This window comes from Salminus brasiliensis, chromosome 1 (genome assembly GCF_030463535.1).
Source record: "Salminus brasiliensis chromosome 1, fSalBra1.hap2, whole genome shotgun sequence".
Lineage (NCBI taxonomy): Eukaryota > Metazoa > Chordata > Actinopteri > Characiformes > Bryconidae > Salminus > Salminus brasiliensis.
In genome coordinates, this window is record NC_132878.1 from 60,005,712 (window position 1) to 60,077,308 (window position 71,597).

Genomic DNA, 71,597 nt, shown 5'->3' on the forward strand with positions numbered 1-71,597 from the left:
ATCATAACAAGCTATGATAGGTTTGTATCATATTCTTTTTCCATAGATTATTATGGGTTTTCTGTTTATACTGCCATTTAACTAGAGCACCATTTTATTTAATTTTATTTAAATATATTTTTCAGTTAACTTCTCAATATCCTCAAAAACAAAACAGTCACTGAAGGAAGAGAAACTGTTTCATTTGGGAATTGTTTCTTTGTTGGATGTCACAGCACAGAGGTTTTCTGATTGGGCAACATGGAGTACAAACTAAATATTTTAGTTTAAATATTTATTTAGCATTCTGATCATTCTCATTGTAAAGGAACCCATTCCATTAGCAAGAGGTGGTTGGCCTTGTGAACTGTGAATGGCTTCAGAATTATCATGGTGCAAACAATATCTTATTTATGATTCACATCCCCAAAGAAGCCCAGTGACAACAGGATAGAGCACCCAAGATCCAAGGACTTTATTGGACTAAGGCAGAAGAATGTAATAAACTAATGCTGTCCTAGTCTGGGGGAAACAAACTGAAGGCCTTTAAAGCAAGCTCCATCAAAAGGGATTGGCAGTGAGGGAGCGAGATGGAGAGACGTTTGAGGGGATGTGACAGTGATCAACACCATTCCATGCCTAGGAACATCGAAAGGTTATGGGTAGAAGGGTGGTGAAGGCTTGAAATTTGGTCTGAGATGCAGTCAAAGAGGAAGACAGTGGCATCAATTGTGTGGAGAGCATAGGGGCCATGCAGAGAGGCTGAGTGAGGTGAAGGGAGAGCTGGGCATGATGAGTAAAGCATTAGTGGTTGGAAGGGCCATGGGGTTGTCACAGTGGGCAAATATTGAGCAAGCAGTCAGAGGACTCAGCAAAACTAGTAACCAAGGAGCCAGAAAACCTGGAATGGTGTGGTTGGATGGAGGAATAAGGGAATGGGATGAAAAGGTGAGGTATGGGATAAATAGGGAGGGCTGGGATTAAGGAGGGAATGAATAGGGAGGGGAAAGAAAAGGGATGGTATATGAAAGAAAGGTTTGGGATGAAAAGCAATAGGATGGGGTGAAAAGGAGGTGATGGGATGAAAATGGGCAGGATGGGATAAAAAAGGAACATGGTGGGATGAAGGAGGTGGGGTTTAAAGTATACAAAGGAAGGAGAGGATGAGTAGGGAATGAGCCGGGATAAGTAGAGAAGGCACTGGGATAATAAGGGCAGTAGGTAGGATGAGTATGGGAGGTGAATGAGGTGGGATAGGGTAACTGAGGAGGGACAGGATGATTGGAAAAGGGCGTGATGAGTGTCAAGAGGTGGTAGGAGTTCCGATAGAGGCAACAGAAGCTGGGTCAACAGGAATGAAGAAAATGGACAGATCGGGCAGATACTTGAGGAGAGGTCAGGAGTCCATGTGGAGAGGGGAGAGTTAGCCACTTTACCTAAAGTCTCAAATATTAAAACACAGTTTTAGCATAGTGTAGCACTTCACTACTTCATTAAGCACGGTCTGTCAACACATACAGGTGCTCAGCTGTTAAAAGCAGTTTGGCTAAATGATGGTGTTGTATGTTTGGTGGTTAGGAAGTCTGTTGCCCTGTACCGAGCACCACTCCTACTTTCACGCCTACTGTTTTGAAAAGGGAAAGGGAAATTTTATTTAGAAATATTTTTTTGATGGGAGCACAAGCTTAACTCCAGTGTTATGTGGTAGCTTGGGTATTCCATTTTATTCAGTTCAGTTGTGAAACCCACACACTGTTCTCTTGTTTACTTGATTTTTTTACTATAGTATGTGAAAAGTCAGTGCAAGCATTTCCATGGCAGCGTGTTTCCTGATTGGTGCAGAGATGGTGCAATGAAATTCAGTGAAGCGATAGTTGTAGCGATAAGTAGTGTTAAGTAAGAATCTATGTACAAACCTATGCATAATGGGTACAACCCCGTCCAGTTTTTTAAATAAAAGCTCTAGGGTGACCAGAAAACTCTAATGCAACGTCACCAGCCAATCACCAGCCTCCACATGTGTTAAAAGACCTCTAATTACACACACTTTTGCTGTTTCTTTCAGAAGTGACATCATGTCTCTCCCTGCTTTCTCCCCACCGCCACCAGTTTAGTCCTGACGGGTAGGATCTATCTAAGTCCCGATGTTGCAAGACCTGGGCTGTCGACGATTGTTCCCATATCCTTATTTCTCAAGAGTAAATTTACACTACTGCACTCATGTCTCCTGAGTCTTCTGGTAGAACTTTATTAACAACATACACAAACTTAACCAACATACTGTTACATATTTGTAAAATCCTGTTATGTTGAATTTTATCAATACCACCCAACACCATGCTGTACCAACATACATCAATAGATGTAATATGAACAATCCCATTCTTAGACTCTAATAACAAAGCTCAGTATAACAGACAGTTACCCATCTACCAACCCACAAATCTGAATGTGATGTGACCACACAGGTTTGGTGAGCATACAACCAGGCAGAGAGAGAGAGGGGTCCAGATAGCCCTTGTATAGAGGGAAATCAAATTATGCAAATGTGTAGCTTTTAAGTCCTTAACGAAAGTACTTTGTTTTTATTTTGCTCTGTGTGGTGTAGAGTCAAAAGGCAGGGAGCAGGGCAACACTGGATGAGGTGTGTGTGTGTGTGTGTGCAGGTTTGTGTGTGTGTGTGTGTGTTCAAAGTAAATGTGCATTATAACAGGGGAAAAAATGTCCACAGGTCGACAGGTGTGTATGTGTGTGTGCACCACTGCATGTAAAACACTGTAGTCTTGTTTCATTAGTGGCGAATCATTGAGATGGTGGCACCCCCACGCAAACACACACACACACACCTCAGTGACGCTCCATCAGAAATGCCGCAGTGCCCTTAGCTGGCAGTGCCACTCAACTCCCTCTTGGCTGCCATGCCAGGCTGACTTCAGACTGGGAAAGGTGCCAAGCCCCCACTGCCTGAGAGAAAAAAAAGGGGGGGGGGTAGAGGGAACAAATGTATAGAAGCTGAACATTTCTGTAGATCTTTTTATTTGGTCTCATTAAAACAGCTAACACAGGGAACACACTTTTTCCCACACAAATGGCACACACACTCATAGCACAAAAAAATGTGTGTATGAGAAAGAGAGAAAGGCCGAGAGAGAGACAAACACAACATATTGATGTTTAATTCTAGTTCTGTGAATGAGTACAAAGGGCTTGGCAGAGAGAGAGAGAGAGAGAGAGATGTTTAAGATTGCACTGGACCTTGTAATTTCAACACTGATCTCAACACAAAGAATTAACACAAATAACACACTTTCTCTCTCTTACACACACACACACAAACACATCACTTTTACTACAAAACAAGTGAAGTGGAGAGTGATAAAGAGGGCGAGAGAGTGAAAGAATTGAGGGAGCGTAGAATGTGAAAATGAATGAGAGAGAGAGAGAAAGGGAGAGAGAGTAAAAGAAAGGGAAAGAGAGAATAAAAGAGAGAGAGAGAAAGAAAGAGAGAGACAGGTAGAGCGAGGCAGAGAAAGAAAGAGAAAGAGAGAGAGATGAAAATCAATAGCTGGGTTCCATGCAGGGCAGGTTGCTGTGGGTTGTGTTGTCAAGGTGACAGAGGAGCTGTGGGGCTCGGCGGCGCTGGCTGATAAATGGGCGGCGGGTGAATGACCTCACGCTACCAACACACCGCACTGTTCACTCTGCTCCGCCCCACTCCAGCTTACAGAATCTCTATACTGGCCACCACTGTGCAACAATGAGCTAGCTATGCCTCCATAACACTCAGTTACAAATGCAAGTGATTTTGATTGTTTTGTTGATCACCTGTCTGCACTGTTTTTAGCTCCACCCATACTTGATTCAGAGAGGTAACTGACAAGAAGGGTATTCAAGTACAGAAGGAGAGAGCCGAGCACAACCTAACGTGAATGAATGTGTTACATATGTCACTGATTTTATAGCTAAGGTTGAATGAAACGCAAGTGTTTGTGTTAACAAACACACGCCTGTATTATTACATTTTGTGCTAAGTTCTGTATTTAAGAAACCGTTCAGCACAATGCTTTGTCATTTTGCTAAGAATTTGGAAAAATTATATTTACAATCCAAAAAAAAAAAAAAAAACAGAAATTAAAAACAAACTGGGACAAGTACAGCAGTCTGAAAAATGCCTGCTGTGGGTAAATTGGCCTCTCAAGACGCGTACCCAAGGAAAATGTTTAAAAAAAACAAAAACAAACAAACAAAAAAAAACACTGCTGGCTAAAAGTAATCATATTTGAGGGTAACTCTTATGGCCCAGGCTGCTGGGTTGTTCACATAACGTTGCTGAGACACATTAACCCATCGTGTTTTCTGTTAACCCAGTGCTGGCTTATGGAATTTTGTTGTACGAGAATGAGAGAGAGCATTAAAGAAAATAGAGACAAAGAGAGAGAGAGAGAGAGAGAGAGAGAGAGAGAGAGAGAGAGAGAGAGAGAGAGTGAGAGTGATAGAAAGACAGAGCTGTATATATAGTATGTCTGAGTTTCACTTACCTTGGGACAGCAAGTATGCATAACACACACAACACACACACACACACACACACACACACACAGATATACACTATTGCTTGTTGCAATGCTTTGAAAACACAATTTCTGAAGTTTACAATTTGAATTGGATTGGATCAAACTGACTCGATAATAGAGAGAGAGAGAGAGAGAGAGAGAGAGAGAGAGAGAGAGAGAGAGAGAGAGAGAGAGAGAAAGAGGTGCTACACCCACAGCACTGCTATGCTGCCAAGCCCAGCAGATGGCACAGGCTCAGTGCAGAGATGCGTCACATCATCTCTCTCTCTCTCTCTCTCTCTCTCTCTCTCTCTCTCTCTCACTCAATCTCTCTCTCACCCATTTTCTCTCTCTGATGATTAAGCAGTGGCTGGGCAGCAGGTTCTGCAGCTCTCTCCAGGGTGCCCGCGGGCACAGCGGCCATGAGTGGTCCCTCAGGTGGGGGGAGCAGTGGGAGCTTTCAACCTGCAGATTTCAGACTGCTAACATCCACACTACGACAGAGTGGTATTATATAAATTTAATTTCACAACAGTTAAACTAGGTACAGTCATGACATTTGCACCCCTGTACATCTGTAAAAAAAAAGAGATCTTAAGAGATCTTAATGTTCTTCTGTAAACTGTGCACAACATCCTTTGAGATGTTTACAGACCATGGCACTGTACCTAACCATCTTGGATGTGAAGATGTGAAGATTGTAACAAAGGAGTGTTCAAATGGTGGCTAAAGAACCATAATCATCTTCCACACAAATTGATGGTGACCTGCAGACACAAAGTACAACAGTGTCAGCTTGCCCTATCCATTGCCATCTGAGTAAAAGGGGCGCTGTGGTAGGAGACCTAGGAGGAACACACTGTTGACGCAGAGACATAAAAAGATCTTATGCAAGCACATCATTGAACCATTTACAGTAAATTAACTGGGGCCTGGCCTGGTAAAGAAAATGACGTGGTCTCTACAGTCAAGCATAGCAGAGGTTCAACAATGTCTTGGGGTTGTTTTGGTGCTTCTGCCACTAAAGGCCTTGACTGTGTGCATGGCATTATGAAATATGAAACCTACTAAAGAATATTGAAGTGCAATATAGGATCCCATGTCTAAATGCTGGGTCTTAAATCACACCTCAAAACGCACCTAGAAATTGTTTGAGTGCTAGAGAGTTATTTAAGCGTCTTTAGTACTTAGCAGAGCACCATTTTGCTGTTATGACCTGCTGCAAAAGTGATGCCTAGCCAGACACCAGCTTCTGGCAGCATTCTTAAGGATTCAGCCCATTCCTTATGGACGGTGGCCTCCAGTTTACTAATATTCATGGGTTTGAGCGCTGCAACCGCCTTCTTCAAATCCCACCAAAGATTTTCTATAGGGTTCAAGTCAGGCGACTGTGACAACTACTTTAAAATCTTTCAAGACTTCTAACACCAAGCCTTGGTGGACTTGGTGGAGGTATACTTGGAATCACTGTCCTGTTGAAAGGTCTTATAACACCCAAGCATCAGCTTCCTCAAAGAAGGCATAATGTTTTCTCTTAGGATTCAGAAGAAGACCTGAAAGGTTCTGCAGTGGTCGTCACAGTCACCTGATTTGACCCCCATGGAAAATCTTTGGTGGGATTTGAAGAAGGTGGTTGCAGTATGTTTGTGCACTGGAGGCCATAGTCCATGAAGAATGGACTACGATTCCTCAGGAACACAGCCAGAAGCTGGTGTGTGGCTATGCACACATTTGCTGCAGGTGAAAACAGTAAAAGGGTGATCTATTAAGTTCTAAATATGTATGTTTGAATAATTCTGAGAGTGCAGTAGTCAATAAAAGTGGTATTTAGTGTTGATTTTAGAGAAAGCACTTGTTCGATTAGCGGTGTTGAGATTTTAATAGGTCTTGTTTGATTGGTTTATTGTAAGCTGCAGAAGGTTTTTACATTTTGCTAATAAACCTAATTGCAATGAGGGTGGAATAATATTGATTGCAACTGTATATGCAGATATACACACACATGAACACACATACACATACACAAAGGGACCCTTTGATGCATGCTTGTGTAAATTGGTATGAACTCACAAAGGCACACTTCGTTCTAGTGTTTCCGACCCACTCAGTTTGCTAGGTGTGTGTCAGCTGCTGCTGGTGAATCAGTCTCCTGCCCTGCTCCTCCGCTGCTCCATTTTGAAGCGGGTCGTGCTATTGTGGTCTGTGTGTGTGTGTGCTTGCACTGAAGAGAGTCGCGCTCCAGAAGGCCATGCTCCAACGAGACAGAAAATGAGGCACAACAAATCTTCGCCCGCTCTGACTCATCTCACAATGAGAGACAGAGAGAGAGAAAGAGAGAGAGAGAGGGAGAGGGAGAGAGAGAGAGACATAGAGAAGGAGGAAGAGAAAAGACAAAGAGAAAGAGTGACAGAGAGAGACAAAATAGATGGTAAGAGAGAGAGAGAGAGAGAGAGAGAGAGAGAGAGAGAGAGAGAGAGAGACGTGTGTGTAAGAGATAAAGGGAGAGCTTGCATCCCGCGGTGCAGCCAGACGTGGGCTGAGAGCAACCTTTCTCTCTCTCTCTCTCTCTCTGCAGTCTTCTGAAGCACCGCTCAGAGACACAACTATACCCAGTCAACAGAAAGGGGACATTCCTTCATGGTTCACACCAACCGTGGAGACCTCTGCACACTTGCTCTTATACCCACTCTCTCTTACATGCACGTGCGCACACACACAGACACACACAGCCACCCCTTTTGGGCTGATGTCGTCAGTGGTGGATCTCGGGGGAGGCTAATTAAGTTGAAGGCAGGCCCTACTGTTTGCTGATGAGCTGCAGCGAGCTCCGGCTACTCGCTAGTCTGAATCTTCACAGCCAGAGTGTGTTATCCAAGCAGAGCCTTCATAGATGTTCTGTCACTATGAGCGTTATTGATTGCTCAGGAAGAACAGAAGAGAGAGAGAAAGAGGAACATCTGAAAAATGAGTCAGTAAAAGTAACCAGAAGTTCCTCAGACAGCAGGTAGGGGGCACTGTTACAGCTGTTCATGCAGGTCAACATAAAATATACACTTAACAAGCAGGTTTTTAAGAAGACTGTACTAATACGGGGTAAGGCCTCCTTTTGCTCTCAAAACAGCCTCAACCCTGGACCTCCCAAGGTCCTGGAGGTCCTCATGCCCTGTACATTTTAGTGGTTTTCTGCTCTAACACACCACCTTCAACTAAGGAACAGCCTGTTAATTAGCTGATGAGCTGGTGTGATCAGGTGTGTTGGGGGCTGGGTAAACACTAAAATGTGCACATTGTCCTCCAGGATTAGGGTTGGGAACCACTTCATTATAAGATGGGTAAGTTGTGGACATGAAGGGATCTACATAGTCAACAACAGCACTAACAGTCCAAAGGTCCAAAGTGTGCTAAGAAAAGCTTTCTCACACCCTTACACCACCTCCACCAACCTGGACTGTTGACACAAGGCAGGTTAGGTCCATCAGACCAGGCTACATTTCTTCAGCCTTTAACTGCCCAGTTTTAGAGAAACTGTGTCCACTGCAGCCTTAGCTTAGTGTTCTTGGCTGGTTGAAGTGGAAACCACTTTTGCCAATTCCACACGAGGTTCAACGTGTTGTGCTCACCATAACTGAATGTTTTTTCTAAGTTACCGTAGCCTTTTTGTTCTTTTGGATTTGTGATCCATAATGAATCATCCAACATCACTACCTGAACATGGAAATGCTCTTGTGACAAATCCTCACAGCAGTTTTGCCCAAATCCAGTGCAAAGCCTTATCCGAAGAGCAGAAGTGGTTGTTACAACAGCAAAGGGACGACACACTCCCCTGTAATACCCTTGATTTGGGAAGAAACAATGGACGTTCAGGTTTTAGCATCTGACCATTAAGTGTACATAAGCTCTTAAAACTTAAATGGACCTCATGGGGAAACGATCACAAGGTAAATATGGGATATAGCCTTTTAAAGGCTTTCTCTTAAATATTTTCTCATGATTGATTGTCCATATATTTTTTGCACATGCAGTATATATACACCTCTCTACCTCATTCTCAGCTTTATCTAATTTACATATTTCTCTTTCTCCCTCTCAATATGTAACATGGTGAATCTCAGCAAGACTCAGCACCCCACAGTGTCTCTTCCTGTATCTTTCTCTCATTAAGATTAAACGTTGGCCTGTCAGTGTGGACTGCGAGCTGTGGGCTCGGAGGCAGCTCAAGTTCACGAGTTGATTGTGACAATTGCCATTTTATTTTTGAAAATGCTTCAAGTGTCTTGGGAGGACCATTAACACAATATGATGTCTAAATGCAACTCAGCAGTATTTTTGCAAACAAAATCAACTTGCGTCAAAAAAGACAAGCACCACTGAGACTCAATATTCCATGCAGCTGTTTCTGAATCCAGAGTTGAGATAGTCGATTTACATACAATTTCCATAAAATAACAGTTCAAAAAATTCATGAAAACCCAATACTGCCATAACATTCATATCCCATGATAAGTGTGCACTATACGGACAGATGTATTTGGACATCTGATCGATTATTGCTCCTTCTGAAATGAAGGGTATTAAAAAAAGTCTCTTGCTTGTGTAACTGTCTCTACTGTCCAGGGAAGGCTTTCTACTGGACTACCTCTTCAAGCATTGCTGTGAGGATTTGAATGAGTGTTAGTGAGATCAGGATGCTCGATGATCACCACCCTACCTCATCCCCAACTCCTCCCAGAAGTATTGGATGAATCGCCATCAATCCACACAGAACACTGTTCCACAGCTCAATGCAGGAGGCTTTATACTTAATTAAAAATAAGTGAGAAAACTGGGCCTAGTACTAAAGGCTAGCTGATCTGTCTATCTGATTCTTAGTCTGCAGAGCAGATGCTCATCAGAAAGTGAACCCAGTGCTTCTTTTTATTTTATAGCTGTGTATGTGTGTGTAAGAGTAATACACAGAGTATATTTGTAAAATGTAAGACTTGTAGATCATGAAGAGTATGAAGTTACTTTTTAATGACCATGTCTGTTCCACCTTAAATGGTGCAGCAGTTACCTCGCTTCTTATTCTTATTACCATACAGGTCCCAGAACCATTTAAGGTGGAGCAGAAAATTCTAACAAAAAGCTGGTCAATACAAAGCCAAATTTGGTTTGATTTCATTGGTAGAAGTCGTACCCTCCAGTGTCTTCACTAGTCATTTTCTGTAGAGGAAATGTGTAAACATATGTCTGTTGGTTTACCCATTCATCTAAATATATAATATATGAAACAAAATGAGTCTCTTTTCTAAATCATTGTTGATAATTACACATATTAATGCATACAACATTTGATGTCCAAGTCTTGATAAATACCAGTCCAGATGCAAATATGCATCGAACTACAGAATTCTGGACTGTCTGGGGGCCCTTGAGGACTGGTATGAGAACCACTGGTCTAACTGATTTCCAACAAAATTCCATGAATTACAAAGTCTGAGGCCTTATTTGACCAAATGAATGAACAGTGTCAAATTTAAAGGCTACATGCACAAAACATAGCTAAGTTGCTAGCCTGCGCTGGTCTAGTGTGAGGTACTTACTGAAGGAAATATGCTTTTATTCGCAGCTTTAAAAATCACAATGTGACTTCAGTTTAAAATTTTCTTGTTAAAATGTCCCACTGTTGCTTCTCAGCAGGGCTACTGCTCCATATGGCCTTTGCAGAACTCACACTGGGCTATTGTGAGGGGGGTGTTGGCACGGTTGTAGGGATGTATGGATAAGTTGTTAAGTACTGCAAAATAATGAAAAGATTACATTTATAAATGTAATATAGTGCCCACCAAAGTTTGGTTCAAATCTGAATACAGTGACATATATTTTGAGCAGTGAACAGACATACAGATGGTAGCTGGCCCCTAACGGAGTAAGGAGTAAACCATGAAACTTAAAATCATGATGTTTACATAGTACATTGAGGGCAATATAGTAAAACGTACAGTAGGTATAGTATAGTAAGCTCTTCTATTAAAAAAAAAGTCCACCTTATGACTCTTAACTGAGGCTGTGTCTCTCTTTCTCTCATCATGATCAGCTTCATTACCCATCTCAGTGAAGATGGCCCATCTCAGTGAGGATGGAACAGGAGGTTAATACACAGGAGTCACTGGATTCAGCTCAGCACTCCTGCTAGTGTCCCCTGCCAGGCGGGCCAGTGTGAATGCGCTACCAATCCTGAGACAGAGGGGGCCTCTCCCATCAGGGTAATGATATCTCATGCCTGGTTAGAGGCCTGCTGCATAATTAGAGGAGCGGGAGACTGATGGATGGGGGACCTGTATAGAGTGGCGAAGAGCGCCGCTGCCCTGCTGACCTTGTCATCATTACGGATGGCAGGGTCAGACCAGGCAGCACCAGCTCCAGCAAGCAGCTGCTTCCTTTAATGGTACCATTTGTTCTTCACCTTGTCCTCACTTGCTCTCCATCTCTTTCACTCGTTCTCTATCTTCGTAGATTCATGGTCAAGGGCAGCTGAGAGCTGGCCAGCTGACCACTGGCCTCTCCGTAGGATAATGGCTCCTGCTGTTCATATGGTAGTTAGAGTAGAACGTAGCCTTTAGTGACCTCATGGCTTCTTGTTCGCATGGCTTTCTTACCAGTCTCTCTAAGTTGAACATTCAGTATCTTGAGTGTGTTTTGAATCATGAAAGACTTCTAAATCCTGAGTCATGCATTCTGAATCCTGAATAGTCAGCATGTATTTATGATTCTGAAAAGTTTGTATGCAGCTGTAATCTTGAAAGGTCTGTATGTTTTAAAAATTATGATTGTCACTGCAATGTTTAATTAGAATGTAGATTCACGGTCAAGGGCAGCTAGCAGCTTGCCAGCTGACCACTGGCCTCTCTGTAGGATAATGGCCCCTCCTGTTTATATGGTTTGTATATGTTTGCTATCTTGAAAAGTCTGTAAAGGCCTGAAATCTTGAAATGGACAGGACTAAAATCACTGAGAAGCTCTAGTAAAAATTACATTACCTGGTAAAAAAAATCTTAAAAGAAATGGTCAAATGGCTGGTAGCAATGGCTGCAAAACAAAAGACGCAAATTAAAGGAAAATATTCCAATTCAAATTCAGCAGAAAAATGTTTTATTAAAGTTTCTGCAGAGAAACATTATTATTATTTATCCTGAATTGTTACAATCAAACATTTTCAATCAAGGGACAGTGCTAACCTTTCTGTCAAACACTGACAGAATAATTATTTGGTGAGCACTGGCATGCAGCCAGCACAGAGTCACACTCAGCAACAGGTAACTTACTCTTACAGCCTACAACATTGAGGCCAAGCAGTCAACCATTACATAAAACATACTAAGATGCCTAAGAGAAAGTAGACATTGCTGCCAGTCCTCTGGCTGTTTTTACAGTGTACACATAAATATAAAAACAATCAAATTTAGCCTAATATTTTAAAGAAACAAAACTGTAATTTTGTGTATACCATGTTTTATTTGGCAATTTTACATATATTTGATTGTAATTTAAGAAAGCAGAAAATACTATATAAATAATATACTGTAGTATTTTTCAAAAAATGCTATTTTAATTTATTGGCATAATTATTAACAGTTGGGTTGTTAATTGATGTTTCTGTAATTTAAACAGATTTTGTATACAAAGTTATTTTCCATACAATTTGGATTTTTTTTTTACATTGTAACCCACCTCCAAATGTAAGACTAATCCTATCCATATAGGGCTTAAGATGAAAATATGATTTATTGGTACATATTAGGTATAATACATGTAACATAAACAAGCTGTTTTTATTCTTCTAATCTCGGTCTTCCCTCTAATACTCATGACAACAACACAATTAGATATTTCAATAATTTGCTATAAACTTTCATACCATCCCGACATGGACCACTGATGAAATGTTCAATCGACCAGTTTGTGAAACTACCAGAAAATCTGGATATTGGGGACCAAGGATACTTCAGTGATTGCAATGGAATGATAATGGTCTTGATCTTTTTTCTCTATCTCTCTCTTACACACACATACAATGACTTCCTCAGTATTAGAGGATGAATATCCTGCTGCAGGGTTCAACCGAGTTCTCTGGTGGCTTGATGAGCAAATCACAAACAGTGTGGGGCAGCCTGGAGGCCACCCGACACTGCACACACTACTGAGCGCTCCTGCTCGAGTGGCAACTAACAGCCTGGCCATCTGCACGATTCGGGTCAAGGACACAGAGTCTTCATTGTACACTCCAACTGCAGCTAGGTTTGTGTTTCCTGAAGACGAGCACGGCAAAGCTGTCATTTAAATACTGAACAGCTTGAATTTACATTTAGCACAACCAGTTTCTTACTTACTGTAAGTCACAAATATGCACAAATTAACACAGGCCAGTGAGTTTGGGAACACAAATGCTACCCAACACATTATTTAAGCTATTAAATATACTTACATTAGGTCCATCAAAACCTTGTAACACTATACTTATGATATGTAGATATGTTTTCCATATAAGAGGCCATGGTATTCCTTACCTTGATAAGATGTACCTTTTACCACACTGCACTCTAAAGCGAAGTGAAAAAAGAAATGCACTTCCTGTACAAACAATGAGCTTTTGTTGTGATATGGAGGTATATGTACAGGAGCGCTCCTAAACAGGTGTGCGTGGAGGAGAGGGTGGAAGGGGAGGGGAAGAGGGGCAGAGAGAGAGAGAGAGAGAATAAATAGATAAAGGGAAGAGAGAAAAAGAAGAGAATGAGAGAGGAAAGTGAAAGACAGAGATACAGAGAGAGAGAGAGAGAGAGAGAGAGAGGGAGAGAGAGAGAGAGAGCGCTGCAGAATGCCGCAGTGCCAGTCCTCACCTTATTGCTCCTCCTCTGTGGGTTTAGCCTCCCTCACAACCATCTGTAAGCCAGACAGGCCAGGCCCAGACCAAGTCCAGAAGGTAAGAAGGCAGACTGTAGGAAGTCTGGAGAAGAAAACAGCAGGTTAATTTAAAACAATGGATGCACTAGACTGTGCCAGGGTGTCTGAACTAAGACATTGGTACTGACCCGTTAATGATCTGACACAGTGCTCTATTAAGGCACTCATGTTTCGTAGTAGCGCAAGAACACAAATATACAGTAGAGGCTGACACTATAGAGGTGACAGTCATACATTATCCTTCTTTTTAGGATTGTGTTTACATTAATTGTAGAATGTTTAGAAAATGTTCCTGATGCCATTCATGTTGATTTTCAGGAAGGAAATGACTTAGTCGGAGTCCAGTTTAGAAGTCAAAGAATGTGTATCGTCATGTGCACCTCCATTTACTTCTAATGCACACATAACTAGGATCACATGGTCCTCAAAAATAAATACCATGGATTATATGTGTTATGAATAAGAAGGAGATAAATGGGATTTCTGAGACACGGTTATACTGTTGTGTCAGTGTCTATATAAGAGGCTCAATACATTTATTAAAGGTGCCCAAGAATGGAAATATGGACAGTAGCAAACCGTGAACCTCAAATACAATCTTCTCTTATTTTGTTTATGTCCCCAAGCTTAGGGCAGCCTAAAAGGCTTAGCTGATGCTAAGCCAAAGCACAACGGGTGCTAGGCTAAAAGATAACTGGCTACAGTTGCTTCAGCAAGCTAACACCACACTAAGAGGACATTGAGAAGAAAGTGACACTATCCAGTAAAACTCCAGGAAAAATTACAACAAGGCTTCTAAGCTAGGCTAAGCTGTGGGCTGTCATGGTGACATACATCAGCCAATAAAAGCAGATCTTTATTCATTTCTTTATTTTTAAACTAGCCAGGAAAACAGCATGTTTTATTCTGTGGCAAAAGAACAGGGTTTTTTACTGTAGGTTTTTACTTTTATTGTTCAAAATTGCATCTGTGCATTTTTTACCTTTAGGCAAGACTGTTCACTCGGCTGCCATGTTTGCGCGGCAGTTGGTTCATTTTGTTGAAAGGCGGGACTTTATCTGTAAACAGACACCATGTTGACCCCTTTATATTTCAACCAGTGGCTAGTCTTCTCATTTTTAATGCATCTGCCCCAACCAAAGTCACATATTTACTATTTCTACATCAAAGAACAATACTTAATACATGACTAATTAATTCGGTGTCACCTGGACTGGGTCGCTGCTAGCTCCACTGCACATGAGCCCCAGAATGACTGCCCTTCCTGCCCCACACTGGTGGTTTGTATCTTGAACCTGGACTGCTGTTTACCAGCTTCATTCCTGCTACAGCTGCAAACCAAGCGAGTTCTCTGCCAGTTCTCCAGCACAGCAGTGTTTGCATTACTTCCCACTCCACTCAAGCAGCTCCTCCACATCTCATTTGACTAAGTTCTACTTCTACACCCATGCTTACTCCTCTCATCCCACCCTCTTTCAGCTTGCTCTGATCCCGCTGCTGCTCCACACACACACACACACACACACACACACACGCTTTCCATCTCCTGTCTTTACATTAGAGCTGCCGAACAATAAAAACATTCCTGACAGTCTTCTTCTCCCCCTCTTTTTTCTTCTCCCGCTCGAGGTATCAAAAACAGTCACACTAGTTCTGAGGCGGGAGTTAGTTAAGGCTCATCCCGCTCCAGACAGCTGTCATGGAAACAGATGTCTGCTAGGTGACGAGGCGCGCGCCTTGCTCCCATAGCAACGGGCCCGTTTGATTGTGACTCCTCGCGCCGGCTCCGCCATTGATGTTCCCGCCACAAAGGGGCCACGCGCCGGATTCGTTAGCGGGAGATTCCCGCCACGCCGTCCTCCACGATTTGAGGAGCCGAGTCAGCTCCGTTTGAAGGCAGCGGAGAGACCAGATGTGCGGTAATAACGGAGGGGTGTGTGTGTCTGTGCCTTCATCTTCGACAAATTACCGCGACATGTTTGACTATCAAACGGCTCGTGCGCGACGTGGAGAGCGCGCCGTTTCATAAACGCACGCGCTCGAAGCAGTTTACTCCTGTAAGCATGTCAGACCGCTCTGCCTCAGCTGGGGGGGTGGGGGGTGGGGGGGGTGGGGTAGGTGCGGTCTGCCTCAGGTGGGAGGCTGGCTGAAGTCATAGCCCTTAAAAGCAGAATTACTACTATAATTTCACTAAAATTAATATTTTAATGAACTTTATCAGTTTCATAATGTACTAATTGTACTAAAATTTAAGTTAACATATATTATGATGACGTATTAAATAAATAAATAAAACAGGAGGTAACATTGCAGTATGAGGGCAAAGTAATTATAATGGGCTTATGACTAATTTTTTCATTTTTACAAGTCAGCTTGAGCTCAGCTTAGAATTGCATGTTGCTAAGTTTACAGGGCTTCCCAAACAGAAGACCTCCCGTATCCACTATTACTCTTTTTTTATTTTTTTTTTATAAACAATAAATGTATGACTCTTATGTGTTCTGTATGTCCATGTGATCCATCCATCTGTCTTATTCACGTATTTCTGGTTAGTCATGGAGGGTCCAGACCCTAACTGGAATCATTGGGTGCAGGACAGGAATATCCCCTGCACAGGGCACCTGCCCATCGCAGGGTACCACACACCCCTAGAGCCAATTTAGCTAAGCCAGTTTACCTATGAAGTGCAGCTGGAAGATACCCACATGGACACAGAAAAAACACACCAGACTCCTACAGACAGTGATGGAAGTGGGGATTGAACCCACAACCCCAGTCCCCTGGAGCTGTGTTACACACACACACACACACACACACTATGTTTAGCAAACTGTGTTGTTCAGAAACAGGACTGGGTTTCCCCATCAGCACAAACTAAAGATTGTTGGGTAATGGTAGCACGAGCATAACATCAAACACTCACTACCAATTAAGACAATCTCAGAACTATGAAGCTGCAGAGAAAATATTTCTCTGTATAGGATCACGCTTACTGCCAGTGTTGGTTTCACTGGTGCGTCACTGGGTAATGACCAGTCGCTGCAGACAAAGAGGCTTTTTTGTGACTGGGGGAGAGTGGAAATTGCCTTTTCGATGCCACAGTAAGCTTAGCAGAAACTTTGAGACAACTATTCTCATCACACGCAAGAATCTTCGGAGTCAGTTATGTGATATGATACGCACTGAATCCTGCTAAGATGTATGCTGCATCTATGTTACCTTAACACATCAGTGTCAAGGACACAAGTCTTCACAGGCAGGATTAACACCTGTACTGTTCGTGAGAAGAAAATATTCATACTCTTTGGAAAGAGGCTCATCAGTATATTAACCAACATGTAGCTTTTCTGCCTAGACACAGGCTTTCTGCAAAAGGGCTGGGGAGAGCAGTCTAACCACAGTGTGGAGATAAATAGCTGAAACAGAGGATGCAATTACACTGTTGATCACAGCTCAAAGAGTCTGGGCTTCTCTAGGCACATGAAGTTGCTTCTCTAAATCAGAAAATGGTTGCAATATTTACAGATGCAGAATATACAGTGTATGAATGCCACCTGAATACTGTTATCACCCTCCCCATGCTGGACATTGTACAGTGCAATTGTATCATACTATGCATACAACACCAAGCTTAAAAATCTAGGAATCCTCTCTTATCCTCAATTCTTCTTTAAAAAGAAGTATAAAAGTGTCATTTTAAAAGTGTATTCCAGTAACCCATAAAATAATCTGTAGTGCCATCTGGTGTTGAAATAGAGTATTAGCACTATAGTGGGTGGACTATGCAATACATAATTCAAGAACGCAAACAGTTTAGGATACAGTAAAAATAATTTATTTAATGTTTAATCATTTCACCTCTTACATATTCACAAAATGTAATCTCTGGTCCTGTAGATGTACTCAGACAAACAATATATAGGCAAAATGGACACCTTGCAAATTCTGCAAAGGCATAAACTTTTGATTAATAAAACTTGAAGTAACATTTAGAAAACAAAGGAAACATTTCACGGTCCATCACGGACCAATTATACACAAGCTCAGAGTTACCCACAGAAAGATGCAAACTCAAAAGATAAACATGCAGCAGTCTTCTTCAGCTAGCATTCAGGCTTTGCGGCTCCCTCTCTGGAGAGTCTATCTGCCTCCTCGTTTCCTTTATAACCAGCATGGCCCGAGATATGTAACTGTATATAAAATAAATAAATTAAAAAAAAAAAAAAAAAAAAAACAAAAAAAAGGACAGACAAGGTTAGCACAGCTTCCACAGGGTCCAAAATACACTTAAGCCCTTTTCATGTTCTCTAATAAATGCATTTAAATTCAGAGGTTACACATGGCAATGACAACAGACAGATGAAGTCAGAGATTTTCTATCCAGCTAGTCTCAGATGTCAGTGGTTAATGCAGACACAAATACAATCTCCATTAAACTTTGCACTGAGTCGCTAAAGTGCAGCCCAGTCAAAGAAACGCTTCAAATATTCCTCTACATAAGCTGTGATTCTTTGACATGAACCAGACAGTAGACATACCACCCACATCAGGAAACATACCCATATGACCTTGAGTTCTTCGTTTAGTTGGTCAAGCTTTTTGAAGTCCTCTTTATTGAGCACCTCTTTACCAGTTTTTAACCTCCAGCCATTGATTTTCCAGTTCTTCACCCAGCTTGTGATTCCTTTGTAGAGGAAACAAAAGGTTAGACCAACTCCGTATAAAAGAATGAAAGGTTTTCCAATATAAACACCAGGAGCAACATAACCCCTTGGATAATAAGGACTTTTCTATGCGTTAACTGAAACAGGAGGTCATGCATACCATTAATAGTGAATTTGCTGTCTGTGTACAGCACAAGCTTTTTGATATTCATGTCTCTGGCTTGCTCCAGTGCCTTACAGGCAGCCTGAACCGGAAAAAAACAGAATGATCAGCTCATCAACAGCAGGCAGAATGTTTAACATACTTAATTGCAAGGCTTCTGGCACACACACACAAACTTGCCTGCAGTTCAGCTCTTTGGTTTGTCTGTCTTCCTGAAAGCCTCTCAGCAACATTTCTGTAAGAAATACAGCAAAAACATTAAAATCAGAAACGTAGTACATACCTACTTTTCCAACACTTAAGGACTACCTGAAGTTCTCTTGATGTTCACTTGTTTTTACAGTATCCATCTACTAACCTACAGGGTTAAGTTCCTGAAGATATTTAAGTGTGTGCATGTGTGCGCGTGTGTGTATATATAATCCACATTACAAACACAGACGAACCACAAGCAGAAGGACTACAATAGTGATCTTAAGAACTGCTAGGAACACTGACCAAACCTTCTAATGAAGGCATTCAGCCACTTTAAGTTGCACCTATTGCTGACACAGAGGTGCAAATGCACTCACACACAGGAGTACTGCCAATAGAATAGAATTGGAGACGCTGCAGCAGATAAACATGAACCTGTTGGCACCTTATCCAATACCAGGTGTGGGCTAGAGGAGTATAAAGACCCCCAGCACCGAGCAGTGTAACTGTTCTCTGGAATGATGGTGCTTCATCCAATACTTTTGGGATAAGTGGGGGAGTTGAGGATGAGGTGGAATTGTGATTAGCCAACGTCCTGACCTCACAAAAACTTTTTTTCACTTAATACAATCAAATTTTCACAGCAATGCTCACAAAACTAGTAGAAAGCCTTCCCTAGATAGCGGAGAGTTACTTCAGCAAAAACTGGATCTCTTTACTACCCTTAGCTTCAGAAGAAATTATGAACAGTGTATATTAATGACTATTAGTTAGGATTGCACAACAAACAGTTAACCTCAGTGGACATTTTTAAAAAACACTCACTTTAGTCCCACATTAAGATTTGACAGGCTCACTATAAGATTTTTTTTTTTTACAATTATCTTAATGTTAATTGAGGAACAATCTTATCATATTATCGTCTGCCTACTAAAACTACCATTTTAAAAGAGGTTGATAGCCAGTTATACATTACTAACCAACCAACGGAGGCGTAAATACCTCAAAACAACAAAAATGCAAGTTACAGTTAACATTATACACACACAATGATAAGCCATAATATTAAGACATGAAGTAAACACCACTGATTATCTTTTTACAATGGCATCTGCCAAGGAGTGGGATATATTAGGCTATTAAAAGTTCTTGAAGGGTAGAGTATCTCAAACTGCAGGTCTTCTAGGGTGTTTCTGGTACGCTGTGGTTGGTACATAAATGCTCCACAGATGGACAAATGGTAAACCGGCAATGGGGTCAAGGTCACCCAAGACTCACTGGTACATGATCCCATAGAAAAGCTTCTGTAGGACAAACTGCTGAAAAGTTCATGCGGGTCTATGTCTTGTGGAGTTCATGCCTCAATGGATCAGAGCTGTTTTGGCAGAACTTCCAGTTTTCATTTCCCAAGTTCAAGCATGCTGTGCTATTTCTCTTAATGAACAGCCACTGTCAGCTCATTATTCACCATCACTGCAGTATTTCATTTCCCAAGTTTATCAACATCAGCACACTAAGGTGAGAGAATGGGACAATGCGTCTGCAGTGTCTGATATTTTGATGGCATATTACAGTAATTAATGCTAGTAATGACTACCGGTCACAGTTGTCCACAAACAATAACACTCTTTGCAGTAGAACAACTTCTGTGGAAACAGACGTGGTCGCATGTGTGTATGCATGTTTAAAAATAACTAAAAAAATAACTAAATAACTAAATAAATACACATTTCTGTAATAACAGCATCTGGTCACTGTCTATTATTATTATTATTATAAATTAAGTGTTATTAAACTGCACTACTCACAGAGGGTGATCAGGACCCCAGTAAACTCCAATCCCTGCACGAGCGCCTTGCCTTCCATTGCCTGAACAGCAGCCATCTGTATACACCACCACGGCATCTCCTACAAATAAGGCCAGCACAAACAGACTTGTGTTGGCTCCACATGTAGTAAACGGCTGCTAATTCATGAGGACATAGTCACAGCGATATTACTGCTGACAAGAGAAGTCTGAGACCATTACCCATGTAAGTGAACCCATCAGTACTGGCTGTAGCAGAGGTCTCTTCAATCGGTTTAAACCTTTTTGAAGTCGTTTCATAAACCTGGTTATCCTCAATCGGCCTTTTAACTACCACTGGAACACTGGTGGGCAACTGCTGGTCATTACAATCTAGACAAATAGAACAGATGGAATCATTTCATTGTTAGGATGTAAATAGTTGTTTATACCAGCAAAAACCTTGAGTCTGTCAATATGAACCTGACAGTTCTTCATTAGAGTCTGTTAAAGTGCCATGATGAATAGACCAATAGAAATGCTCCAAAATGACTTGGAATAAAATCTTTACATTGAAAGTTACTGTTTTGGGGGATGAGGGCTTGCGTGACCGTGATGAACTGTTTTCAACAGTGGTGAAAGAAACCTGACATGTGAAGGATTTAATGACTACAAATAAAGTTTCCAAGTTATACTTTTACAACAACTGTTGAGATACTTTATTGGCCTAAAACAAAGGCATAATAGATCTTAAAGAATATTTTTTCACACAGATTTGCCACCATTTTACCACAATCAACATTACACATAAACCTCAGAAGACAAACCTATTTTCTCTGGAATTTTTAAATAGCCAATATAATGGCATAGCTTATTGATGCCGTAGACACTTTGGTCATATCACCAAAAACAAATGAGCAATAATAATAATAATAATAATAATAATACTCAAAAACAACATTATCTATAAAGTATTTCACATAAACTACTCTGGACTACTATGGTTGTTATACTGGTACACTACAACTGGGTTGGCCACAGCACCCCAGATCAGACCCGGGTATCAAATCAACAACCCTATAGTCAATAACCTAGCACGATTGAACCATGTGGAATTGGTGGAGGGGAATGACTTAATTATATACAGACAGAGAGCTAGACAGTTATTGAAATCATCTTCCTCTACCCTTTGTTGTTGATGTTGTGAGGAGTAATCTCGGGGCCTCGTTCCTCACAAAAGCCCAAGCATCCTCTTCAGCGCCAAACTTCTTATACTGAGCATGGGGGAACTTGTCCACTTGGAACTTGCATTCATCCCTTTAGGACACAGAGCAGGAACACCCGTCCATGACTATACGATACCAACAAAGCCTGGGCGTGTTCAGAGTAACCTCAGCGCTGGAGAAGAGCTGGTATGCTCACCATGTTTGATATACACCGGGATTGTGGCCTTTCTTCACGGCGTAGAAGCACCCTGTTTTCTTCCCCATCACGTCCACGCCAGCAGAGAGAGCCCTGCGAACAACACTACAGAAACTGTGCAGCCTCAGCATAACCTCCACTCACACCACAGTGCCATCACCTCATTACTGCAGTGCTCGCCATCAACCTCTCTAACACACAACCGGCTGCGCAGCAGGGCTTTCGATTAACACTAAACACACTACAGCCAAACGTCTGAACTGAATAAGTACACACGTTTCCACAGAAGAGACGAGCAGACAGAAGACTGCACAGGTCCGAGCCTCGAGACTAAGCAGGGCAGGTTTAGGGACAAACCCGGACTAAACCCACACACACGCTCTTCTTCTGCTTCTTCTTCTTCGTCCGCTTGTTTGCTGTGTTTTTATCATGTAGCATTAGCGCCATCTCCTGGACAGCAGACAGTAGACAGTAGAAGCGTGGTCCCCTATCTAAACCAACCACTACCCTGAGTGTTATATGAATTTGTCAAATTATGGAGGATGGTTTATTTGGTTATCGAGGTGTGTAGCTTGCTTCCATCCACATATATCTACTACAGCCGAAATAATAAAATACTAGAAACCTTTAATATTTAGTGACACCATGAGCTACAAATCAGGCACGTCAAGATCAGTAGCCTTGCTATCATGCAGCCTCGCTAATTCTAGCCTCGTATCTAACGTTGCATCTCCATTTGTGCTTTTTTTCTTTCACTTTTTGACCCAATATAATCTAAAAGTTGCTCTTTACATCGTGTCACAGGTTCACGATGAAAGAACCAGCAGAAATGCTCCAATGTGACTTCCACTGAAAAGTGAAGTTGCGATTGTAGAGCGTGCCAGCGACGACGTACAGTACATGTATTATCATATTTTTAATTTCTTTGATGACAATTATTGATCACTTATTTTAGTTTAGTTTTAGAAGTTTCAGGCAGTGCTTAGATTAATTTCGTGATTTGTAGGTGTCATCAGGAGCCTTGTAGTTAGGGGTGTTGTGATTTCACACAAATCATTCTGTATTTCGTTATCAACACAGGTCGTCCAAAATCCATCAAACCAGGGCGAGGCAGTGTTTTTTTTTAATGCTCTGCATTATTTAGTGTCAAATATTTTGATATAGATAATGACCACATTTCACCCACGTTTTACTGAATCACTTCAGGCCGCTGTTTGCTGGAGAGTGCGCCCCTAGCGGCTTCAACGCTAAACTGCTCTTCTTCCCATGATGCTCAGGGAGACGCGCTTTTACCGGCCTCTCGCGAGATTTCGGCCTCTTCCCAGGCCGTCGTTGACCGAGGTGGGTTACTTGAATCTGATCACTTGGAAGGATAATGTGTCAAAATGTTATATTTTTGCTATTTATTGCGTTTTTCTGGGGTTGTGTTGGGCGAATATACGGGGATGCGTTAGATAAGGGTGCTTGTAATGCTGGATGGCAAGTACAAGAAATGTATTTTCGTAGTTTTTGGATGGCTAGCCGACGTGGGTTACTTTCCATGGAGGAGCGGGCTGAGAAGCCCAGGCCTGTGTTCGCGTGTTACCCAGTAAGAGTGTGTTCCAGACACTGAGACCTGCTGAGATTAGTTTTCTCATTGATTTGTTAGACGTATGAATTAAACTAGAGTTAACTCACCCACTAATCGCCTATTACTCTGCGAAGAGCCTTAGTGTTAGCAAGACATGCTAATGGTGTCATGCAAGGAGTCTGCAGCGTTAAACGAATAAGTCAGATGTCTTCAAATTGGGTGTCGAGAAACCAAACCCTTAAATGTTTAACGTCGGATCAATGTTTATGTGGATCACTTCATCTAGTGATAGAACAGACGTGTGGCTTGCTGGTGGTTAAACCCACTAAGACTTCGTAAAGTTAGCTAGCCTTTATCTAACCGAGGCATGTTAAGAGGCAGTATTCTTGCTGACTGACTAGAGATTTTACATGGACACGTTTGTTTTGTTTCAGACATAGGCCATGTTCAGTACCAGCGCGAAAATCGTGAAGCCGAACGGCGAAAAGCCAGATGAGTTCGAGTCTGGCATTTCCCAGGTAAAATGGTAAAATAAGTTGTTAATTTTTACCCTGTAAGATCCTGCTGGACCTCTTCCCTTTTGCTACGTCCAAGTTAGTTCTGTAGTCTGGCCATGGAGCACCTCTGCTGTCATGTAGGTGTGTTCTGCTAATAGACCAACCATTTAGCTACTTTACTACTACTACTACTACTACTACTGAAATGATGGTATATGTGATAACTGTAAAAATGTGTAAACCCCAGCAGGATCTGTGTTAACACTGCACTACAGAATTGCTTGTGTGTTCTTACTGTTTTCTTGTTCTGTTTATTACAGGCTCTTCTTGAGCTGGAGATGAACTCTGACTTGAAGGCTCAGCTGAGGGAGCTCAACATCACAGCTGCAAAGGTTAGGAATGACTTTTCAGAGTTCCTCATAAACTTGTGTTCTTGTAATGCACTGAACGAGTTTTTGATGTTGAAGGATTAAAAACCAACGCGGACACCCTGTGAGGTTGCTCTCATATGGCTCTGTCTGTGTGGCGTATGGGAGCGTAGCACGTTTAGTGCCATGACGTACAGTCCCGTTCCACGACGTTGGAGAGCATGCATGTCCCCGGCTCTTAGCTGGTGAGGACTGCGTCCTGTATATTCCTAGATCTTCCCAGAGCCCTTGGGCCGTTACTGGGGAGGTAAACCATGCAGTGCACAGTTTTCCTTGTTTAAGTCTGTCAGTCTTAACATTTCACCTTTCCACAAATATTGCCAACCGAACAGGCTGGTGTGTTTGAGACAAACAGGGTTAATAAATGCTGGCTTTTTGTGCTTTCAGGAAATTGAGGTTGGTGGTAGCAGGAAAGCCATCATCATCTTTGTGCCTGTGCCCCAGCTGAAGTCCTTCCAGAAGATCCAGGTGCGGCTTGTGCGCGAGTTGGAGAAGAAGTTTAGCGGCAAGCATGTGGTCTTCATTGCACAGGTAAAGACAATGGCACCACATGGTGTGCCCCTTCTGGTTACTAATGTCTTAAATAGAATTGAATAAAATTGAAAAAGCTGCAGCTTGATTAGTTGTATTTTGTGCAAAAATTCAGTGTAAAGACTAAAAGGGCAATACAAAATGGTGACCACTGTGAAAATCTTAATTTTTGGCCTGTATTTAAAACTTTACAGAGTAGGACTGCAGGTCTAGGATCTACTGTCAGGAAAAGTAACTAAATGGCACAAGATGGTCATCATAGATTAGCGTCCATGTTCTGGGATGCTTAATGCACATGGACCCTTATATTTTGGATAAGCAGACCAGAAACTGTTCACTGAGGTCTGACCACTTATCCAAAAGACAACTGCCCGTGTGCATGGAGCTTCATGAAATATGGGTGCTGATCTATGATCAACCTCTACAGTGAGTTTCTGTTCATGACCTCTTGATGCCATGGATCCTTTGGTCTTATTTTGAAGTCAATTAAAATGTGTCCTAGTACAGAGACTGTTTTAATGGTTTGTCTACACATTTCTAAAGACTGTATTAAAACAGCTGGCCCATCAGATTATGTACTTGTTAGTTGTGTAATTGGGTGTCCTGTATGAGGTGTGTGTGTGTGTGTGGGGGGGGGGGGGTGTCAAGTGTGTGCACATAGTGGGATCTCAGCACTACAATAGGAAACTCCTGGCCTAATACATGTGGAGGGGGTAAATTAATCTGTTCACTGCTTGAGCTTTTCTACTAAATTCCATGTATGCTTTGTCTGATAAATGATAAGCAATATGAACAAATCACTTGGTACTTGTGGGATTTACACTAATTCATACAATATAGGCCATGGATTAGTAATGGCATAGCAAAAAGACATTCTTTGGCAAAGATTATTCTTTTCATTTTACTTTAATGTACAAGTGCTGCTTGCTGGAGGGGACCATTTGTACCTTAATTTGCTACTTTCATAGCTAAGAATTAAGTAGTTTCAGTTTTAATAGCCTTTAGTGATTGGAAGAAGTCATTCTCTCCAAGTAGCTGTGCACTAATTTGTTATATATAATGCAGTATTTTGTGGTGTATGACTGAACACAACCAACGCGGACACCCTGTGAGGTTGCTCTCATATGGCTCTGTCTGTGTGGCGTATGGGAGCGTAGCACATTAGTGCCATGACGTACAGTCCCGTTCCACGACGTTGGAGAGCATGCATGTCCCCAGCTCTTAGCTGGTGAGGACTGCGTCCTGTATATTCCTAGATCTTCCCAGAGCCCTTGGGCCGTTACTGGGGAGGTAAACCATGCAGCGCACAATCCTCAAAGATGTTTTGGATGATTATAATTCAGAATGACAAGATTTTAATTCTGATCTTGATTGTTACAGAGGAGGATCCTGCCCAAGCCCACAAGGAAAAGCCGCACAAAGAACAAGCAGAAGCGTCCCAGGAAGTAAGCCTGATGCTTAATACTTCTCGTGTTTAAGATGTTTGAAGTTTGTGTCTAAAAACTAGTGATTTTTACTTGCAACCATTCATATAATAAACCAACGCGGACACCCTGTGAGGTTGCTCTCATATGGCTCTGTCTGTGTGGCGTATGGGAGCGTAGCACGTTTAGTGCCATGACGTACAGTCCCGTTCCACGACGTTGGAGAGCATGCATGTCCCCGGCTCTTAGCTGGTGAGGACTGCGTCCTGTATATTCCTAGATCTTCTCAGAGCCCTTTGGGCCGTTACTGGGGAGGTAAACCATGCAGCGCACAAGCATAATCTTTCGGTAGAACATTTTTGTTTTTAAAAATGAGCTGGCTGCAGATTTTGTGGCGTTTACTGCTGTAATGATTGTTCACTAATAACTGGGATTTTGTTCTGTAGCCGAACTCTTACTTCTGTGCACGATGCCATCCTTGAAGACCTGGTCTACCCCAGTGAGATTGTTGGCAAGAGGATTCACGTGAAACTGGACAGTAGTCGGCTCATCCGGGTCCACCTTGACAAGGCACAGCAAAACAATGTTGAACACAAGGTGAGTGCCTCCTCCTCAAACAAACCAACTAACCAACGCGGACACCCTGTGAGGTTGCTCTCATATGGCTCTGTCTGTGTGGCGTATGGGAGCGTAGCACACTAGTGCCATGACGTACAGTCCCGTTCCACGACGTTGGAGAGCATGCATGTCCCCAGCTCTTAGCTGGTGAGGACTGCGTCCTGTATATTCCTAGATCTTCCCAGAGCCCTTTGGGCCGTTACTGGGGAGGTAAACCATGCAGCGCACAGTTTTCCTTGTTCAAGCTCATTAAAACTCTTGAAGTAGTGTCTTGCATTTGTACCAGACAAGTAATGTCATACATATGTATATATTTTTTTTTTTTTACTGTCTGAAATTTGTTTTTCAGGTTGAGACCTTCTCTGGTGTGTACAAGAAGCTCACAGGCAAAGATGTTGTATTTGAATTCCCAGAATTCCAGCTGTAAAGAGCAGATGGCAAAATAAATTTGTATACCATCATGACTCTCATTATGAGTTATTCCTTGTGTATCTTCATTGGTTGACTGATAATACTGGATTGTACCTTTTTGATGAATGCAGTTTACTGTTCACACAATTTCATTAGTGAAGTCCTCTTTTCAGGATGACTGGATGAATCCTGCAATTGAAGTGTAGCTTCCAGTGATGTGAATTTGGCTTGTTGAGGAACACATCAGTTTCACTCCCTTTCACTGCTCAGAAGGTTTCTCCTAAATGCTGCATTTTACAGCTTAATGATGATTGGCTTTTTTATATATATAAATCTGTTTGGGCTCTATTGCTTGCAATATACATACTTTCTCAAGACAAGTCTTTTGTACTTACTGCAGATGTGGCACCAGTAGAAAGGAGTGAACAGAAGTATTGCTTAATTTACCTCAATTTCATGAACAGAACAGGTCTGTTTAGTAATAATTTTTCGTTTCTTTAGTCTACTTGGAGTGACTGTGAACTGGGCAACTGCGCAGAATGGTGGCTCAGGAGTTAGAGTGCAGAGGTTGACCAGGTGGTTGTGGATTTGATACCTGTGCTCAGTCTGTGTTTGCTGCGGAAGGGGTTAAGGCGGAAGCCAAATTCAATGTGTCCCAACACCTGGTGAATATGATATGATTAAAATTAACTTTTGGGGCAAATTAATAAAAAAAACATTAGAGTGTTTTATTATTAACCAGTAAATCAGTTGCTGAGTGCCACCCAAAAACATGGAAGTGTGTATGTGGAGTGGTCACTTGAGCAGAAGTGCTTTATTTCCTGGGTGAACTCGGCTGGCTTTGCATGGTTAATTCAAGGTCCAGGTTAGACCAGCTCTTCAAACGAACCCCCTTTTTCAGTAGTGTCTGCTACTGGAGTTGGGTTTTAAAGGTTTGTGTTTTGTGGTTTTCTTCTACAAGCTGTGGACGTTCAGGACTCGGATTTCGAGCTAGAATCCGGTCTTGCACACTGTGTTTCTGCTTGACCCTGAAATGTAAGGATGGGCAGGACGAGGCGTTTGAAGCAGTAAAAAATGTTTATTCATTTTGTTAAATGTTTTTTAACATTTTTTTTTCTTCGCTTATATAATATGACGTAAAGACCACTATATTAAATATGTACCCGGTATACAGATCACAGAAATAGGCTTTTAATACTTTTATTCAGGATCATATGATCTTTTCTAGTCAAACCTCTCTAAAATACGGGGGTTTGTCGAGAACTTTTATTCATTCTCTTGGCAGTTTGGGAACAATACATGCCGTTAGGGCAAAATGTGTGTGGAAATGTGTGGTGGATGCCATGAAAACATCTGGAGGACGCAACAGTGGGGATCCATCAATTCTTGACGATATATTAAAGTTTACGAAAAAAGGAAAAGCACAAAAAACTGTCACCGGGTTTCTCCAAGCCTGAAGACTACCCCACTGGCCTACGCGCCCACCTGCTAGACCCTGCCACTTCCGCTCCAAGCCGTGTCACCCGTCTCACGCGCACTGCAGCCTTAATAATACCTCCCCTACTCTAGAACATTATTACCAGTATTAAACACAATTAATGTAGATTTCTCTATAATTACACATAATAAATCTACAGCAAAATTCAAGGGTCAATTCCTCCATTCTCTCTCTACCTGAGCTGCTGACAGAGGACCCCCCCCCCCCCCCCCCCCCACCTGAGGAGATGTACCAGGTAAGTATGCCCAACAATAGCATTTCTTACAGGTGTGTATATGTGTTAAGATAGCTTAATCCAATCTAGATGCATTCTCATATTACTACATATTACTCATATTATATATATATATATATATATATATATATATATATATATATATATATACATACAGACACGCACTATTCCATCTGTATATTTTTTTTGCTTCTTATATTTCTATATTTTCATATACTTATATTTTATTAGGTATAATAAAAATATAAAATAATAAATATATATAAAAAAAAAATATATATATATACAAACATTTATTTATTTATTTATTTTTGCACTTTTGCACTTTATTTCATTAAGTTAAGGTTTAGTTTAAATTTAGATCTTATTAAATAGCTTTGATGTGGGCAGACTGTCTAAAAAGCATTTCACTGCAAGTTATACTGTATGTGACAAATAAAATTTGATTTGATTTGATTTGATTTACAGGTGTAGAGTAGATAACCACACTGGTGATGTGTCTGAAGCCTTGATATTTATCTTTAAACTTCATATTTGTATTTATTTATGTTTTATTTACGTGCTCATGCATTACGCTTTGTCCTCAGCTCGGGTCTGCAGCTGGACGGGGTCACTGACTCGCCCCAGAGCTGGAACAGGAATGCGATTCAGTGACGTAACGAAGCTTCGTTTCCAGCGATCACGTGCTCGCCGTTATTTAGCGCGGAGCTCCGAGCGTAGAGCGACCCCTCCCTGCTAAAAACAATAAAAAAAACAGACACTGACAGAAACTGTAGTGACCCCCGCAAACATGCTCAACTGAGTGCACTGATAAGGGCATAAGGACTCATTTTAAGAGACAAATTACAAATAAAATGTTTACGTGTTAAATTGACTGTTTGATTACGTAAATATGCGCAAATAAGCTGCTCATGCTGCTCCACAGACACCCTGTGCTCAGCATTACCTTCCAGCATGACTCTGACCAGACAGACTGCTGTGAACTTGTGTACTTTGCTCTGTTCTGCCGTTCAGTAAACACAGTTTGTTCGCCTGACAAACCCAGCAAGAGCAGGTAGCGTTTTTCTGTCACATAAATCCTCGAAGGCTTGTAATATTTTTTAAAGCATTTCACCCTGAGAATGGCAAACCGATCAGCCGTGAAATTGAACTCAAGGCAGCCAGATTTTCTGCAGTTCAACGATCTGGCCTGTGAGACCGTTGGAGGAAAGGTAAAAACTGGCCATTAAAAAGCAAAAATAAATCAATACATATATAAATAAATATTTAAATGATCGTTATTGTCTCTATTTATTATTTGACTCATTATTCTAGGTGATTTTTGCAACTGATGAGTGGTTTGCTCCTGCTCAGAATCTCTTAAAGGTACACCATTTAATGAGCAGTGTTCACTTCCAGTGGTATTCTTTTATTGTGATTATTCCCACTGAGTAAGTTTTGACTCACTGTATTCTGAAGAAAGGGCCTCCAGAGTTTCTAGCCTCAGCTTTCACTGAGTTTGGCAAATGGATGGACGGTTGGGAAACGAGGAGAAAGAGAATTGCAGGTATTTTTTTTCCATTTATAAACTCGAAAAATTACCTTCTTAAAGAGTTTTTAGAGCAATGCCATAGATGAACCGTAAAGAACCTTTTTTTAGAAGGTCACTTGATGACACTTCATTTTTCACACTCTCCACTCTCTTGCATACAAGAACCATTTTTGGTGAAGAACTGTAAAATTGTTAAAGAACCTTTACATGAAATGACGTTAACTCTTTAAAGTTCTTCAAATTTGTAAATCTATTTTTACAAGCATGATTCTTTGTGTCTTTTGAATGGGAATGCTCAAAAAAGCCTTTGTAGCACCTTTATTGTTAACAGTATAGGTATAAGAGGAAATCCCACAGTGGCCACTGAAAGTCTCAGACATTGCCTTTGTATTTCCAGTCTTATCGCCAGTCAGTTTGTGGTTTGAATGAGTGCAAGTAGTAAGAACATCTTATCTATCCACTCTTTCTAAAGATGAATAAAAATGAATAGTGCTCTTTAAAGTATTTTATCTGCACATGTCTTTTTGACCTGGGCCCAGTTTCCCTAGTTAGGCAATCATCTTCCCTAACTAGTTTAGGGAATGTTTGTAGTGATGCACAACCATTTAAGCATCATATCATATCATAGCAGAGATAATTTGCAGAAACTCAGACTTGGTGATCAGAGCAGGATGTTCTCCTGACTCCTGTTTATCATGCAAAAAATCAAGTAGTGACCTTATAAAAAATGCATGCAACATTTTTTTTTTGTCTTTTTGTGTGAAAGGCCATGATTGGTGCATTGTGCAGTTGGGAGTGCCTGGTGTCATTCATGGATTTGATGTGGACACATCGTACTTCACAGGAAACTACGCACCATCCATTTCTATTCAGGCAGCTTGTCTTGGTATGGAAAACCACAAGAACTGGGTGACGGGCATAGTAGTCTAACAGCATTGCCAAGCACAAAAACCTAAACAAAAAGAAGAACAAACATGTTTTAATAACATAATTACATTAATGTCCTATTTTTGCTTAAACCATGTGCATAACTGTGATAATCTTAAATATAGCGACATAGATAGCCGATGGCTTCATTTCATATCAGTGTGTATGCATTTGCATGAGTGTTGCTTGTTCCAACCAAGTGTAAATTAGCTCTTATATGTCCCATGTGTGTGTTTCAGACAAGCTGTCTTTGCCGTCTTTAGCTGTTGAGGGAGACCGTACAGGAATGGCTGCTTCAGAGAGCCAGTTTAAAGCTGTATCACAGGTAATGCTATGCCTAAAGCATGTCTGCACACAAGCTAAATTCTCTTACAAAATGAAGACTAAGCGTTTTAATTTGAATGCCAGCTTCACTCAGAGAACTGGGAGGAGATTGTACCAGTGAGAGAGATGAGACCTGGATACGCCGATTCATGCCATAACTACTTCAGTGTGACTTTCCCCCACAGAGTCACCCACGTTCGCCTGAACATGTATCCTGGTAATACAGTTATGTTTATTTGTGTTTAGTACAGTGTGTTGTGTGTGTGTGTGAAAAACTCAGTACAAACCACTGTACGTTTGATTGTATTCTAAGTTGTGAAGCACCTCATGGCCCTTGCTTGTCACTCATAATTGATATGCTCATGTTTAGCAAGACTGTCCACAAGGGGTTGCTGTTGGTCCTCAGATAGCTTCCGGTGCTTCACATCAGTGACACTGTGTGTCTTTGTTTTGAGATGTTTTTGAAGCACCTGATGGATCTAGCTCCATACCGCTCAAACTTTTCTTGCTTATTACTAATTATCAACAATCTACACAGCTATATAGACAAGCATGTAATCTTAAAGAAAGGGAATCGTTTTTATATTAAGCTATTTTTTGCCCATTTGAGCCCATTATAAAGAAAAAGCTCAGCAATGTTATAAAATATGCCTGAAACCCCTCCTCCAAATCTAACGTCCTGTTAATACCATCTCTACCTTGTTTACCTGTTTATGACAAGTTATTGCAAAGCCTCCCCCACACTGTCTCCCCCTTTTAATTTTCTCATTCCTTCTCTCCCCTCTCTTCAGTCTTCTCCCTAATCATCATATGCTGATGGCATGGTCTGACCTAGTAAACCATGGCTTAGTGTACTAAAACAACCACCTAAGAAGTCCAAAATGTTCCTCTCTCTTACTTATCATGAGCCCACTATAGTGCCAAATGAATTATTTTTAGATTACAGCCTCCTCCATTTGGCCATTCAGTATAGAGTTATTGTGATCAGTAATTATTGAGAGAAATTGGGTTTTTGTAGAAGTAGGGTCTTTGTTTTAATACATGAAGCCATGTCAAGCTTTTTCCTGACGACTTTTAGATCCATTTAGCAGTAGAGAGTGCCGATTATCAGTAATAAGTGAGAGAATGTGGAAGCTTGCAGGTTGTTGTTTTAGTACATTGCCACACTAGATTAAAATGGGACAAAACCTGCCTAATATTGAGTAGGTCCCCTGTGTGCAGCTCCAACAGACCTGAGCATTAGAAGCTCAGACTCCAAAGACATCTGAAGGTGTCTTGTAGTATCTGTCTCCAATACTGTAGCAGCAGATCCTGGAAGTCCAGTAAGTTGTGAGGTGGGTCCATGATGGGTGGCATCCATGAGCTTTAGGTGCCCATGGCTCTGTCGCCAGTTCATCGGTTGTCCTTTCTTGGACTGCTTTTGGTAGATACTGCACTCCACTGCATACTAGAAAAACCTCACAAGGCCTGCCTGAAGTTTTGGAGATGCTCCATTGTATGTCTAGCCATTACAATCTGGCTCTTGTCAAAGTGGCTCAGATTCAAGTCAAGTCAAGTCAAGTCCAGTGGGGTTTTATTGTCATTTCAACTACATACAGAGTACACAGTGAACCGAAACAACGTTCCTCCAGGACCATGGTGCAACACAGACACAGTGCACACAAAACACAAGTGCAACACAATACAAGTGCGGACAGACAACACAACACAGTACAGACAGAGAATAATACATAATTGGCGGTAGTTTGCAAATTATGCAATGTGTAATAAATATTGAGTCCAGTGAGGTAGTAAGGTTATTAGTGCAAATGCTTTGTGCAAACATGCTTCCCATTTTATCTGGGGTAAATGGTTAGAGAGAGAGAGAGAGAGAGAGAGAGAGAGAGAGAGAGAGAGAGAGAGAGAGATGCATGTAACAGAAAAAACATCAGTTCAGAAGTTGAGTTGAGTTGAGAGGTCTAATGGCTTGGGGGAAGAAGCTATTGCAGAGTCTGGTCATGTTGGACCGGATGCTGCGGTACCTTCTTCCTGATGGCAGGAGGGAGAACAGACTGTGTGTAGGGTGGGTGGAGTCATCCACAATGCTGGTTGCTTTGCGGATGCAGCGGGCAGTGTAAATGTCCATGACGGAGGGGAGAGAGACTCCGATGATCCTCTCAGCTGTCCTCACAATGCGTTGAAGGGTCTTGCGGTCAGAGGCTGTGCAGGTCCCAAACCAGGCAGTGATGCAGCTGCTCAGGATGCTCTCTATGGTCCCTCTATAGAAGAGGGTGAGAATGGGTGGAGGGAGACGGACCTTTCTCAGCTTCCGGAGGAAGTAGAGACGCTGCTGGGCTTTCTTGGCTGTAGAGCTGGTGTTCAGGGACCAGGTGAGGTTCTCCGCTAAGTAGACACCAAGGAACTTGGTGCTCTTAACAGTCTCCACAGAGGAGCCGTTGATGTTGAGCGGAGAGTGGTCGTGTCTTGTTTTCCTGAAGTCAACAACCATTTCCTTGGTCTTCTCTACATTCCAGTGAAGGTTGTTGATTGTACACCAGTCTGTCAGCAGCTGCACCTTTGCTGATGAGACCCAGCACAGTTGTATCATCGGCGAACTTTATGATGCTGTTAGAACTGTGTTTCGCAACACAGTCATGAGTCAGCAGGGTGAACAGCAGAGGACTCAGTACACTGCCCTGGGGTGCCCCAGTGTTCATTGTGATGGTGCTGGAGATGCTGTCCCCGAACCGGACTAACTGGGGCCTCCCTGTCAGGAAGTCCAGGATCCAGTTGCAGAGGGGGGTGTTGAGGCCCAGCAAGCTTAACTTATGCTTATGCTTTCCCATTTTCCTGCTTTTAACATCACTTTCAAGAACTGACGGCTCACTTGCTGCCTAATATCTAATATTAATGCCTAATATTCACCCCTCAACAGATGCTACTGTAGATAAAGGTAATCAATGCTGCACTGTATACAGTCTGAAGTGCATCTTTAACAAAAAGTCTTATTTAATGCAGCTTTAAAGCAGTTCTATTTGTTACCAGATGGAGGTATTGCAAGACTGCGGGTGTATGGCATTGGTCAGAGAGACTGGTCAACTGCACCCAGCCACGAGGAGGAGGATCTTGTTGCCCTGGTCAATGGAGGAGTGTGTGTGGGCTACAGCGATGCACATTTTGGTCATCCACGCAACATGATTGGTACTGGATTGAATGGTCTATCAGTTCACAAGCACATCTACTGGATTCCTCTAACAGTTAACTTTACAGATCCTGTCATTGGAAAACACAGCGTTTTAAGTGAATACTACAGAGCACTTCTAAATGAATACGTTAAGTGTCATAATATGTTTGGCTGTGTTCAGGTTTAGGGAGGGCTGACAACATGGCTGACGGGTGGGAGACAGCTCGACGCTTGGACCGTCCCAAAGTGTTAAAAGTAAAATGACATACTCAATAGTAATAGTAAAGTATGGGAAATGTTATGCCATGTACTGACCTGATCACGTGGTCTGATTCTCAGGTGGACGAGAAAGGCATCTTGCAGGTCCCTGGTTTTGAGTGGGCCGTCTTCAGACTTGGGCATCTAGGTGTAATCAGCGGTATTGAGATAGACACCAATCATTTTAAAGGTACATAAATGTAGCTTCATCATCATACTGTATGTTCCATGTTTAACAATATAACAAATATGTATTGGATCTTTACTGTAACACTACTACAGTAAGGACTATTACATATGTTTATGCACTTACTGTAACACCTCACCCTACCACACCTCACCCTTTTCTTTGTTAAATCCTTAAGGAAATTTCCCTGACTCATGTAAAATTGAGGCCTGTCAGTTAACCCCAGAGCAGGAGCAGACTTTTATGAGCCGCAAGTGGAGCAATGGCAAAGGCCCTATATGGAGAAAGCTTCTTCCTCCTCAGAAAGTATGTAATCTATCTTGATAGTGTGCTTTAAACGATATGGTACCATTTACATAACATAGGCAAATGTAGCTATTCATACAAGTAATGTGAACATGTCACTGTGTCTTTTCGTCCTCCAGCTCAAGCCTCACTACAGGCACTTCTATTCCGGAGACTCTGTGCTAAAGTGTGGGCCTGTAACTCATGTGCGGTTGCTCATAGCACCTGATGGAGGGGTCAGTAGGCTCAGGCTGTGGGGTCAGCCACTTTTCAGTGACTCAAGCAATCCTCAAAAAGCCTCAAAACTGTAATGAGTTTAGAAAGACTTACAGTAATGCTATGCAGCGGAGGTGGACAAAGTACAAAGCTGTGATGCACGACCCATCTCGCAGTGGTGGATTCTCCTATTATACTCATACATATATACTTGTGGTGCCCCCTGGTGGTTTGGGTCCCTAGGCAGCTATTTATTCTGCTTAGAGTAAGAAACTGCCCTGCTTGACCTTTTGCAATTTTTTCTGCTGATTGTGGAATGTTTCAAAAAAGTAATTTGCATTCTCTTCTTATAATCGATGCCTACATTGCTATACTGTGTTTCAGACATCAACTTCAAAACATTAAAAACATTACAAAACATCTTTGTACATTTTTCAGTTAAATAAGAGATTCCTGTTTTAATTGGATTTTGCAATGCAACTTTGTACAGTTTGTGTCTGTATTTGTACTTAGTACAAAACTGAAGTACTGCTTGCTTTTGCATTTTGATGAACAATGATTAGCTAACATCTCACCGGTCACACAGGTCTCCCTAACAAATCATGTAAATCTAAATAATAATAAAACTAATAAAACTCACTGTGGTTTCCTTTTTGATATCAAGTACATTTAAAAGCATGTGGTAATAATAAAATAACAGCAGTTACATGAGTTGCACTAGGAGTAGGGAAGTGCCATCAGCTGACATAATCACCTTTAAAAAGCATATATCATTAAAAAAGGCACATGCATTTGGGTATCTGGAGTGTCTACCAACTCAGACACTGAAATAAGGCAACCCAATCAGATTTATGTGGTCTGCTTAGGTTGTGAAATGATTTGCACTGCCGACTTGTAAAGCTCTAGGTCATATTTACAGGTGTGTGAGTAGCTCTGATTTTTTTCTGAAACATTATGAACTTTTACAACATTTAAGATACAAAATTCCAGCAATCCCTTAGAATTAAAAAATATATCATTTCATTTTTTATTGTTAAACATACAGGTAAAAAAAGCACCAGTTGACAACAGCAAAATAACATTAGCCAATAATAAACAACATTATTTCTGAAGAAACAGATACAGTCATGTAATAATTAGGACAGCCAATGAAAACCTTATAACACATATTTAAAGATATGGATAGTAATATAGCTAAACACATATAACTGAAATGTATTATGAAATAATTTGTAAAATTAAATAAATATAAATGTCATTTTTTGTGAGGAAAAAGTTTGCTAACATGGCTAAAGAGGATGTTGCAGGTGTTGGTCTTTATTTAAACCTCAGACATTTAGTTTGGTTTGCTCTTGATTGTGTTCTCTGAGATCTTCACAAAGAAGCTTGCAAATTATTATGAGTCTGGGAAGGGATTTAAAAAGATCTCCTGCCGTTCCACTGTCCACTAAATCATTTACAAATGGAGAACATTTGAAACAACTGCCCATCTGGCTGGTCCGGCCTTCCTAGCAAAAAACATGCCCTCATGTTCCTCCAGAACCTAATATAATCACACAGTTTTACATCATCATCAAGCCTAATCAAATCATACAGGTAGTTTAGGAAGTTAAAAAGTTGTGGACCTGTAAAAATCTCTCTGTTTCAGTGAAATTTCCCCAGAACATGAAGATATCCTAATTATGTTACAAAGTTTAAAACTGACATTGCTGTTTAAGATGTATACCATTTGATGCTTATCTTGTATTTCTTTGGAACAGTGCTGAAATGTGGAGGGAATTTAAATGACCTAGCGTGTTTCACAGTCTTAGCCTTGATGTACTGACAGTTTCTGAAGAAGTGCAGAGTTTTCCTTTGGGTTTCTTGTTATCATTTTTGTCATGTCTTTCTCCAGATTAAGCCAGTGGTCCACAGCAGGATAATAGTGCCAGCACGATGGAAAAGGCTTTCACCCGAGTCACGCACTATCAAGCCGGTACAGATTTCCTGGTTTTGCTACAGTTAGGGCACACTGGCAGAGACATAAGGGTGGATGCTAGATTGGGTGCTTAAGCCTGGGAGAGGAAACAATTGTCTCATTTAACTCTGAGGAATGTACAGAAAAGTTTTAAGAAGTTAGGCCATACATAGTAACCATTTCTGAAATTCAAAGAAACATTCTGGAACAGAAGCATAAACTGGTAATTAGATTAGATAGTATTTTTCTTGTTCTTGTTTTAGATCAGATAGAGGTTAGAATATTTTTAGAAGTATTTTTTTTCGATATACAATGATTTGGTCTAAATTATCAAATATCCAAAAAGATAATATTCCATGTAATGTCTTGCTGTCTTGAGGAATATCCATTAGCACTACATGACATGCTATAACATACACTGCAGGGATCAATAAAGAATGTCAGATTTCTTAAATTTGATATGAAATTAGATCATTCGAGGAATGCTATGTAGCATTTATATCTTAAAATAACAGCTTCAAAATAATTGTGATGCTCCACTGACCTGAAATAGAGAGAATCCCCCGAGTGTACTGAGTTGTATTTGTAAATCATCTAATATTAATCCACATGCTTTCATCATGCACTTTCATCTATCAGCTTTTCCAGAAAAAAAAACGTTGTTCCACTTGTACATGACTATTGGTTCTCAGCCCTGGTCCTGTAAGCCCAATGCATATTTTAGAGTTTTCCCTGACCCAACACACAGACTGCAACTGAGCAGATAAGGCGCAGAGTGCTTCTGGAACACTGTTCCCTAATGTCAAATGCCATATGACTTCTATGGCATCTTCAATTATATATGTATAAATAAATACATAAATACATACATACGTGTGTGTGTGTGTGTGTGTAGATGCAGCAGATACAATTTAACTAATTTCCCCCATGCTTTGCAATCCTCATAGGTGATAAATTGACAGATGAGTGCTGCCTCCTGTAGTATTGGTTTCTTCAATGTGGAGCTTTGGATCAGACGAGAAGAGCTTGGCAGAGTTATGCATATGCCTTCATTGTGTGCCTTATGGTTTATTCATATATCTCATATTTGCAATGTTTCTTCATGCCAAGTGGGCAGGGAAGCTGTGAAACTGTCTTTTTACAATTTTCGTCATTAGACTGTAAAGCCCCAACTGTAAACCACTATGTGGAATTCAGTGTTTTCAGTAATGTACAGACACATGTCCTGGTCTCTAGATGAATTTGTGCATATGTGTCTAAGACTGTGTTTATACCTGTAGTTCGGATCCATTGCTCCGGACTAAAGAAAGAAAATGATACATTGCTACTAATGAGGCCTTTATATACTGACAAACCAGCAGCCAAACCAAAATGGGGAAACGGTGAGGTCTGAGAAAATGCTGTAAATAGAGGTCTGCACACAGCGGGTGTCATATATTTATTAACCCACATTTTTAATAAGGTACACGTGCTAATTTGTTCACGTAACGGCGTATACGATAAAGCTAAAGTTAAATGTAGCTAACATTGCTGTGGCTTTACTCGTCTTTACTGAGGAAACTACACTAAATAATGCTGTTCAACTGTTGACCAGTTGTACAGCGCTGTGTAGTGTGGCACTACGTGGTTTGGGACACAGCCCCGCTTAAGCGCCAGACTGAGGTTGAAGCACGGAAGCGTGGGCAGGTCTGTACGGAAACTCAGAGGCAGTTGCAGAGGGCAGAGTTGACCCATATTCAGACCGTTAGAGCTAGTTTGGTCTGCTCAGGCGGTCTCGGTCCGCTTTTGTGGGCGCTTTTTAAAAGGGTGTGGTTATACTTGTTAGATTTGGTTCGATTAAAACGACCCCTGGTGCGGTTGGTCTGTTAGTGCGGTTTATTGGAACGCTGCCTTTCCACTCCTGACCGCATGCACGTGCCATTCACCCTCCGGCCAAGCCAGAAAACCTCACCAGCATGCTCCACCCACCCCCCCTCTTGCATAGGCTCTTACTTTCTTCTTACTTAAACCATTGCTACTAACATGACTAATCATACTGACTCCTTTACATATTGATATTAACCTGTCAATCATAGTGCTAATCTTCACCCCCCCCCGATAAGACTTCTAAACTAATCTCTGGTTTCCAGTGGTTAAATCCTAATGCTTATTTGTGTCATTTGTTGTGCTATTCTATTGTCAATCATAAGAGCATGGCTTCCCTATTTAAGCCTTGGTTTCTCTTGAGGTTGAGGTTTCCTCCTCTCTTTCTGGGGGGATGAGTAGCTTGCTCACTTGTAGCTCCGACCCAGATCTCTGTAAAGCTGCTTTGTGACTAACTGTGATCTTCTGTACAGTCATACAATAGTTCATTAATGTTATTGTAGTCATTAACACATAAATACTGTAATTCGTCTTTATTAGGGTCCTACCGCTTCTTTAAGCAAGGACTTTTGAATACTGAGAGCATGAACAGAAAATACCAGCAGCCTAACAGCATATTTATGCTGCTTTGAACATGAGCACAGCTTCAGATGTCCTTGAACAGATTGACCATGTGGAGACTGAGACAGCACCAGACATCCTTCATTTCTCTGGAGTGAAACAAGCTGTATTGTGATTAATTACAGTGCATGATGCTCACTCATGCACCACATACACACCAAAACACACACACACACACACACATATAAGAGTTGTCACTAGTCCAGGGCTCCATGCCGTGGATGAAGATAAGTGAATGTCCTGTGCCGAGCTGAAATGAGTGAGGGGGAGTGAATCACCGACTCAGCTTCTTTGGTCTGAGAAAAGGTCAATGTAAAATATCTGATGTGTCTTTATTAGCATGACAAATTACACCGTAGAAATCCACAACAGCACGTAGACTAGAAGAAGACCTTCATGACGCTTTTTTTTTGCCGTCCAAATGAGAGCATCACGCTTCGTTAACTTGTTTGAAATAGGGAGTTATTGGAGATGCAAATGGCGATGGAGGCTAACCATAAATGAGCTGGTTATTAAATCCAAGATCACACTGAGCTGCTTACCTCTACTGCTATACTGATGGTTATTTGCTGCATTATATGTGTGGCTTGTATTTAAGTTACCAAGTGTGACATTATATAATTAGTTCAATAAATTCATAGGCAGTCAATTCTAAAACATTTTTTTAGTGCTTGTGAACATACATTTGGGTATCATATCATAAGGCTTACTAATCGTAGGACATAAGACAACCCTGTCAGTTTGGTTGTGGGGTATAATCAAGCTTGCAAGTTTGCACACCTCTTTCCCCTTCTCCCTGTTTTATTACTTATTCTACAATAGATCTAGAGCTAATGTTTAAAAATCATATGTACACAAGTGTGCATACCCATTAATATGACACCCTAAAGTGAGCTGAAGTGCATTTTGTTCCCACTGATGCAGTTTGATATGTTTTTATTTATTTATTTATTTATATTGTTGGGGGATTGCCAACTACTGCCCCACAGATGAGCCATAGGCTCAAAGGAATTATAGACAGACCTCAGAAACAGATTGTGTCAAGGCATATATCTGGAGAAGGTTACAGAACATTTTGCTGCAGCTTTGCAGCTTTCCCAAAGAGAACAGTGTGCACTATCATTCGTAAATGGAAGAAGTTTCTAACCACTAAAAATCTTTGTAGACCTGACCACCCAGGGACAAACTGAGTGATCGGGAAACATGGGCTGACAAAGGAAGCCACTCCTATGTAAAAGGAACATGACAGCACCTACTGGACTCTCAAACCATGAGAAACAAGATTCTCTGGTCTGGTGAAACCATTCATAACCCTTTTGGCCTAATACCATGCGTCACATCTGGAGGAAACACTGCTCATCACCTGACTAATATCATCCCTACAGTGAAGCATGGTGGTGGCAGCATCATGATGTAGGTCCAGGGCGACTAGTCCTAAAAAAGGGAAAGATGCATGCAGCTACACCAAGATCCTTGCAGAAAAAACCTACACCAGAGCAGGCTGGACCTCAAACTGGGGCTTCTAGGGTTTACCTTCCAACATGACAACAACCTGAAGCATACAGTCAGTCTCCTAAATTTGCGATCTACAAATTGTACACCATGTAACATGTTTCTAACAAAGTGGCCAGTAATTCTACAGTAAACTACATGTTAATTGTCTTTCCAGTGATTACCAGTAGAGGGCAACAGAGGTGCAGCAAAGTCTCCTTCGTGCCCTCAGGTAATCTGAGACTGCTGTATGAGAGTGGCCTCTGCATGTCTTGCCCCTGTGCATGACCTCCCCTCTCCCTCTCTCTCTGCAGCTGCCTGTCTCTCTGTCTGTGGCCAGGCTTGTCAGCCTGTGGTCTTGGCAGACTGTAATTGAGGTACAGTCTGAGTCATGCTGGCCTTGTGTCTTCTGGCCACTGTCTCTCTGTTATGTTACAGGGCCTCGGGGGCATCGGCTCGCTCCACTGCTGCTCTGGTCAGGGCTACCACGTGGGTGTGCTTAGTGTGCATAGAAATGTAGTTTGATTGATGTAAATGAGTGCACAGCTCTGCTTTATGTACACCCACTGGTCCAGTTGGATCATTTAAAAGGACCCGAAACTGATGTGATATTTTTTTTTTGAAGGACTGTTGCCTTCCTTGAACCGGACGATTTGGATTTAAGAGGTTGGCTTGAGGGCTACAGTTATTTCTCAACTGTTGATGTGTTGCGTAATATCAAAAGTGTTTTATGAAGCTCTGTAGCTTTTACATGATACACATAGCCATTCTGACAAATTGCAGTATATTTCAGGAAGCATAGGGGGTGATATAGCTTCTGCTGTTTTGTGGCACTATTAAAAAAGAAACAGCTTACCGGAACATTGAATGATTAAATGATCAAACTGGCTGGATCAAACAAAACATACAACATTTAATAGATCAAATTATAGACATGTACTGGAGCATATTGCTTCATATTTGTGAGCATTTCCTATACATGAGCAATCAGATTAAGAGGAACTGGTCTCTAATGTACAGTGATGCATATTAGGCATCCAGGAATTGTCTGATAAGAGACATTATAATGAAGAAGGGAAACGTTCACTGGTTGAAAAGTGAATAATGCTCAACATAGTGTCTGTTTACTAGGTCGGTTTCGTCCTTCAGTTTAAAACAGCCAGTCAACTTTCCTGGAAAAAGCCTTAAACTGCAAAGATTGTCTGAATTATCTGCGTTATTTGAGCCAAACACTACCATCAATTTATGCATTTTTTTGTGAAATTGTTTCAGGGATTTCAAACATGTTTTTAAAATGTTAATGTAGCTTTCACATTCAGGTTCTGAGAGCTGTGAGGCTCAGGAAACAGGAAATGCCTGGACATGCCGCTAAGATGGCTGCAGACTTTCCAGCAATGTCTTTGGTCTGACAGTTGTTTATCTGTCCTGAGTTTGTTTGACACAGGCAGAGTTTGACTGGTCAGGTGTACCTAGCTAGCCCTAGTGGCAAAACAGTAGAAATCCTGACTATTGCCATAAAATATGTCTATACTTCTATTTAAAAATGACATTTTCTGACTTTTTTCCCAAATTACATTCAGTATATTCATTTGAACTCTTACTATTTATTTTCCTGTAATAAATAAAACAGCTTAGTGTACCTCCATTATTTATGCAGAGCAGCCTGGTTCTGGTGGCCAGTGTTGGCTGTTGTCACCACTGAAGAGCCCAGTGAGTTGCCATCAAACAAACATGTAAATTCAGTTTGTTCTTTTTTATGTATTATTTATATCAATTTTCTAGCTGATATATTAATGGCTAGCTCCACTAGCTAGGTGGATGAAATTGATATACCAACTTGGAATGACAGTAGTGAGAGATGCTGCTCACTCAACGTCAGTGGATAGTTAAACAAGCTGGTAAGGGAATGCTAACTGCTAGGCTTGTATATGTGAGCGATCAGACACCTACTAGATTAGGTAACCTTAAGAAGAAGAAGATTGTGGGAAGAAGAATTGCCATCCTTTCCTGCCCAGAGAGAGAGATCAGGAGTCAATTGTGCTATCTCATACTCCCAGATGGAGATGGCAATGGCAGTACTGGAGATCGAACTCACTGTCTCCTGATGATTTAGTGGTGATGATAGTAGTGGTTTAGTTCGTAGTTGTGCACTTAGAAGTTAGAATGTATGACCCATGTCACTAACTTTACTAGATTTTGTTGCTGTAAAAAGAACCTAAAGACAGTGTGGTCCAGGACATGTAGGCAGGGGTTAAACAGATCACTAATCCCATTAAATAAAGGGAAGGGTTAATGCTAAAAGATCCCCAGGTCCTATTTACCTTACCTGTTTTCTTACTTTCCCTGCCTGAATTATGTTTGACTTATTTCCTGGACACTGACTTAGTGTCTAACAACTCAGCACTGTGGGTGTACCAAGCTCTAATACTCACAGAGTGATCAGTTCACTTCACCTCAAACCCCTGAGCTTACACACAGACTTTGCATAATGACGGAGGAAGAACATCACTCAGCAGTCGAGAAACACGTCCCCTAGAAACGCAAATTTGATAAGTAAGCTATGAAATTTAGATAGTAACCCTCATTCACCATCCCTGTACATCCCCTTCAGCACACTCAAACACTCCCCATTCCCTACCTTGCCCTTGCCTTTCACTCAGCAGCACTCCCCATCAATACTGGTCAGCCAGCTGTCAGAAAGAACGATATTCCCAGGAACTCTTTTGGTTTTTTTTTCTCTCTTCCTTCCAGCATGTTTGGATTTTCTCTGTTTGATCTCCACTGTTAAATAAGACGAATGCCATTAGAAATTCATGGCTGCTCCGTGCCATCAATAAATGATTAGTTTGCGGTGCTTGCCAGTGATTGATTGGCTGCGCATGAGACGTATTGGAACCGGACTCAGTCAGTGCCAAGCTAAGTCACTAGGGAATATCTAAGCTTATCAGTGCCTGACCAACATCAGCAATGTGTGGTGGAAAAAACAGGAGCTGGCAATGAATGTAATTTGTTTTCTGCTACAGAGGCATGAAAAAGTGTGGGCAACCCTGGTCAAAATGTCTAAGCGAGTAAAAGAGGAACTGTTTTCCAAAAGGCAAGTAAAATGTTCCCTGTGCCCAAAGCATGATTATGCTTAACATTGGTGTTCTTCTCCTGAAACTCTCAACCCTTTTTTCTCTTTGCTCATTGCAGCCCAAAATTTCTATTTTAACTTCATTGGCTTACAGGTCTTGTTTCCAAAGTGCATTAAGCTTGTTTAGATGTTCCTTTTAAAACGTCTGATATTGAATTTTGTGGTGAGGGTGCAGGAAAGTTTTACTTTTGATGACTCTTCCATAGAGGTCATATTTGCAGAACAGTGTACCACCACTCCAGAGTCTGCTAAATCTTTCGGATAGTCTTTTGCAGTCCAAATACACAGGAATCTTTGATATTATTTTGATTTAGTACTTTCTAGCAATCCAAACGAGCAGTTTTCTCAAAAAGAAATATGTAACTGCTTTTGAGTCATCTATAATTGCTGGGAAAATACTGGCCACAACACAACAGCACAAAGAGAAGCACTCTTATGTTCTGAAGTGCTGAAAATGAAATGGCTGTACAGTGACATCCAGAAATCAGCCACACATTTTATGCCTTGGATAGACAGTCCATTTGAGCCAAGGACTGCAACTTGGCTTGTGCTGGAACAACTGTGTGACATAAGTACAGTGTCTGTGGATGTCTTTTCGACAATTGGGCTTTCTGCAGGGACGTGTCAAAGCTAGATGGTTATGGAGAGCTAGTTTTCCACTCTGTATAGATTGGATGTGGCAGTGGAGGATCATGACCTGAGAGCTGAAGTTCTATTGAAAATGTTGAGTACATTGGCAGGCCACTTAGCACTGGGAGATTGAAGCTCCAATCCATCTGGGATCATCCAGGTCATATACATATATGTACTGTAGGAATGTACATATGTAAGCTTACAGCATATATATTTTTTGTGTTTATCTGATGATTGTGTTTATCTATATATATATATCTGATATATATATATGATATAATGATCCTGAATGTAATGTAATTTATTATTACTTTAATTATGTAATTACAGAACTGCATTTAAACAAACATGCTATGCAAGTAATGTCAATAATAGCTCTAGACATCTACACAGGATGTGTGTGTCTGGCTGTGTATTTACGTGTACATTGTCTTGTTTGTCCCTACATCTGATGTGTTTGATGTAGTCTGCAGACCACAGACTCCATGCTGATCCTGTGTTCTATGCCAAACCTGAGAGGAGATCAGCCAAGCAGCAGAGAAACATCTCCACAATCTCCTCTCATCAGGGGGTACATGTTTGTGTGTGTGCACTGAAAAGTCAAATCATGGGCCAGCAGGCCCTGCCTCGCCGAGAAGGCAGCAGGAGGTTTGCAGTCAGGTGAATATTTGCGCGCTGCTCAGACTCAAATGGGATCATAAATTAATTCAGCGCTTGCCGGGAGTGGTTTCAACCTTGTCCCGGGAAGTCTCACTCACTATGCCTGTCTTTCTCTGTCTTTATGATGGGGCCGTCATCAGTCATTCAGCTCATCATAACAAGATTATACTGGAAATCAGGTCATAGTTTTATGTCTTCTTACACCTATCCAGTACACAATCATTCATGAGGAAGATGCAGAATCAGTGCTACTGCTTATAGATTTCTGGACATTTCTTTTTATTTCTTTGACTTACAGTAGTGAGACCATTTCCATGTGAGCCCCCTGTCTGGTGGGTAAATTGATTGTCCTATTGAATCATTGAAATATAGAATAGTACTGCTTCTTAAGCGAAAAAAGTAGTTCCCTTTACCTACAGTAGTTCATGCTTGTTTATCTCACAATAAGCAGGAAAGCACTGACTCCTCAACCAACCCATTTGCAGCAGCACTGACTGACAGCACTGCTGCTGCTGGTTTGTAGATTGCTATCAAAATCCAGTCGGCCATTCACATTTTCCACTACCGGTCAGCATCACTGTCAGTTCCACTTACAAGAACTGCAGCCACATCACATTGAGAACAGCTATGCACCTATTCAAACCACTTCTCTAAAACATCTGCTACTTTAAGTAACACTCTTAAATGAAAGATGAAAAGCAAAAACATTTTTTTTCAAGGTAAAAAGATTTGATTTTAAGTCATTTTGGAGCATTTCTATTGGACAATTCATCATGATACTCTGATACAATGCCAGACTCACATTTTGGCAAAAAGTATAGAATATATCAACTCTTTATACACATCGAACATTTAAATTATTTAGGATTCATATAGTATAGTATAGTTCTGTAATCTTTCAAACCACATTTCATACTCACATATCTCAATCTTTTTCATAAATGAGAGGTTTTTAAAAAGACCATTAAATACATAATATAGACAAAAGTATAGTGACACTTGCTCATAAATTTTTCTTCTTCTTCTAAAATCAAGAAAAAAAGAGTTTATTCTTCTTCTGTCTCTACTGTCCATGGATGACTTTCTGTTTGATTTTTGAGCATTGCTATAAGGATTTGATGGCATTCAGTGACAAAAGCGTTAGTGAGGTCAGGATGATGGATGATCACTATCTCAGTTTACCCCCAACTTATCCCAAAAGTATCGGATGGAGCACCATCAATCCAGAGAATGCAGTTCCACTGCTCCACTGCTCATTGCTGGGGGGCTTTATACCCGCTAGCCTACACCTGGCAGAGAGTCTATTGGCAATAATTCTTCACAAGGACTGGACAAGATGTGTGTGTGTGTGTGTGTGTGTGTGTGCATTTGCACATCTGTGTCAGGAGTAGGTGCAAGTGAAAGTAGCTAAATGCAGTCATTAGATAGGGTGTCCACAAACATTTGGTCATATAGCATAGGTTCTTTAGACAGACAAAAGGAGGGCTCATTGGGGAAAATGAATATGATTGTCTATCTTATGGCACAGATCCCAGGTCTGTTTTTAAGAGTGTATCATTAATGCTAAACTATAAATAGTCAAAAGCAGATCAGCTTTGCTGAGAACTGCAGGGGAAGGATTAGTAAAAATCACTCTGCTAGGTGTGAAAACCTCTCCAAGATGTCAGTCAGTCAGTGAATGGGCGCAAAGCTAGAGCGACAGGCTCATTGATCCCCTTCATTGGTGAAGAAAGGTAGAGGAATTCATGGGGGAGAGCAGAGTAAAAGGATCACTCACTGACTGACCCACTGACTGAGTGGCAGGCGGCAGCAGTAATGGTGATTAATGGCCTCTCCTCAGAGGGCAGCGTGTTCAGAGCCAGGGAGCGCAGGGAGGAGACCGCAGGAGCCACAGACGTACCAGAGAATACCCAGCAAGGTGGACCTGCCCATCGATCAGGTACTCCTCAAAGCTTCTCCTCAGTGACAAACAAGCTATGTAAACAAGGCTCCAAACACAAACAGCGAGCAAGCTGATGCTATCAGGAAGTTTAAAGGATGTTTGAGGAGCATTGCTGTTGTAAATGGATCTAGGAGGAGGCCAAAGTGGTGGAGGAGCACTGCGAGTCTGGTGTTGCTCAGACTGACAGCATCTCTTTCTTGTCCACATTTCTTGCCGTCAACTCCTAAAAGGTCACCTTGGGAGGTGCCCCACACTATCATTACAATCATTAATTGTAATGAATCATTAGCCCCTAAAACTTCACAGACCTGGAGTTTGGTCCAGACATTCCATTCCTCACACATTCAAAGAAGCATACAAAGAGACAGGTTAGGCATAAAAGAGTTGTTCTGGACCTTTCCAGAATTATACAAATAATAAGGCTGAACTACTATTTTAAACCTCATGAGCCTACACAAGAAAAATGTCTACATTAGGCATGGTGAAAGTGTAGATTCCATAGTGTTCTTCTATTACAGTATAACAGACACAGCAGAATTACTATGTTGTTTTTCTGTTTTTCTGTGATTCTGTATGAGAGAGTGTGTTCACATTCAGCCTTTATGCCACTCTAGCCCACACCTGGCATTAGACATGGTGCCAATAGGTTCAGGTTTATCTGCTCCAGAGAGTCCTATTCTATAGGCAACACTTCTCTACAGGGACAAGACAAGCTGTGTGTTTACTTTTGCACATCTGTGTCCTTAGTGGGTGCAACTTAAAGTAGCTGAACCCATTCATTAGAAAGGGTGTCCACAAATATTTGGACATTTAGTGGATATGTTTGTTGTGGTAATGGTAGATAGTTTATTATCACCCTACTGTGATTGTGTTCAGGTCTCTTTTTTTTGGTGTTCTGATGTAATTTAGGATTTGACAAATTTTGAAAGTTAACAAGCAGTAGAAAACTCACGTACCCAAGTAACAAGGACTTGTCAACAAGTACACATCTTGACAACAGTTAGAGATCACTAACTTCCAAAGTCATTGGGTGTACATTTGTTGTGTTTACACCATAATTTGGGAACCACTGTTCTGTCCCATACCAAAACAATAGTCCAAAACCCATTCTTTCCACACGGCCCTGACCTGAGCGTATATGTAGATGAACAGGAACGTAGTTACTTATTCACATTTAATGATACCAGCTGATTTATCAGTCAGTCAGCTGAGCGTTTCTCCTCAATTAATAACATCAAATCTGCCGATACCACCCAGAGACACTTGATCAATGGCTCAGCCTGTCCCTCTTCAACAGGAATTAGTGATGAAAAAAATTAAATCTCCATTGATTGGCCTCCATTGATTTACTTTAGACTTTTCCACTGCAATTACCCCACACACGTCCAGCGCTGTTTTCCAGCTGAGGTTAGAACTGAGCATGTCGCCCCTCTCTCTCTCCCTCTCTCTTGCGCTCTCTCTCTCAATTCACGCTCAAGGTCAACTTTAATCAAGCTCCAGGCCTGTCAGTGGCTGCCGACAGCATCAGCTGCAGCCGCTGCTAGTCCTCTGGGTACCGGTGTGCAGGCTTACAGAATTACCCCGCTGTTCATCAAACACCCAGTCGCTCATTACTCACCACACTCCTCCCGGAGTCATTAGGAGCTCCGCAGCCAACACACTCGCTGCAGCTGAGCACAAGCCAACTCCTCATAACCACAAACTGGTGCGGTTATGGGAAAGAAACTTGAATAGGCTGTAGGAGTGCTGGGGGTGTTGTTTTTTTAGCAGGTGATGTTGATGTCAACACTGTAACTGATGTTTGTTGATTTTTTTTCTGTATGTGTTCCTGATGCATAGTATCTGAAGCACCAATCTAATATGCAGAACAGACTGGATATCTGCCAGACAAAACCAGTCCACATTCGATAGGGAAGAGGAAATGAAACACAGTTGTTTTAAGCTACATTGTAACAGATTCTCTTACATATGTCCTTTAAGAGCTTCTTAGATGTTACTTATAGCACATAGATCTCTTTTGGTGACATGGAACAAGCCATATGCCATGTCAGTCATGTATCAAGACAAGAAAGAAAACCTCAAAAGCTGGTACAGCTTAAACCCAGCTTTTCCTGCATTCACAGCTCCTTTTATGGCTCCACAACTATATGCTGATTTTTGTAAAAGCCAGGATTGCAATGGAAGAGCTGCTGTAAAGGTCACCTTCACTGAACCACTGTATGCTAGTTAGTGCCACTTTTCTGCTCTCAGAACACTGTGCTATGTGTTAACTGAGACGGCACGGATGAATTTATGAACAAGTCTGATCAACTAAAGCTTTTCTACCAGTGACCTGTTTCACTACCCTTGAGTGCTGCTAATTATTTTGGACAGATATTACAGTTGGCCCCACAACTCCCATACAGCACCCCTGCTTGTGGTCCTAGGAATGCTGGGGTGTACCTGCCTGATGATGATAACTAGTACTCTGTAGGTCCTAACTCTGTAGGTTTGCCAAATGTAAGTAAAAAAAGTAGTTTTTAGATATTTATCTGCAATCATAGTGTGCCTCATGAGATTTCTCTAAGAACTTTGCCCAAATGCACTTGTTAGGGATCTGCAGTTCTGTGGAAAACCTTGAATGAAATGGCTATGGTATTATGTACAAATAAAGCTGATTTTAAATATTGTTTAATTGTATTTTATAAATACAGTTTTACTTAGAACATTTTAAATAAGCAGTGGATAAGTTAGGTATATATAATACAAATTGCATGCATCTGTGAAGTTACATTAGCGTTTTGAAACTTTTTTTAGATTAGATGTTAATCTTGCCTTTAAACAAAGTAAAATAATGAGAAAATATTTTTTAAACACTTGATTTATTGCATATTTTCTATTTTCAGCCTGCAGGCTAATCCACACTTGGCCTGCGAAAATGTTCAATATCCATTGCACATTTGGCCTTGCTCCTTTTCCTCAGTAAAAGAGACATTACAGTAGGGCACTCTGAAACCCCTTCTTGAATGAAAATGTCAGTGGTCACCCACCTTATGCACGTTCATTTATTTGCTCATAACAAAGCGGATTTATAGCTGCCCTCCTGCCTGCGGCTTGACACTGACAGCACACTCTGAGTTACTGCTTTCCACCTGAGCAAGCTCTCGCTTCTCTCACATTTTACAATATCAGGGCCTTTTCCGTGCTTGGTCCTGTGAGCGAGGGTCCGCTGGAGCTCTGGCACACTCTCCTTCAAAAACCATCAAGCCTGTGAGCACTGACCCGACAATTTACTGTGACAGTGGCAGTCTGCTGATATCTTTCATAAAACACCCTGATTGACGACAGGCAAAAAAAGGTGTGTTCAGTCATCATGGCAAGTTGTAAATTCACACCCATACACATACACGCACATGCACACACAGCTAGTGCCCCATGTGTCATGGTTAAACTGCTCCACATGGCCCGTCTCATGCACAGTATATCACTCACACAGCCCAGACTGACTACCTGATGATGGTGCCCTTCACTCTCATTGGGATTTTAATCATCGTGTAAATCACAGGTGTGCCATGTGACAGAGAGAGAGGGAGGGAGAAAGAGAGAGAGAGAGAGAGAGAGAGAGAGAGAGAACAACAGTGATGAATAAAGAGCTGTTAATCAGTCTTGGATCTCCCAGGTGTTGCCATTAATAATTCCATATGTGCTCATATTTGGAAAAATCATTTGGACATTTACCAACATTGTAACCTCACAAAAAACAAGACATTTGAAACAGATGTTTTTCTACTACGTCAAGCTCTTTTATGAAAATAAAAAGCAGGGAAAGGTAAAAGTGAATTTGGCATGGGTTTTGCATTGTTAGAATGGGCCCTATAAGATTAATTTTGGGCACAGCGCTATGTGTATGTGCTAATTGCTGTGCGGCAGCAGGTTGTGCCGCATAAACAGTCTGAACGCCAGCCTTTTTAAAAGAAACTGCATGTGAATCTTGAAACCAAACTACGCAATGAATTATGGGTATTCCATATCTGTTTTGTGTGCATGGTTTGTATGGGTTGTATAGTGCATTGTGGAATTTTGACATTTAGAAGTTACTGTTACTGTATAAAAAGCATGTTTATCACCTACCCATAGATAACTGAAACGTAGTATACTTGAAATTTGCAGTTGTGTTCTGTCTTGTTTTGCAGAACAATACCCTTTACATTTTTGTCATTGGTTTCAGAAAAATGAAATGAAAAAAACTGAAATTCCAGGCAGTGTTATGTGTGAACTGATCAGCGTTCTTTCTTAGTTTTCCAGCAGATCACAACTACAAAAGGTGTGTTTAAAAACAGTTCAGTTCAAATCAGACCAAATGTCGACGTGTTCCCTTTGGAATTTTACAATTACAATTATAGCTATTAACTGAGGCTCTTATCCAGAGTGACTTACCCTTATGTCCAAATGTTTGTGGACACCCCTTCTAATGAATGTATGCAGCTACTTTAAGTTGCACCCATTGCTGATCCAATACTTTTGGGATGAGCTGGGAAGTTGAGGTGGGGGATGAGGTGGTGATCGACCAACATCCTGACCTCACTAATGCTCTTGAAGCTGAATGCAATCAAATCCTCACAGCAATGCTCCAAAATTTAGTAAAAAGCATGAATTATGTGACCCAGGTAGGTGAGTGCACTCTTTTTTGGTGTAGCGCCTTGGGCTTGCCTGGTGATGGAATCGAACCCTAGGCTACCACTGGAAATTGGTGTTGTTACCCACGGCACTACACAACCACGAAATCAGTAATTGTAAAGACGGCAATTGGATGTCTTTACTATGTCATTTGGAAGCATCATGCGACATAAAGTACCTCAGAAACTTCAACTCGAAGTTAACACTGCTAGCTAAAGGGGCTTATTGGAGAGATGGACTTTCTGAGCAGTCGTGTAGGTGAGGCATTCTGCCAACAGTCTTCAGAGTGTTGTTTTACTGCAAGTGATGGCAGCTGTTGGACTCAGACAGGTTTTACATTTCTTGTCAACATACACCTTTGTGGAACTGTGTGTGTTTGGTACAGAGAAACATTGTAGCATTGACTTTCAATGTACTTTGTATTTTTGGAAGTCAAAGATTTTATTGCCATTCTGTCATTTTGGAGCATTTCTATTGGAACAATTCAAGAACAACTAAAGGTTTTTGTGTGATAGAAAAAGGTATCAAAATAAACAGAATAAAGCTGAAAGTGCGCAACCCCAGCATGTTAATACTGAGTGTAATTCAAATGTAATCCCTTACATTACACAACTACATAATTAATCATGTAGTCATGAAATTACATTGATCCCACTGCTTGCTGAGTAAAGAGCATCATGAGTCCATCAGTCCACGTGTGAGATCCTGTATGTGTGTGTGTGTGTGTGTGTGGTTTCAGAAGGTCCTTCACCTTTGGCTGTGTTAGCTGCCGTTGCCGGGCCACTCGCTGTGCGCTGTTGTAGGGCTGCACAGGAGTGTGGACAGGAGAGGTGGAGAACATGTCAGGCTTGTCCACCGCTGCCACACTTTGCTTATTTTTTCCCCCAGGCAGCCATCAAGGCCTGTGAGACACGCTGAGATTAACTTAATATATAATTCATCATCCTGCACGCTCTCTCCAACAGACCGCTCCCTATCTAACTCAATTTGGCATTAAAACCCCTCCACTACCCACCCAACCCCCCGCCCCCCCAAACTCATTTTCAGTGTAACAGAATCTGCACTTCCCCTCAGAGTACGGCGTGCAAGTAGACACCATTTCAGGCACACCACAGAGAAACACGTCTGTCTTACTATCTATCCTTTCCTTTTCTTTTCTTACATTCATTCTTTCTTATAAAAGAATAGGAAGGGACTGAAGTGTTGATGTTCCAGTCAGAGTGAGGCAGCATAGAAGAGAGAGTCAGTTAAGGAAGGAGCTGCACACAGTATGAACACTCAATAAAGCAACTGCATATCAGGCAGCTCCAGTATTTGTGCTTATTGTATGTGGGGGAGTTATAAATGCAGTGTAGTTTATGACATATCCAATGTCTTTGGAGAATACATGTTGCTGTAGAATGGTCTATGAATTGGATGTGTATAATTTCCAATTCCAATACAAGCCCAAACAGCTAGGTAAATGTGTGCTGATGGGACAAAATGGTGGTTGTAATGGTGAATAAATCACTTTGCAGATTAAAAGTGAGCTGAATCAACTATGTTGATTCAAAATAATTTAAACGTAATGCTAGTTAACGGGACATAATACAGTGCGTGCACTTTATGGATATTAAATCGCATGAGGGCTAATGAAGCAGAAAATGAAAGTTGGTAATGCTTTTACTTTCAGACTGAAACTGTGCCTGGTACTTTTAAAGAGCACAACACTGCAGCCTACATTGCACATACACTGTTACCTGCTGCACTCCTAAAAATGAAGGTTCTTTGAGCAATTTCACAAAAGAACCACTTTCATAAATTTGGTTTCATAAAGAACAGATGATTCATTCACCATTAACACTTTTCTAAAATTTGTTGAAGTTGTAAAGAAAAAATGAGTGTAGAAACAGTTCAAGTCAAATGTCAACACTTTCCGGGATTTTTTTATGGGCCTGTTTACACCTGGCATTAACATGCATTTTGTATCAGGATAGTATCTGGATCTACCAGATTTAGTTTACACATGTCATTCAGTGCACCTTCGGTGTGACCAGATGAGATCCGATTCAAGTTTTAAGCGTAAGAAGTTCACTAAGGTGTACATCATTTTCCTTTCACTTTCCTGTAAATAATGGTTTCACATTCAAAATGTCCTGCTCTAGGAAAATGTGAAGTTGAGAGTACTGGTGGGGGTTCCACATCGCCGTAGAACAACAGATGTTTCTCACATTCTCATAACAACTTCTTTGAAAATGTGACGGACTATTTAAACCACAAGGTACGTCTGAAGAGCACAACACTGAAGCTTTTATTGTACATACACTGTTACCCGCTGTACCCTTAATAATTAAGGTTCTTTGAGCAATGCAACAGAAGAACCACTTTTATTCGGTGGTTCTACGTTTCATTTCTTAAATTTGTTATTGAGAAAATCCTAACGGAAAGTCAGTGTCAGATTAATGATGTTTTTATACCACAGAATAGTTCACAGCTCTGCAATTTATAATAATGATTCCCACTGTCCTTGTAAACTGAACAAATCCCAAATATGAAAACATTGGTAAATGTCAGAATGTGTGAAAACGGTGTAAGTGGGTTTTAACAAGAATTTTCTACGTAAGAATGGTTGGTGAATAAGACCTTATGTATGAATAAATGTCATTGTAATAAAGTAACTATTACATCAGTTTAAAAGACTCTTTACATTCACATAGATATCTCTGTTACAAACATGGTTCTCGGAGGAATCTTTCTACGGCATCGCTCAAAGAACCATTTGTAGATCTTTTATTTTTAAGAGTGTAAATGCTGGAAATCTATTTCATTATCATCCTCAGAACATCGAAGAAAATTACATTGCACTGTGCCCTAAAATATATAGCCATGTAGAAACTCAGATTTTTTAAATACAACAGCATCATTAAATCATAAATTTCATAACATCCAAGGCTGATTGTCTGTAATGCTTCTCTATAGTGTGACTCCATTTATATACTACAGCTCTATATAAATAATTAATACATCAGAGTAAAGAAAAGTGACAACTTCTTTTATCATGTGTACATGTACTGAAGAGACATGAAAATAATAGTGCACAGTTGAGTTTTATATTAGGTCATTAACATTATGGCTGACTGTGTGGTATGCCTGTCTCCCTAATGGTTTACACTGGATGTCATGAGCTATAATATAATCTTGTGAAGATTTGCCCATTATTTTATGACACCATGAAAATTAAAGGCCACTCTCTAACACGCTAATTAGCTGCTGGCAGTTAGAGTAACTGCCTTGCTCCTTTTAGAATTTTTTTTTATAGTGCACCTCCAATTTGCACAACTGCCGAGAAAACCCCAAGCTTACATGTGCCGCTCAAAGAGCGCATTCTAGTTAGAACCCTGTATTCTCTAACCATTGTACACTTTCTCTTTCAATACATTAAGCCAATCACTGAAAAGAGAGCTAATAGTAGTCACATTACCCCCTTTTCAAGATGCTGAGACCCTCAAGGGAAGTTCAGCCTTGCTTTATTCTTATTGATGACAATGAGCTACAAATTGCATTCATTTGGAGACAAGGCCAGAGAATGTCATCTAAGCTGTGTGAGGTCAGGTGCTATTGAATTCAGCTGTGGAGCTGTAGTCAATCTCATATAGCGGTGGAAAAACACAGTGAAGGATGGTGCTGACATACAAGAAGCATAATAACACTAGGAAATGTGTGAGCTGGACCATAATTGGTGAGTGTATTCCATTGTACTGTGGAGGTTTGCATGATTTAACTGTCCTAGTTACAGGAGAGGTGGGCATTGGCACTATGTTGTCGTTTTTATGATAAATCACATCACAGTTTGCTTTTCTAATTCTAGCGTGTGTGGCGTCAGTAGTTGTAGAACACTGGACTGTATAAACCGTAAATTACACAGATTAGTAACGGGTATAGAGAGCATGTAAACAACAACAACCAGTCTATAATAATAATTATGCAATAACAAGCATAATAAGGAGCTGATCAGCTCATAATGCTGTTATCTCCTTCTGATATTTGCAAATGCTGTTAGAAGAAACATTTATGCTATTTAAATTTTCTGTAGCCTTCTTTTAACGTGGTTAAAATAGTGTGTTTTATCCAGTCCACTACTATTGACATCTACAAAACGGTACTGTGTTGATCTGTAATAGGGGAAATCCAAAGATATATATTTCAATCTCAATATATGTCCAGCACAGACCATCCATCTTAGCTAACCTGTTAATATTAGAAATCTAACTGGACAGCTCTGGCTAATCCCCTGACAATTTACCGTTCACTATGTAACTAATGAATGTTAATAGTGGTATTATCAGCCACATTCCCTGTACCTCTCTTTAGACAAGTTATGCTCTGTTGAGTCAAAGCATGCTAACATAGTGTATATATTTATATATCTAAACCACTGGGTTGGATATTTTGGGAAAGGCTAGCATATCACATCATACCATATCATATCAGAGAACGCTCCCAGCAGAAGCGTAGGAAAGATATTTGGATAATTAATGACTATATCAGGGCAATTCTAAAGTAAATGAGGTGATAAGAAACATTTTTTGTATTTGTTTTATAAAAGAAATTAATAAAATGCATGAAAACATTCAAACATTGTGTGCAGAGCCATTAGATAGAACATAGGGACGCGTAGCACAACTCAACAGAACATCGGCTGACAGTGAGGAATGGCAGTCAGTAACTTGGTTAAGCTTGGTTAAGTATTAAATCTAGTGTGAGAATGTGGTCATACAACACTGCTTACTTACCGCTAATATAACATTAATATAAATAGCATTATTGTTGTAATATTTTCCTCTGACCTTTCTACAATGACTGCTACTACTTTGGACATGTGCATGCAAGGTTGGGTAGTAATGGAACACAGGTAACGGTGTTATGTAATCAGGATACAAGAGAATATTAATTGTACTCAGTCACAGGTTGCAGTGAAAAAGCAAGTAATTAGATTACAGGCCCATTTTAAATGCAGCAATTACAAGCAGGCTTACATTAACAGGATCACTAATCTCGTGTTTGAGTGAGCGAATGTGTGTTTGTGAGATGCTGCTGTTGTTGTTGATCATGACTTTTTCTCTGTTTTTAATGACACATATGGAGCTGATTGAGTGTAACAGCACCCCCTGGAGGAGAATCCTGAGCTTGTTTAATTTTTTAAAAGTGAAAAAAAAAAAATCCCTGCCCAGTGTAAATCAGAACTCCCAGCATTGAGTACTCTCTCAGCTTTAAAAGACTTCACTCAAATGTAAACATTTGAAGGTAAGAAAATTATTATTCAATCCGTGTAGTGGGATAGGACTGCTGTACGATTGCCTGACAATGTGATGATGTCATATGGTTGCCTTGGACTGAGTCGTAAAGAAATTAGACATTTACATTTAAGGCATTTAGCAGATGCTCTTATCTAGAGCGACTTACAAAAGTGCTTTGCTATTTACCCAAGAAAAACCTCAGCTAGTTTGAATAGACTAATAGTTCAAAGATACCTCTAAGTTTAGACACTACTAAACACAAGTCAGAATGGAGACCACTCTGCTATTCGCCCAAGTACTCTCGGAAGAGGTGGGTCTTCAGTCTGCGTTTGAAGACAGCAAGTGACTCTGCTCAGGACAGAAAAAAGTCTGGATGCTTGTCTTCTGTGGATTTTGAGGGATGGTGGGTCGAGCCGAGCCGTACTTGAAGCTCGAAGGTCTCTTGTTGCAGATTGGCTTTTGACCATTGCCATCAAGTACGGAGGCTGGTCCTTTCTGGGCTTTGTAGGCCAGTGTCAGGGTTTTGAATCTGATGCCACCACTAAAGTTGAATCTAGACCACCACTAAAGTTGTTCTCTTGGATGATGTCACACTCACTAGTTAAAGTTTAGCTAAAGCTGTATAGACTGAATGATCTCTGGAGCTGAATGAGATATTTAGATCGCTGTTCACTCAGTGGACAAGAGAGAGCGATAGCAACCATTTGAACAAAATAGCAGCCTACTGGTGGAGACATAATAAATACAGTAGTTTTATTACAGAGCAGATTTTCATATCAGTTGTCAGATCATTGACGAAATTAAGAAAAACCCTGTCATCAAAATCTTGTCATTTTGCCTCATCACCCACCTCTATAGCTATACAATGGGTGCAGTGAAATAGTTCTCTATAGAAGTTTCATGTGTCAAAACAAAAACCCAGAGCTGGCCATTTGACATTTTCAGCACACCCATGACTCTCTCATAGGTATCAGCATGGCACCTCATGTTCAGACGGTGACACCAGCATTGAGGCCTAAAGCAGCACTAAATCATGTCCTCTCTTTCCCCGGCCATACACTGGGCTGCAGATCCTGAGCTGGAGGAACCTGACACAGGTAGTAAATCAGAGGGCCGAGTGAAGGTGAGGACGCTGCCGCCGGGCTCGGAGATTAGGCACAGCTACCATCGGCTTCTCCCCGAGGACTGAAAGAATGTGGTGCTTGGGTGGCTAAAGATAGCACACAGCTCCTGACCGCTTCTCAGTGGAGGTCCACAGACTAATGCAGAAAGACAAGCTGAGACTGAGCGCACACACACACACACAGGTCAGAGACAGATAAAAGCAGGATGACTCTTCTCTAGCTTATCGGGCATGGGCAGACCGGGCTAAGAGAACTGCAGAGTGGATCAATTGTTGAGTTCATTTTGTATGTGTGTGTATATATGTGGTTGATATTGAGTTTAGTCTTGTGTAATATGAGATTGATTGAATATATGAGGACAAATAGAAAGGATAGCAGTCCCTGGTTTGAAGGAATTTATTTTATTTAGCCTCATTGACGTGTGGAGAGGAACTAGGCCCAAAGTTAACGTAATGGTTTGGGGGGAAAAAACAGTGGACCAAGCCATTCTTGAGGTCTGAAGTTTGCTTCGTTAGCTTTTTAGTATGAACTAGCTAATGTGATGATATCTTATCACCCACCAAAATCAGGAACCCTTCTGGATTTGCTATTTCTTTGCAGTGTTTCAGAAATTGATGATCTTCATTTGCTTGTTTGTGTGTTTTGCACTTACAGGCCATCATAACATGGTCTTGTAACTTCTTGTGTATGTATATAAGGTGAATGTAGTGTACATTACAATTTAGCCACACTATTTAAATGCCCCTGATGGCAAACCTTACAGAAATGATAGAATGTGTTTGACAGCAAAGAGCCTAAAGAGAGCTAGCCAAACTAAATAAGAATCCTTCAGGACCAAGTGGCTGAATGATATTTCCAATACAGTCACTGTCTTGGCAGGTTAGAGATGGATCCTTGATGGTAGAAAAGAGACAGAATTAAACAAAGAGGAAGGACGACTTGTCTATGATCTCATGTTATACACACACTTATGGCATGCCCTGATAGTGTGGCTGTCTCTCTGGGGAGACATGTGTTGTTGCAGTGTTTGGGTCAAAGGAAATTCAATACTTCCTCTGCTGTGTGCAATAGTTAAAGTATTTACCTTGAGCATGGCTCTATTGATCCTTCTTTCACTTTTGAATACCCGACCTGATGAATAGCACAATACACTTGATAGCCATAGTACACCTACAGCTTTCAGATTCAGGAGAAGCTTAATAGCTAAATGTGACCCTTAAAATACATTTGCTCATAAAATAAAGATACCAAAAGGGCTCTGTGGAGCAATCCAGTAGAAAATAACTACCTTGCGCTACCTAAAGACCTTTTCAGTAGATTCTTTAAATGAACATCTAATGTCTACCTGCTACATAGCTTTGTACAACACACACCTTCTGTCCGTCTGTTGCTTTTTGAAGGCTTCGACTACATTCTGAAACATTGCTGTGAGGATTTGAGCCCCAAGAGCATCCGTGAGGTCAGGTACTGATGTGATGTTGGATGATTAGTTCTGGATCACAAACTCAACTCCAACTCATCCCAAAGCTTTTGGATAGAACTTAAGAATCACTCAAAAGAACACAGTTCCAGTGATTTACAACCAAATGTATGTGTGTGTGTGTGTGTGTGTGTGTGTGTGTGTGTGTGTGTGTGTGTGTGTGTGTTTGTGTGTGGGGTGCTAACAGTGTATAAGATTGCTTTATTAAGAACTTTTTTTCACTATTACATTATGCAGGTAGCATGGTCCACATGAGTCTATCTATAACCATGAGTCTATTACTTCCCTCTCGGTTATATTCATATAGGGGGCGCTTTTGCTCTGTGTGACCCTTTTTCTGTGGCCATGTGGGTGGTCACTTACAATAGGCTGTGCTCTCTCAGTGGGGAAATCCAAATGCAAACAGGTGTCCAAACAGAGCGAAGACCTCTAGAGGCCCAGAGTCTGGCTACTTTTGCCAGCATGCTGAAGAGGCTTTGCCTTACTATTCTTCTCCTGTCAATGACCCTTTATAAATCGAAGACCCTTTTATAAAGAGAGATAGAGAGAGAGAGAGAGAGAGAGAGAGAGAAAGAGCACCCTTACTCAGTGTCTATTGTTAGTATTAGTATGACCACAGTTTAAAGCTCAAATATTTTTACTTTATGTAATATATGCATGTTGCTGTAAGTCACCAACAAATATAAATAACAGATCACTGAACACCTCATCTACACAATCTTGCTGAGGCTGTGTGTTGTGATGTTGTGGCTGAAAAGAGAAACCAGAATTGATGCTTAAAGCAACATTATGTAATAATTTTACCCGAAAATAATGGCGCCACTCTGGGACCGGAATGGCTGTTACTGCACTGTTGCTTTGATGGAGAAGTCACTCCACAACTCGTAATATTTTAGTAAAATTGATTTGCTATATATATATATATATATATATATATATATATATATATATATATATATACAGTCATGCCCGAAAGTATTCATACCCCTGTCAAAGTTTGACTTAAATTTACTTTTATTTAACCAGAAGTTATATTTTTGCCTGGAAATGACACAGGCATCTCCCAGGAGATAACACGATGATGTACAAGAGGCATCATTGTGGGAAAAAATATTTCTCAGCTTTTATACACATTTGAACAAAAAGTGGCATGTCCAAAATTATTCATACCCTTCTCAATAATTAATAGAAAAGCCTTTATTGGCTATTACAGCAATCAAACGCTTCCTGTAATTGCTGACCAGCTTTTTGCATGTCTCCACTGGTATTTTTGCCCATTCATCTTTAGTGATGAGCTCCAACTCTTTGAGGTTCGAGGGTCTCCTTGCCATCACCCTGATCTTTAGCTCCCTCCACAGATTCTCAATTGGATTCAAGTCAGGACTCTGGCTGGGCCACTGCAAAACATTAATGTTTTTGTCTGCTAACCATTTCTTCACCACTTTGGCTGTGTGTTTTGGGTCGTTGTCGTGCTGAAATGTCCACCGGTTCCCAAGGCCAAGTTTCTCTGCAGACTGCCTGATGTTGTTGTTGAGAATCTTGATGTATTGCTCTTTTTTCATGGTGCCATTTACTGCGATCAAGTTCCCTGGTCCATTGGCTGAAAAACACCCCCAAAACATTAGGTTCCCACCACCATGTTTGACAGTTGGGATGGTGTTCTTAGGGTTGAAGGCTTCTCCTTTTTTATGCCAAATGGTGCACACATCATTGTGGCCAAACAATTAAATTTTTGTTTCATCTGACCATAAAACAGAACACCAGAAGTCTTCTTCTTTGTCCAGATGAGCATTTGCAAAGGTCAAGCGGGCTTTTGTGTGCCTTTTCTGGAGAAGTGGTGTCCTCCTTGGCCTGCGTCCGTGGAACCCAGCAGTGTGCAGTGTCCGTTGAACTGTCTGCCTTGAGATGTCGCCACCAGCAGAGTCCAGATTCACCAGGATGGCCTTGGTGGTGATCCTTGGATTTTTCTTCACCTCTCTCACTATTCTCCTGGCCAGCACAGGTGTCACTTTTGGCTTCCGACCACATCTTCTGAGATTTTCCACAGTGCGGAACTTCTTGTATTTTTTAATAATACTTTGCACTGTAGCCACTGGAACTTGAAAACATTTTGATATGGCTTTATAGCCCTTTCCTGACTTGTGAGCGGCCACAATGCACAGCCGCAGGTCCTTAGTGAGCTCCTTTGTCTTAGCCATGACTGTCCACAAACCAACTGCAGAGAGCTGCTGTTTTTCTCCTGTTGAGTTGATTAAAACAGCTGTTCCCAATGAATCAGGGTAATTAGGATGCTTTAAAACAGCTTGGACTATTTGGAATGGTATAGAACTTTGGATTTTCCCATATACTGTGACAGTTTTCAAAGGGTATGAATAATTTTGGACATGCCACTTTTTGTTCAAATGTGTATAAAAGCTGAGAAATACTTTTTCCCACAATGATGCCTCTTGTACATCATCGTGTTATCTCCTGGGAGATGCCTGTGTCATTTCAAGGCAAAAATATAACTTCTGGTTAAATAAAAGTAAATTTAAGTCAAACTTTGCCAGGGGTATGAATACTTTCGGGCATGACTGTATATATATATAGGCAATAGGATAGGACTTCATCAGCGTTGTTATCAAAGCAGACAGCCTAATCATGTTTGCATTGATAATATCAGAATAAAGTCCATGACTTTTTTTATGAAGATGATCATTTTATGAATTATGATTATTTACATGTAGTCACCTAAGAGGTACAGTGAATGTGATTAACTTAACACAAGGGTTTAACTTGTCAAACTTGTCACTTGTCAAACTTTTCTTATTATTAATCTCAAAATATTTTTAGATGTGGGACAAATACACAATACATTTGATTTGATTTCATTTGATTTGCAATACACCATATGGACAAAAGTATTGGGTCACTTGCTCATCCATTGCTTCCTCTGCAATCAAGGGTATTAAAAAAAGTTGATCCTTTCTTCTACATTTTGGAGCATTGCTGTCAGAATTTGTTTGCATTCAACGATAAGAGTGATAGTGAGAACAGGATGTTGGTTGAACACTACCCCACCTCATCCCAAAAATACTGGATGGAGCAACAATATTGATGTTTGCACAGTTTCACTGCTCCACAGCTCAATGACGGGGAGCTTTATACCCCACTTCTGGCATTGGGCATGGTGCCAATAGGTTCATGTCTTTCTGCTCCAGAAAGTCCTATTCTATTGCGAATAATTCTCTACAGGACAATTGGTGCAAATTAAAGTACCTGAATGCCTTCATTAGAAGGGATGTGCACAAACATTTAAACATATGTCTACATTGTCTTCTCTAAAGGCATCAGTATGAAAAAAGTTTTTTACTGAAAAATGAAATGAACATATGTTCTAATAAGACTCTGCATAACCTTTTAAAAAATCAAATTAACTTCCCCTTAACTCCTGACATTTAACATGAAGCATTCTGACTAATCAAAGTTTTTGACATTACGCATGAAGCTGTATTAACTGGCTTATCCTTTTTAGCTTATGGAAAGAAGAACTGGAGAAGTTTTCTGCCAGGATCTTCAATAGACAAGCACTTCTCTTTCTCATGCAGGTCATGAGGTTGGCTGAGCCCTCCATAAAGCATGGCAGAGCTGTGGTGTCTCTGTAGAAAAGGCAGAGGATGTAATAAAAATCAGGGCTGGAGAGAATGCTGGTCATCCAAACACTCTCAGACCCAGAGCTTGGACATGACCTTCGACCTCACTCAGTGGGGTGTCTGTTGAGTGTCAGGAGGCTGGAGGTCAGGTTTGTCAGGTGCTCCAGCAAGACACAAATTACACAAATTACACTCCCTCGCTGTGTGGCCTTCTTCAACATATGTATATATGTAAACGGCTGCAGCTGGATTCATTGAAGTCTTTAAATGTGAGGCTTGTTCAGACCCGATAACCTTAGCAATGATTGATGAATTATAAATTATTAAACAGTGCCATTGGCCATTTTACTTTTACTTCAGAAGGAAGTGGAATATGGATAAAGCATTTGGGAGCAGTCGCTTGTCTATAAGAGATCCACAGTGACAGAGATGGACCTGAGCGCCATATTTTCCTCTTGTAGGAGCTATAGCTTTGGGTAATGCATATTTATGAAGACTTTATGAAGCTTTTATGGTTGTGCTTTGTCAGTGAGGGGTGAGCTGGGAGAAGACAGGCCTCTCTTGAGATCGTTGTCCTCCCAACCATGTCTCCTGGAAAGTAGGATTCTTCCTTTCTTTTCAGTTTCGGTCTCATTCACTGAGATGCTGTCAAAAAGCCTCTATGCTGATCGCTTATTTCACTGCATGAGACAGCATTCTGAAAATAAGGAAGGCTAAAACTCCCACACAGGCTTTTACAATGACTAGCAGAAATAAAGTTGTGGAAACACATTATTAGTATCAGCCCTTAATCTCATTTTATTCAGTAACTACTTTCAATAATTTGGGAACAACTATGAAACGAATATGTTAGTGAAGAATGAACATGATGTAGTCTAATAAACAGCAATAAAATTAACCGCACTACTCAACACACCAGAATGTGATTATGGATACTGTAAAATAACATTACTGTAATAAGATTTAGATACTTTTTTGGATATTGTGCAAATGTGCTTATGTGGGTCGCTGAGAGTTTAAGGGGGTAACCTAGAGACTTTTATAGAATGTGGATTTCTTTGAAAGGCAGACAGACTTTGCCCTTTACTGAATCAATAGCTCATAGTTCTGGATTTAATACTGCAATGTCTGGAAAATGAACTTGATTAGTTGACTGCCACTTGATTCCGAACATCCATTCTTGCCTGACTTTGGCCCTTGTGTGTATCCCAGTAGTGATTTGTGACCTCCCTTCTAAATATGTGGAATTCATGCATTGCCTCTCTTCACACCCGCCAAAGTGAATGCATGGCTATCAATGAGCTGACACGGGCTGTAAAGCATGCAGATTTAGAAGGGAGCCTACAACTCATTGAAACACAGTTTCCATGTTCCAGCAGAATAGCTTCATGTGGGCACTCTACATACACTGCTCTCTTCATTTACATAATGCAGCAGCTAGACAGAACATTTCAAGGTACCTTCAGTTCTGCCATTCTCAAGACAATGCATCTTAAATTGCAGTGATCTCTCATGAGATGAAGTAGACAGTAGATGGGATGGGTGGGAAATGAGAAACTGGAACACTTTGCTTTTTGTGGTTGACTCCAACCATGTTCATAAATGCTTTCTGTAAATCCTTTAACTTCAAGGTGCCAATAGGGTTTCTGTTGGACAATGGCATAGAACACAACATTTGAGTCCTTAAGAACTGATCAATGAACGGTTCTTTAAATAATAATTTGAAGAGTGTGAAGAACCTTTTAAAAGTCAACGTAGTGTAAATATTGTTCCATTTGAGGTTATTGCATAAAATTGCACTTGGTTTGCTTGGCTCCTCAGATAACAATAACATGTCTGCTGATGTGTTTGTGTCTTGCAGTAGAAGGTGCCAGGTGTGAGGCTATGACTTTTTAGGAACTGTTGGAGCATAATCTCTGTTCCAATTTTGACCCAGGATGTGTTTGTAATTTGCTTATGTGATGTCCGCAATGATCTCCGTCAGAACAATGCCCTTGCTTGATGTTTGTCATTGGAGCATGCACAGGCAGTGATCGAAGCCCTAATGCAATTGACTACCTGCTGCTCCTGACATTAATAAAGATGGAACATGTTCAGGAAATTAAAGCCTCACTTGCCCATTCTAATGAGATCGTATCCATCACACTTTGCTCTTTAACCCCCAGCACCATCACAACGCTTCAATTGGAGCTCAATCAGCCTTTCTGCTGGGATCCTTCCCTCCCCCCCGCTATCTTTCTCCTCTACATCTCCTTCCTCTTTTTTTCTGTTTTTTTTTTCATTTTATTTTCTCTTTTTACCTTACCTCCCAAATCCCATCTTCCCATTCAGTTTTTTTGTCTCTCCTCCTGTCCCTCTCAGCTTCTCTTCCTGTCTCAAAAGAGGTGTAGTGTTCAAAATGCTTCAAATCAGTGTTCAGAGCTTTTCCAGGATTGCTAAACTGTGCTGTGTGTTTGGCTGACTGAGCTATTCCCAGAGTGGTCTACATTATTTATGAATGCTTTGCTCGCATGTCTGGCTGCCTGATCAGCTAGCCGAATGGTTTTCCTCTTTATCCTTGGAGGTGCTGCGCACTCATGGCCCTGGGGTTAAATAGGAACAACCTTCTCTTCAGAAACTAGGAGGAGAAAGAGTGAGGTCATCTGGTTCACTAAACCAAGGGGCTGGCATTTTTCCACATTCTCTTCAACATCAGGGCAGCTGCTGTTGTGGAAGAGACTGTTGTTCTCTGGCATCCACTAGAGGGCAGTAGTTTGCAGTACTAAGGAAACAGCATATGAATTCACAACACTCCAGAGCAGAAGTGGTCTATCTGTTCCTCAGGGACCTCCAGCCAGTCCAGACTTTTTTTTTGTCTGTTCTAGGTCCTGACACATCTGAGCCAGGTAATCAGCATTCAATGACCCCTCATGGTCTGGATCAAGTGCTTTTAGAAATAGTGCACAACACAAGTGTGGACTGGCTTAGCGTCTCTGAGGACTGGTTTGAGAACCTCTGATGTATAGAGTTAGAGGCAAGCCAAAAGAAAGGGCCAGAAAGTGCATTACAGAGATTAACATTATGGATGCTGGATGAAATCCTTCACTATTCTTGTGTGAGGGTCATTGAAAGCAGATGGAGAGGTGGCAGATGTGTGTGGATGAGATGAGAGAGATATGTGAGTCTGATGAGGAAGGCTTTCATCAGCAGTGAAGATCTGGATCAAAAGAATCCATTAGCAACTGCCAGACTGCCTCTGACTCACGTACTGTCCCTGGCAGATCTTTGAGACAGGACGCAGCGTTGCTGATTTCTTCGTGAGTGGCATTCGTGAGTCACAGCCCAGCACTGTGACATGCCAGCCTTAACCCTTCGTTGTAACCAATCTCACAACATCTCACTGAGTTCCTCACACTACTAACAGAGTGAGAGAGAGAGAGAGAGAGAGAGAGAGAGAGAGAGAGAGAGAGAGATTGAGTGGGTGGCATGCTTGAACCCCGGTGGTTTGACAGCCTTGGGTCTCCGGTGGTGAAGAGAAAGACAGAGTAAAATACAGAGGCAGAAGAGAGTACTGGCCCCCCTGGGTCTGCATCACAAATTATCCTGGTACCACAGCCACTGCAAAGCCTTGCTGCTGTAAATCCTGTCCTGCCCATGTTGTGTGTGATGTTACATGAATAATAATTAACACACCCACAAAGTCACCGCTTTTATCACCTGCCATCAATCTCTTCCGTTGCTACCTGCAGGAGGAGCCGAGATGATTAAATGCAAGAGGAAAGGAGAGACTGCTGGCCTCCGATGATATTACTGACACTGTCTTAAAATAAAGCGGAGACATCAAGACCTGAGGGAGGCTATCAGGCTGCTGAATTTGTATTTCAGTTATGAACATGAATTTGAATATGAATTTGAGCATTCAGGGCATGTTCTCCAAATGTTCCTGATGAGCACTTTCTTCCACAAGTGGTCAGATTGCTGAACAGACCTGCTTGACAACCTCTACACTTTTGTTATGGCCTTCTACCTATACTCTATTCAAGATGCAGAAAATTTGAGGTGATTCAGTTTGATTCATAAATGAGTCACTCAGTGTGTGGTTTACAACCCCTATCATTCTGTCCCTGTGTGTGCAAAGCAGAGTTAGCAGTCAGGAGAAATGCAATGTTCTGTCAAGGTAATATACAACTCTTTTGGTCAAGATATCCACCCATCCTTTGTTGAAGCTACTTACACAGTGCATAAAACAAAAACAAAACAAAAACCACCGCATCCGAATATTTCTGCATCATCAATCGGCTTTCTTTCCTACATGCTTTTTTTGATTTTGCCTGATCAAGGAAAGCATGATAGTGATAGATCTAAACAACATGAGGGCCAATATAGCTACGCTAAGAAGAAAGAACTGCCTGGTCACAACTGTCTCAGCTTTGTGTATCTGGGTTCCAGTGGGTTTAAGTGTGTCTATTTTTGATGGCCATATTTTTACTGTAACTGCTGATTTCTTTGTGATTCAAATCATATAGGCTTGGAAATTGTCTTGCAGCAATTTCAGCCATATCACAATATTGTATTACGACTATCCATTAGATTGGGATCGGGCTGATCTAGACATATTTTAATGGGTTGGGTATTGGCTATTTTAATTCCAATCCAGTTCTGATTCTAGAGTTTAGAGTCTGCAGTGTGAAATTATTTTACAGTGGAACATAAAAAGCAATAAACAATGCAATAAAAACAATCACATAATGTCACAAAACTATTGCAGAAATGCTGTTGTACTTTACATTTAGATCCAAGTGGAGGCTAATGTAATGCTAATTCATGTACGCTATGGAAAATCCAATCATAACACAATCAACACTCTATACAATAGTTATTTCACATCCATCTAATTATCAGCGAGCACTAATATCAGCAAATGCACAACCATCTCTGCTGCTATGGATTAAGAGCCGATCTATCTCACGTTATCTTCTCTTTCCTGGCCTCCACATCCAATCTTACTGGTTTGCGTTCCTGCCTCTGAATTTCTGTTTGGATAGGCATTGAGTATAGAAATTATGACAGTCATTGATGTTTAGGTTGTACAGATGATTATGCATGGTCTGGCATGTTTATTGGAAAAACTGTTGCCATTTGTTAGAAATACTCATGCTCTCAATTGTATGTTTATGACCACAGTTCCTGGCTTTTTGCTGGACATCTCAATTGTTATGTTGACAATAGTCAGCACTCAATTTTTATCTGATCGTTTTTAATGCTTGGTCCATCAGCCAAAAAATATCCAGTCAAGGGCGCTCCATGGTCAAAAAAGGAGGGTGGTCAACAACAGACTACAGTGTGTGATCGTAAACCTATAAAGTTGACCTATAAGGTAGGTGAATCTCATAAATGGGCCAGAGACAAGGTAGGCATTTCTTATTAATTGGAATCTAAAGCAATTGACAGATAACATCTTGCTTGGAAATTTCTGATTGGACTCATAAAAAAAAGATTAATGTCAGCCTATAGGTCTTGGGTGATAATGGAGCCCACAGTGTCTTGTGCAGAGGTGCCAAAGCCTGCATAGCCCACGGAAGTGGTTTTAAAGGAGTGTATTGATGGCCAGTTGGTGACAGTGGCTCATAAACGACCAAAGCTGTTCTATTTAGGGACTGCTTGAAGCGACTGGAGCCTTCAGACCAAGTGGTGCTGGTGGGTGCTGTTTCATGCCTGTGGTAAGATTATTGCTTAGCCTAACGTAGGTGAGGATATTGCTTTGCCTGATGGCTCACAAACACACCTCCCTCTCTCCATCGCTCCCTCCTGTGTGTAACCTGGGCCCAGCCGGCCTCCATTCACCTCTCTTATTTCCCCTGAGAACTCTGAATCAAATTTTCAACGACTCTCACAGGAGAAATTTGGTCAAACGGGCCAGCCGAGGCCCCTGCGGGCAGTGGGCTCTCATCAGCATAACATCAAGCGTATAAAGAGAGCGGGAGAGAGAGTCCAGAGCAAGCTGAGTGTGTGTTCCATTTGAAAGAGCTCCCCGCCGTTCTTACAGCTCAGTCCCCAGCCAGAAATAAAGCCGGTCTCACAGCTGCGCGTTATGGTTAAGACCCTGCCGAATGAGGTTCGTGATAAAGACAAAGAGGAGGAGGATCATCACATACTGCTCCATACATTCAACACGTCGGGCTGTCGTCCTTTACATATGATATAAGCTTGTGTCTGCATTTCCCTCGTGACCTTAAAGAGATACAGCACTGCATGGGGAGTCATTTTGGAGCAATGGAGTGTAGGACCAGCGTAGCCAACATGAGATACAATTCTGCACCTTGCTATTGAATAGAATTATACTGACAGGAGTGAAAGATTTTAAATTGACTCTGTTTTATTCATCCAACCTGCTGCTCCCATTATTCAAATATCCCGCCCTCCCTTTCCCACGCAGAGACGAGTGGCTGTTTAATTCATCACTTCTGATCTCTGAGACGGAAGAATCAAACAAGGTGCAAAAATAAAGAGACACAAACACAAAAAAACAGCTGGAAGCACAAAGACAAACAAGGGCAGCCAAACTTCCAGGATGTTGGAAATGCATATGGCCGTGTATTTGGAGAAATCGCAGCTGACATTTGAATTGAAATTCCATTATGAAATGGAAATGGTTCCTTTCGTCTCGAAGCAACGAGAACAGGCGTCAGGAAACAAGCAAAAGTCATGTTCCTGTAACCAGTGGAATTATTCAGCAGTTTCTGTTTAGCATTTCCATCATATCACCTTTGCAATGGATATGCGCGGTGTGAGGATTATGTTGGCACAAACAAACAGGTTTTGCCATGAGGTCTTTGTGAAGCAGTGAGGATAATAATCGCATATAGAGCCCCTCTCTCCTTCTGTCCTGGAGTCACCTGGCTCTGCGGGATCGCCACTTCTCTTCGGGGGTCAGCTGTAGTTTAATTGGGCCTCTGAAATATTCATGAGGCCAGGCCATAGAACTTCTCTGTTATGGGGAGAGAGGACCTGTGGACGATCCCAATAAATCACTGTAAAATTTACAATAGGTCAAGATGTCAGCGGCTACACTCAGGGAACAATTTACTGAGGCACTGGAAAATGTAATAGCAATTAACATGTTAAGTACAAGGCTGTGCTTCGTTCAACGGTTTGTCAAGCGCAGGGGCAGCTAATGCAGCGCTGTGAGATAACTCTAGAATAAATGAGTTTATCTTTTTCCATTTTCTCCATGAGGCACTAAAGCACAGGCAGGAATTGCTCTGCTGTATTATGTATTGTAATTATGAAAACATTTAGGCCATATAAACCTGTAATCCTATCAAGATCTAGAAATTGTTTAAAT

At 41.1% G+C, this 71,597-nt stretch overlaps 3 protein-coding genes and 4 non-coding genes across 9 annotated transcripts; 6 read left to right on the top strand and 1 right to left on the bottom strand.

Moving 5' to 3' along the window:
* Positions 1–17,284: 17,284 nt before the first annotated feature.
* Positions 17,285–22,115, bottom strand: rnaseh1 (ribonuclease H1). Of its 3 annotated transcripts, none has more exons than XM_072697084.1 (9): positions 21,979–22,115; positions 21,703–21,795; positions 21,467–21,597; positions 20,524–20,673; positions 20,303–20,402; positions 18,480–18,534; positions 18,297–18,381; positions 18,032–18,156; positions 17,285–17,662 (listed from the first exon to the last, which is right to left on the bottom strand). In XM_072697084.1, the coding sequence occupies exons 2-9, from the start codon at positions 21,768–21,770 to the stop codon at positions 17,576–17,578; spliced, it is 801 nt and encodes a 266-aa protein (XP_072553185.1). In that variant the 5' UTR covers positions 21,771–21,795; positions 21,979–22,115; the 3' UTR covers positions 17,285–17,575. The 3 variants fall into 3 exon arrangements, with proteins under 3 accessions (XP_072553185.1, XP_072553176.1, XP_072553167.1); XM_072697075.1 differs by having other exon boundaries at positions 21,703–21,807; XM_072697066.1 differs by having other exon boundaries at positions 21,703–22,115.
* An 899-nt stretch (positions 22,116–23,014) lies between these two features.
* rps7 (ribosomal protein S7) lies at positions 23,015–27,231 on the top strand. Its single transcript, XM_072684402.1, has 7 exons — positions 23,015–23,043; positions 23,707–23,790; positions 24,090–24,161; positions 24,585–24,728; positions 26,109–26,173; positions 26,599–26,749; positions 27,120–27,231. The coding sequence occupies exons 2-7, from the start codon at positions 23,716–23,718 to the stop codon at positions 27,195–27,197; spliced, it is 585 nt and encodes a 194-aa protein (XP_072540503.1). The 5' UTR covers positions 23,015–23,043; positions 23,707–23,715; the 3' UTR covers positions 27,198–27,231.
* LOC140538401 (small nucleolar RNA SNORA73 family) lies at positions 24,246–24,466 on the top strand. Its single transcript, XR_011977752.1, has one exon. It is a non-coding gene; the product is annotated as a small nucleolar RNA SNORA73 family (small nucleolar RNA).
* On the top strand, positions 25,821–26,040 carry LOC140538406 (small nucleolar RNA SNORA73 family). Its single transcript, XR_011977753.1, has one exon. It is a non-coding gene; the product is annotated as a small nucleolar RNA SNORA73 family (small nucleolar RNA).
* LOC140538413 (small nucleolar RNA SNORA73 family) lies at positions 26,268–26,489 on the top strand. Its single transcript, XR_011977754.1, has one exon. It is a non-coding gene; the product is annotated as a small nucleolar RNA SNORA73 family (small nucleolar RNA).
* On the top strand, positions 26,782–27,002 carry LOC140538396 (small nucleolar RNA SNORA73 family). The gene has a single exon (XR_011977751.1). It is a non-coding gene; the product is annotated as a small nucleolar RNA SNORA73 family (small nucleolar RNA).
* A 2,673-nt stretch (positions 27,232–29,904) lies between the features above and the next one.
* On the top strand, positions 29,905–35,900 carry allc (allantoicase). The gene is made up of 11 exons (XM_072697095.1): positions 29,905–30,125; positions 30,229–30,279; positions 30,373–30,460; positions 31,212–31,331; positions 31,612–31,697; positions 31,781–31,913; positions 34,721–34,876; positions 35,041–35,114; positions 35,199–35,307; positions 35,483–35,610; positions 35,730–35,900. Exons 1-11 carry the CDS (start codon positions 30,036–30,038, stop codon positions 35,898–35,900), a joined length of 1,206 nt encoding a protein of 401 aa, XP_072553196.1. The 5' UTR covers positions 29,905–30,035.
* Positions 35,901–71,597: the final 35,697 nt, after the last annotated feature.

What these genes read in the sequence shown, in the direction of transcription:
- rnaseh1 (XM_072697066.1), bottom strand. Translation starts at nt 21,833, where the DNA reads ATGCTGAGGCTGCACAGTTTCTGTAGTGTTGTTCGCAGGGCTCTCTCT. An exon ending in CACAACATCAACAACAAAGG is followed by an intron (nt 20,674 to 21,466) that starts GTAGAGGAAGAT and finishes CTATTTGTCTAG; the next exon opens with ATTGTAATGACCAGCAGTTG. An exon ending in ACCAAAGAGCTGAACTGCAG is followed by an intron (nt 18,382 to 18,479) that starts GCAAGTTTGTGT and finishes TTTCCGGTTCAG; the next exon opens with GCTGCCTGTAAGGCACTGGA.
- rps7 (XM_072684402.1), top strand. Translation starts at nt 23,716, where the DNA reads ATGTTCAGTACCAGCGCGAAAATCGTGAAGCCGAACGGCGAAAAGCCA. An exon ending in TCGAGTCTGGCATTTCCCAG is followed by an intron (nt 23,791 to 24,089) that starts GTAAAATGGTAA and finishes TGTTTATTACAG; the next exon opens with GCTCTTCTTGAGCTGGAGAT. An exon ending in AAGCAGAAGCGTCCCAGGAA is followed by an intron (nt 26,174 to 26,598) that starts GTAAGCCTGATG and finishes TTTGTTCTGTAG; the next exon opens with CCGAACTCTTACTTCTGTGC.
- allc (XM_072697095.1), top strand. Translation starts at nt 30,036, where the DNA reads ATGGCAAACCGATCAGCCGTGAAATTGAACTCAAGGCAGCCAGATTTT. An exon ending in ACCGTCCCAAAGTGTTAAAA is followed by an intron (nt 35,115 to 35,198) that starts GTAAAATGACAT and finishes TCTGATTCTCAG; the next exon opens with GTGGACGAGAAAGGCATCTT. An exon ending in AGACACCAATCATTTTAAAG is followed by an intron (nt 35,308 to 35,482) that starts GTACATAAATGT and finishes TAAATCCTTAAG; the next exon opens with GAAATTTCCCTGACTCATGT.